Source organism: Felis catus, chromosome B3 (assembly GCF_018350175.1).
Source record: "Felis catus isolate Fca126 chromosome B3, F.catus_Fca126_mat1.0, whole genome shotgun sequence".
NCBI lineage: Eukaryota > Metazoa > Chordata > Mammalia > Carnivora > Felidae > Felis > Felis catus.
Genome location: NC_058373.1, coordinates 70288114 through 70360202, shown reverse-complemented (window position 1 = coordinate 70360202; position 72089 = coordinate 70288114). Strand labels below are relative to the sequence as shown.

Sequence of the window (72089 nt, the reverse complement as noted above, 5' to 3'; positions counted from 1 at the left end):
AAAAAAACTGTAGAGCAGATCAACGAAACCAAGAGTTGGTTTTTTGACAAAATAAACAAATTTGATAAACCTCTAGCCAGGCTTCTCAAAAAGAAAAGGGAGAGGACCCAAACAGATAAAATCATGAATGAAAATGGAATTATTACAACCAATCCCTCAGATTACAAGGAATTATCAGGGAATACTATGAAAAATTAGATGCCAACAAACTGGAACACCAGGAAGAAATGGACAAATTCCTAAACACCCACACATTCCAAAACTAAATCAGGAGGAAATAGAAAGCTTGAACAGACCCATAACCAGAGAAGAAATTGAATCAGTTATCAAAAATCTCCCAACAAATAAGAGTCCAGGACCAGATGGCTTCCCGGGGAGGTTTACCAGACGTTTAAAGCAGAAATAATACCTATCCTTCTTAAGCTATTCCAAAAAACAGAAAGGGAAGGAAAACTTCCAGACTCATTCTATGAAGCCAGTATTACTTTGATTCCTAAACCAGACAAAGACCCAATAAAAAAACAGAATTATAGGCCAATATCCCTGATGAATTTGGACGCAAAAATTCTCAGTAAGATACTAGCGAATCGAATTCAATGGCATATAAAAAGAATTATTCACCATGATCAAGTGGGATTCATTCCTGAGATGCAGGGCTGGTTCAACATTTGCAAATCAATCAACGTGATACATCACATTAATAAAAGAAAAGATAAGAATGATACAATCCTGTCAATTGATGCAGAAAAAGCATTTGACAAAATTCAGCAACTTTTTAATAAAAACCCTCGAGAAAGTCGGGATAGAAGGAACATACTTAAACATCATAAAAGCCATTTATGAAGAGTCCACATCTATCATCATCCTCAATGGGGAAAAACTGAGAGCTTTTTCCCTGAGATCAGGAACACGACAGGGATGTCCACTCTCACTGCTGTTGTTTAACATAGTGTTGGAAGTCCTAGCATCAGCAATCAGACAATGAAAGGAAATCAAAGCCATCAAAGGTGGCAAAGATGGAGTTAAGCTTTCTCTTTTTGCAGATGACATATTATACGTTGAAAATCCGATAGACTCCACCAAAAGTCTGCTAGAACTGTACATGAATTTAGCAAAGTTGCAGGATACAACATCAATACAGAAATCAGTTGCATTCTTATACACTAATAAAGAAGCAACATGGGGCGCCTGGGTGGCGCAGTCGGTTAAGCGTCCGACTTCAGCCAGGTCACGATCTCGCGGTCCGGGAGTTCGAGCCCCGCGTCGGGCTCTGAGCTGATGGCTCAGAGCCTGGAGCCTGTTTCTGATTCTGTGTCTCCCTCTCTCTCTGCCCCTCGCCCGTTCATGCTCTGTCTCTCTCTGTCCCAAAAATAAATAAATGTTGAAAAAAAAAATTTAAAAAAAAAAAAAAAAGAAGCAACAGAAATACAAATAAAGAAACTGATCCCATTCACAATTGCACCAAGAAGCATAAAATACCTAGGAATAAACCTAACCAAAGATGTAAAAGATCTGTATGCTGAAAACTATAGAAAACTTATGAAGGAAATTGAAGAAGATATACAGAAATGGAAAAACATTCAATGCTCATGGGTTGGAACAATAAATATTGTTAAAATGTCTGTACTACCCAAAGCTATCTACACATTCAATGAAATCCCAATCAAAATTGCACCAGCATTCTTCTCGAAGCTAGAACAAGCAATCCTAAAATTCATATGGAACCACTAAAGGCCCCAAATAGCCAAAGTAATTTTGAAGAAGAAGACCAAAGCAGGAGGCATCACAATCCCAGACTTTAGCCTCTACTACAAAGCTGTCATCATCAAGACAGCATGGTACTGGCATAAAAACAGACACATAGACCAATGGAAGAGAATAGAAACCCCAGAACTAGACCCACAAACGTATGGCCAACTCATCTTTGACAAAGCAGGAAAGAATATCCAATGGAAAAAAGACAGACTCTTTAACAAATGGTGCTGGGAGAACTGGGCAGCAACATGCAGAAGGTTGAAACTAGACCACTTTCTTACACCATTCACAAAAATAAACTCAAAATGGATAAAGGACCTGAATGTGAGACAGGAAACCATCAAAACCCTAGAGGAGAAAGCAGGAAAAGACCTCTCTGACCTCAGCCGTAGCAATTTCTTATTCGACACATCACCAAAGGCAAAGGAATTAAAAGCAAAAATGAACTAGTGGGACCTTATGAAGATAAAAAGCTTCTGCACAGCAAAGGAAACAATCAACAAAACTAAAAGGCAACCAACGGAATGGGAAAAGACATTTGCAAATGACATTTCAGACAAAGGGCTCGTATCCAAAATCTATAAAGAGCTCACCAAACTCCACACCCGAAAAACAAATAATCCAGTGAAGAAATGGGCAGAAAACATGAATAGACACTTCTGTAAAGAAGACATCCGGATGGCCAACAGGCACATGAAAAGATGCTCAACGTCGCTCCTCATCAGGGAAATACAAATTCAAACCACACTCAGATATCACCCCATGCCAGTCAGAGTGGCCAAAATGAACAAATCAGGAGACTACAGATGCTGGAGAGGAAGTGGAGAAACGGGAACCCTCTTGCACTGTTGGTGGGAATGCAAATTGGTGCAGCCACTCTGGAAAACAGTGTGGAGGTTCCTCAAAAAGTTAAAAATAGACCTACCCTATGACCCGGCAGTAACACTGCTAAGAATTTACCCAAGGGATACAGGAGTATTGATGCCTTGGGGCACTTGTACCCCGATGTTTATAGCAGCACTCTCAACAATAGCCAAATTATGGAAAGAGCCTAAATGTCCATCAACTGATGAATGGATAAAGAAATTGTGGTTTATAGACACAATGGATTACTACGTGGCAATGAGAAAGAATGAAATATGGCCCTTTGTAGCAACGTGGATGTAAGTGGAGAGTGTGATGCTAAGTGAAATAAGCCATACAGAGAAAGACAGATACCATATGGTTTCACTCTTATGTGGATCCTGAGAAACTTATCAGAAACCCGTTGGGGAGGGGAAGGAAAAAAAAGAGGTTAGAGTGGGAGAGAGCCAAAGCATAAGGGACTCTTAAAAACTGAGAACAAACTGAGGGTTGATGGGGGGTGGGAGGGAGGGGAGGGTGGGTGATGGGTGTTGAGGAGGGCACCTTTTGGGATGAGCACTGGGTGTTGTATGGAAACCAATTTGACAATAAATTTTATATATTGAAAAAAATAAATAAATAAATTCTAAGCAACAGTATAACTGAAGGTTCTCCAAATCTCCCGTAACTAGATGGAGAATCCTCTAGATATTTCAGGAAGTGCTTATGCATACAACATCCTACAAAGTTTTGCATACTTAAGGTTATTTCCTTTAACCCTCATATACTGGGAAGATAGATTGGCTCTAAACTAATTTTTATATCACATTTTATTTCTTTGAATCTTTTGGAAATATAGATCCATTGTTGCCTTTCTTTGCATACTACTATCAAGAAGTCAGATTCCATCCTGACTTTCTTTCCTATCGACCTTGTTCAGTTATTTTGGTAAGAGGCTCAGAAGACACAACATTTTTTTTAAATTTTTTTTTAACGTTTATTTTTTTTTGAGACAGAGAGAGACAGAGGATGAATAGGGGAGGGACAGAGAGAGAGAGAGACACAGAATCGGAAACAGGCTCCAGGCTCTAACCTGTCAGCACAGAGCCCGATGCGGGGCTTGAACTCACGGACCAAGATTATGACCTGAGCCGAAGTCAGACGTCTAACTGACTGAACCACCCAGGCGTTCCGGCACAACATTTTAAATAGGTAATAATTTTACTAGGCTAGGCCTTGGAATTCACCATTTCGTACCAAGTTTTCCAAATTCATTATAAGATATATCATTATGTATATATTCTGGTCTTTTATTTTTGACACATTAATAAAAAAATTTTGATATGTTAATTCTACTCTATTGCATTTTAAATTATACAAATATTGACTACCCCTTGCCCAGTTCTATGAAACATCCTTTTATCCTGTATCTCTCATTGTAATTTTGGCCATTCTGTTCTCCATTGGGTATCTGGTAGTTGATTCCTCATTTTTGTGTTTGTGAGGTTCAGCAAAAAAGTCTTTAGAACAAACTAACAATTTTAACCTGTGTTTCTTTTAACCCATTTCTTGTTAATAAGACAGACTTTACACAAATTCTAATAGCTGCAGTTTGGGTGATTACACAATGTTTTATATTACAACATATAATAATATGAATTCAGAGTTAGACTGTGTGCAGTATTTTATTCCCTGAACAATCAAGGAGCATAAGGGAACATTCATATGATTCCCAAATTTCAAGAAAGTGACAATTTGACCAGCTCTTTTCTGTAAAGGTTTTTTGTTTTTTGATTATTGTTTTTCCTGGTTTTTGGAAAGGAATTTGTAGGGTTTTTTTTATATTTTTTTCATCATGATAAGTGTACTTTTTAATCCCCATCCTCTATTTCACCCATCCCCCACTACCCTTCCCTTGGTAATCACCACTTTGTTCTCTATAGTTATGAGTCTATTACTTTGTCTGACTCTTTTCTTCCCTTTGCCTATTTGTTTTGTTTCTTAAATTCCACATATAAGTGAGATCATATGGTATTTGTCTTTCTCTAACTGACTTATTTCACTTAGCATTATACTCTTGAGATCTGTCCACATTGTAGCAACTAGCAAGATTTCATTTTTTATGTATATGTATATATATATTATATATGTACATATATATTATATATGTACATGTAAATATACATGTATGTATATATGTATATGTACATGTATGTATATATGTACATGTATGTGTACATGTATATATGTGTGTATATATATACACATACACACACAGAAGTGGGTATATGTATCCCACCTCTTCTTTATCTATCTCTCATCTATTAAATGACACTTGGACTGATTCCATAGTTTGGCTACTGTAAATTGTAATTTTGTCTTGTTCAATTTTCTTCTGAGTAGCAGATGACTCTTACTGCTATTTCCAAATTTTCAGTCCTTTGCAGTCAAAGATTTTTAATTTCTGATTCAGATGTTCTTACAGATCTTGTATTACAGATTTAATGACATTTCATTTTATGATGGAATGTTATCATATATTTTTCCCTGCTTCATGGCTGGAATCAATATCAGCTTATACCCAGGTTACAAAAGAAACAGATTTTAACAGAAAATTAAATGGACATTTCAGGTGGCTTCAAAATAAATCTCATGAAATTTCCAAATTGGGAAATTTTGCCTAAAAAGACTTAAGATGTTTACCATCAGAGGCAATATTTATTCTTAAAGTTATAAGATATATCATCATGTGTAAATTTCAAACACAAAAGGAGGAGACATCATGGAAGATATTTCATCCTGCACAATTGTAGATTAAAAACAAGAAATACGAAATACAAAGGGAAGTAAATTCCACTCCACTATAAGAATAAAATTTCAACAAATAAAGTTTTTAAAAAGGCATTGTTTTGCTTCGTGGGGTGGTGAACTGTCAGTCCTGCAAGTCTAAACAGCACAGGCTTAATGCTTGAGCATGGAGTGTTCAGTGCTGCTTTGTATCCACAGCTAAGCAATACTACATAGGAGTTCCTTCTCTTTAACATTTTCTAAACCCCATCCTAGTTCTACTCTCTTTAATGAATGTTATTTCTTAAGTCATATCTTTTTGCTGTCACTTTGTACATTTAAAGGGAATAGTTGAAAGCAAAGTTGAGATGAAAAAGATATAACATTGTCCTCTTAGATGCCAGATCCTAATACGATCTCAAACACTAATAACTGTTTATCTTTGCCCAATGTGTTACTTTCTGCATATATGATTATCAGACAATACTTAATATATGACAAAAATTATACTCATGTAACTGAGTGCATCTATTAACAAAAGTAACAACACACCTGAATCAACTTAAGGACAAGCCTGATTTGCTTGCCAAAAATAACTTAGGAGAACCAATCATCCTTTACGTAAGAATATTTTCAACCCAGTGACAGAGAAAAATATCAGCATACACCGGTACCTCTGCAAATGTGCCTTGAAATTCAAAAAACTTTCCAATATTCTATAGACCAGTCAATATGTAAGTGAAACAAAAAGTGTATTTCAGTAATTTAAAATCTTAAAATATGCAAAATAGCCTTAAATAAATTTATAATAACACTATTGGCCTTTAAGATGAAATAAACTACCCAAGATATTTGTGCTACTGAAATAAAGAAAACAAATGGTCTTAAGATAATATTTAACCCTTCAATACTTGTGCATACAGTATTGCTTGCAGAAGGCATGACTTGTTTTCTCATTTAGAGCTATTTAGAAGATCATCCTCAAACTCCGTCTCCTCATTGCCAACTTCATGTCCTTGTTCCTCAATGTGTAGATAATGGGATTCAGAATGGGTGTGATCATAAAGTCCAACATGGCAAGAAAACTTATCCACTGGCACTGTGGGAAATGGCCACACATAAACAAAGATGCACGGTCCGAAAAACAAAACCACCACAGTCATGTGAGCTGACAGAGTAGAAAAGGCTTTAGACAAACCACATGAGGAACATTTCTATACAGTGACCAGGATGAAGATATAGGAGATAAGCACTAAGAAGAAGGTGCCCATGGAAACGAACCCACTGTTGGCATTAACCATGAATTCCATTCTGTAGGTGTCTGTGCAGGCAAGTTTGATAAGCCAAGGAAGGTCACAGTAAAAGCTATTTATCTCATTAGGACCACAAAGAGGCAAATGGACAACAAAAGCTAACTGGACCACTGCATGAATGAGGCCAATAACCCAAGCACTGGACAGAAGCAAAATGCACATCTGTGGGCTCATGATAGTCAGGTAGTGGAGGGGCTTGCATATGGCCACATATCTGTCCAAGGCCAGAGCAATAAGCAGGACCATCTCAGATCCAGCCAGGACATGAAGGGCAAACATCTGGTGACACACCCCTGAAAGTATGTGGTTTTGTGCCCAGAATACAGGTCACAATCATCTTAGAAACCCTTAAGGTGGAAAGACACAAATCAATAAAGGAGAGTTTAGCTAAAAGGAAGTACATGGGGGGTAATGTAAATGAGGATCAAAGGTCACTGTAAACACAAGGAGGTTTCCCAGGACCATTGTTACAGAAAACCCAGTAGAGAAAGCAAGGAGAAAATGTAGCACTGGTCCATAGGTAGAAAGTCCCAGGAATACAAATTAAGACTTCAGAGTAATTTGCTTCACATATTGGCTATGTCTGGTGATACCTAAAAGACCAAAACCAAAATAATAAAGAATTTATCAAAAATTACTATTTAAAAACACACATTTAAGCTTTTATTAAATCTGATTTAGGAAGAAATCTTCGTTAAAGCTATAAGGTTTTTTTTTTTTTAAATAGTGTGTTAACTTATCCATTTGGCTAAAATATTTAATAACTAAAATTCCTAATAAGGAATTTTGCCTAGTACTATGTACTATGTACTAGTACTATGTAAAGTTTTGCCTAGTACTATGTAAAGTTTTGAAGTAAAACACTGATCCTGACTTCAGGAGATTTACAGGTTAATGTTGGAATTAGACATTATAGCTTTACATAATAGCTATTTACATATTATTTACATAATAGCTTCACAGAATTCTGATAAGTGATTTAAAGGAATGAATTGGGAAGGATATGTTTCTTAAGCAGAATCATAAAACTGCAAGTGACCCTTCCTTCAGCAAGATCCTCAGGGCCCTTCTAATGGAAGAAAGTGGCAATATAAGGAGATCCAACAGCTGGACATACATTTCTTTCTATGAAAGTCTCCCTAACCTTTTCTTCTTCAAACTGCATCTGAGATCAAGGAGGAAAACACAGAAATGAAAAAACTAATTTTCCCATTGTATAGAAATGAAATTTTACTTATTTTTCATTTTATTATTTATTTATTTATTTTTAAATATATTGTCAAATTGGTTTCCAAAAAACACCCAGTTCTCATCCCAACAAGTGCCCTCCTTAATGCCCATCACCCACTTTCCACCTCTCTCCTATCCCCCATCAACCCTCAGTTTGTTCTCTGTATTTAAGAGTCTCTTATGGTTTGCCTCCCTCCTTCTCTGTAGCTACTTTTTCCCCTTCCCATCCCACATAGTCTTCTGTTAAGATAATCAAGATCCACACACGAGTGAAAATATATGGTATTTGTCTTTCTCTGACTGACTTGTTTCACTTAGCATAATACCCTCCAGTTCCATCCATGTTGCTGCAAATGGCCAGATTTCATTCTTTTTCATTGCCAAATAGTATTCCATTGTATATAGAAACCACATCTTCTTTATCCATTCATCAGTTGATGGACATTTAGGCTCTTTCCATAATTTGGCTATTGTTGAAAGTGCTGCTATAAACATTGGGGTACATGTGCCCCTATGCATCAGCACTGCTTTATCTCTTGGGTAAATTCCTAGCAGTGCTATTGCTGGGTCATAAGGTAGTTTTATTTTTAATTTTTTAAGGAACCTCCACACGGTTTTCCAGAGTGGCTGCACCAGTTTGCATTCCCACCAACAGTGCAAAAGTGTTCCTCTTTCTCCACATCCTCGCCAGCATCTATAGTCTCCTGATTTGTTTGTTTTAGCCACTCTGACTGGTGTAAGGTGGTATCTCAGTGTGGCTTTGATTTGTATTTCCCTGATGATGAGTGATGCTGAGCATCATTTCATGTGTCCATTAACCATCTGGATATCTTCTTTGGAGAAGTGTCTATTCATGTCTTCTGTCCATTTCTTCATTGGATTGCTTGTTTTTTGGGTGTGGAATTAGCTGAGTTCTTTACAGATTTTGGATACTAGCCCTTTATCTGACATGTCATTTGCAAATATTTTTCCCCGTTCCATCGGTTGCCTTTAGTTTTATTGATTGTTTTCTTTGCAGTGCAGAAGCTTTTTATCTTAATGAAGTCCCAACAGTTCATTTTTGCTTTTAATTCCCTTGTCTCTGGAGATGTGTCAAGTAAGAAATTGCTGTGGCTGAGGTCAAAGAGGTTGTTTCCTGCTTTCTCCTCTAGGGTTTTTATGGTTTCCTGTCTCACATTCAGGTCTTTCATACATTTTGAATTTATTTTCGTGTAAGGTGTAAAAAAGTGGTCAAGTTTCATTCTTCTGCATGTTGCTGTCCTGTTCTCCCAGCACCGTTTGTTAAGTGACTAACATGACAGGGATGTCCACCCTCACCACTGTTGTTTAACATAGTGTTGGAAGTCCTAGCATCAGGAAGCAGACAACAAAAAGAAATCAAAGGCATCAAAATTGGCAAAGAAGAAGTCAAACTTTCACTTTTTGCAGAAAACATGATACTCTACATGGAAAACCCAACAGACTCCACCAGAAGTCTGCTAGAACTGATACATGAATTCAGCAAAGTCTCAGGGTACAAAATCAACGTACAGAAATTGGTTGCATTTTTATACACCAATAATGAAGCAAGAGAAAGAGAAATAAAGAAACTGATCCCATTTACAATTGCACCAAGAACCATAAAATACCTAGGTATAAACCTAATCAAAGATGTAAAAGATCGGTATGCTGAAAACTATAGAAGGCTTATGAAGGAAATTGAAGAAGACACAAAGAAATGGAAAAACATTCCATGCTCATGGATTGGAAGAATAAATATTGTTAAAATGTCAATACTGCTTAAAGCAATCTACACATTCAATGCAATCTCACAAAATTGCACCAGCATTCTTCTCAAAGCTAGAACAAACAATTCTTAAATTTGTATGGAATCACAAAAGACCCCAAATAGCCAAAGTAATACTGAAGAAGAAAAACAAAGTGGGAGGCATCACAATCCCAGACTTTAGCCTCTACTACAAAGCTATAATCATCAAGACAATATGGTATTGGCACAAAAACAGACACATAGACCAATGGAATAGAATAGAGACTCCAGAACTGGACCCTCAAATGTATGGCCAACTAATCTTTGACAAAGCAGGAGGAGTATCCAATGAAATTTTACTTCAGATGGTAATTCTTAAATTTGGGGGCCCTGCTTTAAGAATTTGGCATTTAAATTACTTACTTGAAGGATTCTTTAGACAAAAAGAGTTTGATTTAGACTATTTAAATATTTATGTTAAAGAAAAACATTTATAAAGCACAGAGAACTAAAAGAGGAAGCAGCTTATCTCTTAGTGACTACAGGTAAATAAATATTTAAGATGCCTTCAACTTCTGGGGGCCTGGGTGGCTCAGTCAGTGGATAATCCCACTCAATTTTAGCTCAGATCATGATAGCAGGGTCATGGGACTTTCTCTCCCTCTTCCCCTCTCTCCCACTCATGCTAATTATTTAAAAATAGAAAAAGATGCCTTGAACTTCACTGAGCAAATTCTCAGTGACCTACTCTTCTGTCCATAAACAACATATTTTATGAGGTCACAGTTTTAGAATTAATATATCCTAGTGATGTATTTCTAAGAATGCATCATGGTGTCCATTAACAGAGACTTCTCACATAAGGAAATTATTCTAACCATCCTTTAATAGCAACTACTCTTATAGATGGATAATGTGACAATTATCCAGGGGTTCTCAGTCATGACTGTGAATTATAATTACCTGAAGTAGTTTATAGTAAAAAGCATATTTCTGGGATTTGTTCCCAGAATTCTAATTAAGGAAAGCAATGATGCATCCAGATTGTTTGCATTTTAAAAGCATCTCAGGTGATTTTAATGTAAGTAGTCTTCAAATTACAGTTTGAAAACACTGTATTCTGTATTTTAATTTATTTCAAAATAGGAAAGTGAGTTTCATAAATCCTTCTTCAAAATTCAAAGAAATTCCTTTGTTTAAAATCTATGGTGGAATTTAAGAAACAAAGGAGAAAAAGAGAGAGAGGAGACAAACCAAGAAACAAACTCTTAACTAGAGAGAACTGTTACCAGAGGGAGGGTGGGTGGGTTGATGGGTAAAATGGGTGATGGGGATTAAGGAGTGCACTTGCAATGAGCACCCAGTGTCGTACGAAAATGTTGAAGCACTATATTGTACACCCGAAAATAACATTACACTGTATGTTAACTGGAATTTAAATAAAAATGTGTAAAAAATAAAATAAATGTATGGGTCTCTGTGCACTGACAATGACAAGTTCCCTGCAAAAGTCCACAGTTTGGGGAAAACTGGTGACTTTACTCACTCAAGTTTCACTAACATGGCAAGCAGCCATCCTTACCCAGTCCAGACACCTCAACTCCAGGGATTTCTGTGCCTAAAGCGAGAGTGCAGGGTCCATATCCATCTTCATGGATCTGACCAAAGCAAGGAGGAGAGCTGAGCAGGGATTGGGGATGAGACAAGAGCCATGGATACCTCTAAAAAGTCATAAACACCTGTGCGATCTAGCATCTATTTCAGCATTTACTCTAGGACTGGTTCTGTGCTAAACATGCTGTGCGTGTGTGTGTATGTGTGCATAGTAACCGGACAAAATACAGGGTCCTCAGGAATCAGAGAAAAATTGAGGTAATCAGGGAAGCCTTTGCTAATCATCAGGACTGGATTAAGTTTCCCTCTCCTATACTCTCAGACACCATGTTTATCTCTATCATAGCTCTCACCTGACAGCATATTTTGTGACTATATACTTGCTTTAATTCCACTAAACTGGGAATGTGTGTTCCTAAATACTCTATATCCAACCCCTAGCTCCATTCATGGAATCTGAAACACAGCAGATGCTTGACAAACATTTAATTGCATAAATAAATATGTGAATAGTATTAAATATACCTTGATGGTAAAAAAAAATGGCTATGTGTAATGTCTACAAAGTCAATAATCAGTATCATACCAATAAAAACCAAGGAAATTAATCCTAAGGCAGATTTCCTCTTAAGTTCTTCCCCCCCGTTACAGGCATTATAGAAGCACTGCAGAAGCTGAAATGTCTGTGATGTGATTCTTGTCCCAAAAGAACACTGTCTCAATTCAAGTGGAAGACAGTCCAAGACTAGTCCCTTCTCTGCGTCTCATTCTCATGAACTCTCTGCAAAGCCCTCATTTTTGGCATTTTAACCAGGACTACGTGTAAAAGAGTACTAATCACCTCCTCACTGGGACAACCACAACAACTTATTTTCCCCTCATTTTTGGGACCAGACTGACCACAGCTGCTGTGTGCCCCACACAACTGAAAAATCACTGCCATGTCCCTGACAGAAAGCTGCCTGAGGTTGGGTCAAAGTTGAGGTGTACAATGTAATAGTTCCATGTGTATATACTGTGAAATCATCATCACAATACAGGCCCCAACTACGTGACCAGGAGGAAGGAGGGCTGTAGCAGAGGCCGACCCAGAGAACAATCCTTACGGGGAGCCGTTATGTGGGACCCATCAAGAACGTGCCCGGCAGGAACATCACACAAAGAGGGGACACTGCATGAGGACAACACGCGGGGCACTCTCTTCCACAGCAAGAACCCGCCCGTGGACGCCACCCGCTTCTTCTCCACGGCCCGGCACCGCCTCTACACCTGCGTGCTGACGGTCCACCTACCTGGCCGAGATCCAGGGTCCCCAAAAAGTGGCTGCTGACATCTAAGGATCCTCAACAGGAAGCAGGCCATGCCTCGGAGGAGTCCCCGCTGGCCAGCGCCCCCACGTTGTCAGGAAGGCCCATCTGCCCTCAAGGCGTCCACGCCCACCTGAGGTCTCACGGAGGCAGCCAGGCTTCCCCCCAGTGTGTGTTCGACCAGCGGCCAATCCTGCCCGGAGACCCCCTGGACATCACCGGCCGCCCAGCCAGGTGGTGCCATAGACGTGCAAGCACAGAGGTCCGAGAGAAGGCAAACCAGGGGACACCACGTCCTGACCGCACTGTCTGCAGCCCTCCTGGCTGCGCCCAGAGCCCTGGCCCACCTCCCCACTGCGCCTGCGCGCCGCCCACCTGAGGCTCCACCAAGGCCTGGAGCCCTCACATTCTCAGCACACCTGGGAATGCCCCGCCTCACAGGTTTCTGGGTCCTACTCCGCGCGGTAGGACCGCGCTTGCTGCTGTTTCTTTTGATTTTAGAGGCAACAGAAATGCCCGAACAGCTGAAACTTATTTGGCCGGAGGGCGGGGAGAGGAGTCAGGGCAACCAACACTTTTTGTCCCATTTCTTCAAAGGGAAACTCAAGTGTCCCTGCAAAATTTTGCAATAAAGCCATTAAGAGGAAAAAATGAAATAGAGTCCCATAGAAATGCTGTTTACTTATAAAAAGATTTAACCTAGAAGACACGACATATTTTTCCTCCTTTTTTATTTCAATGTATTCCAGCAGGTTTATAAATACAACTTTTAGGGGCGCCTGAGTGGCTCAGTCAGTTGAGCGGCCGCCTTCGGCTCAGGTCATAATCTCACAGTTTGTGGGTTGCAGCCCCGCATCGGGCTCTGTGCTGACAGCTTAGAGTCTGGAGCCTGCTTCTGATTCTGTGTCTCCCTCTCTCTCTGCTCCTCCCCCGCTCATGCTCTGTCTCTCTCTCTCTCCTTCAAAAATAAATAAAAACATTAAAAAAAATTTAATAAATACAACTTTTATCCTTCAGATTTTAGGCCTTCTTTTGCTCTCTTCAAAATGAGATTTAACCTGGAAGACACGACATATGTTTCCTCCTTTTTTATTTCAAAGTATTCTAGCAGGTTTATAAATATAACTTTTATCCTTCAGATTTTAGGCATTCTTTTGCTCTCTTCAACAATATAAGAGAGGAATAAGGTGTCATCTTCCTGAAAGCTTTTTATAACCACTCTTTTCTTCGTTTTAAGTATAATTGACATATACAGTCCTATTAGTTTCCAGTGTACATCAGTGATTTGATATTTTGATATATTATGAAAAGGATCTCCACAGGAAGTCTAGTTGCTAGGTGTCCACATACTAAGTTACTATGATATTATTGACTAATTCCCTATGCTGTACTTCATATTCCTGAAATTTATTTTATAATTGAAACTTTGTGTCTATTTCCCTTCATTTATTTTGCCCATCCCTCTCCCTCCTCCCATATGACAACCACCAGTTTGTTCTCTGTATCTATAAGTCTGGGTCTCCATTGTTTGTTTCTTTTATTTTTGAGACTCCACATATAAGTGCAGTCATATGGCATTTGTCTTTCTCTGACTTCACTTACCATAAAACCTTCTAGGTCCATCTATTTTGTTCTAAAGGGTAACATTTCTTCCTTTTTTAATGGTGGAATAATATTCCACCATAAATATATTCAACTACTTCATTCATTCATCTAAACTTGGACACTTAGGTGGCTTCCAAATCTTGGCTATTGTAAATAATACTAAGTGAGCATAGGGGTGTCTATATCTCTTTGGAGTTTTTAAACTCTTTAAATGTTTACATATAAACATAAAAAAAAATTAACTGTCTAAAGTCTATGAAACCAAAACACAGTATTATTGCAGTAGCAAGCAAGGGGAGTGCTGAGAAATTTTTCCTAAGGCAGATGTTTTCAAACTGTGTTCTTTTAGTGTTTATGCAAATGTGTAAGATTACAGTCATTAGAGAAGCCAGAAGTACCCAGGAGCATGTTTCTCCTGATTAAAAACATTGTCTAAAATTACTGGAAGCTTCATCCAATTATTCACATAATTTGAATATTACCCAATTCTCTCCTTTGGTTTGGTGTTCCAGAATCAACATATAAGAAAATTGTTTAAATTCTCTGATCATTTGGTTAATATAAAATTTAACTCTTGCTTATGATTATCTTTTTAGGTTCCAAAGACATTTAAAAGCTCAGCATAAGATCTGAATCTGTCATACTCAAACATACTTCCTAATAGATGACTCCCCAAGGGACAGATCAACTCATTAAGATGCAGTGTAGATCCAGTGTTTAAAAATCTGTGGGTAAAAATGTTTTAATTTCCTGATCCAGTGCATATTAAATAGTAACACAATACCTTAATTTATACCATGAAATATTGAGCCATAAAATACTGATTCTTCCCATGTGAAAATTAACTTCTGTAATTGAATTTCACTGGCATACATTCATATTTTTCAATAAAAACGTTAAGCATAATACACATTCACAGAAAAAGTACACTTTTTAAATCAATAGGATCTTGAAATAGTGTCTTTTTTCCTCCTTGTAGTCTTTGAAAGCCAGGAGAAAGATTCATAGAGCATTTTATTCTTGGGTTAGTTTCCTTGTGCTGAATGTCTCGTGTCTTGAATGCCTATGAACTGACAGCTCTTGCTGTGTTGGACTATGATTAGGAAAATAAGATCCATTTGATATAAATATTTTAGACAAAATAAAATAGTAAGAGAAATCTCATCATAACAGAGTTGAAGAGGGGCACCTGGGTGGCTCAGTTGGTTAAGTGTCCAACTTCAGCTCAGGTCATAATCTCACAGTTTGTTGGTTCAAGCCCCATGTTGGGCTCTGTGCTGACAGCTCAGTGCCTGGAGCCTGCTTCAGATTCTGTGTCTCCCTCTCTCTCTGCCCCTCCCCAACTTGTGCTCTGTCTCTTTCTCAGAAATCAATAAACATGTAAAAAAAGTTCTAAAAAAACAGAGAAAGAAAATCGCCAAGTACAAAGTGAAATCGTTGAGTTAAACGTGTATGTACGTGTATGTGTGTGTATATAGATTTATATTATATAGTTATTATATGATCATACTAATGTCATAGTACAATGGAGTTATAGTTATAAACTATGTTTATAACATAAAATTATATAATATTGTGATATACAAAAACAAATAAGTGATGTTATAGTTATATTATAAAATTATATTAATAATATAAAATTATATTATATAGAATAAAACTATATATATATATATGATTTTTGTTGAAATCAACTATTTCTCTGAAATATAACACAATACAAATTCTATCAATAAACCATCAGATTGAAATATTTGAGCAGAATCATATTAAAGAAATTATATACACTGAATGAGTAAGAACATGTAGCTCTATGCAAAGCTGGAATTCAGTGAGAAGTCACATGTTGGTTACACAGCTTCTTCATAGCTGTTTTCATCTCTTTATTTCTCAATGTGTAGATAAGGGGGTTCAAGAGAGGAGTAAAAATGGTATAAAATACAGATAAGAGCTTGTCCACAGAGAACCGACTGAAAGGCCACACATAAATGAAAATGCAGGGCCCAAAGAAGAGCAGGACTACCATGATATGTGCAGAGCAAGTAGAGAGTGCTTTGGATACCCCACCAGCAGCATGCTGTCGGACAGTGATGAGAATAACAGTGTAGGAGACCAAGAGGAGCACAAAACAGCTCATAGAGAGCAACCCACTGTCTGAGATCATGAGTATACCCAAGACATAGGTGTCCATGCAGGCAAGCTTGATCACAAGAGGAAGGTCACAAAAGAAGCTGTCCACTTCATTGGGGCCACAGTAAGGTAAATTCACAGTAAAGGCTACTTGGCTGATGGAGTGCACAAATCCAATGACCCATGAAACCAACACCAGTCCCATACAGGTTTTCCGACTCATCATGGTCATATAATGCAAAGGTTTGCATATAGCCACATATCTGTCATAGGCCATGGAAACCAGAAGCACCATCTCAGCCCCACCAATAAAGTGCAAGAAGAAGATCTGAGCCATACATCCTCCAAAGGAGATGAGCTTTTGATCACTAAGAAAGTCCCTGATCATCTTGGGGGTGGCAAATGAGGCTAGCCATATGTCCAAGAAGGATAGATTTCCCAGCAGGAAGTACATAGGGGAAGAGTGCAAGTGGGGGTCAGAAATTACAGTGATCACAATAATGAGGTTACCCAGCACAGTGACCACATAGATCCCAGAGAAAAATATAAAGAAAAAATGTTGGAGATGCTGTGAAGTGCAGAGTCCATACAACACAAATTCTGACACCAAGGAATAATTCTGCAGTTCCATTATCTCAAGTTTCAGATTTTGTTCTGAATCTATATAAAGAAAAGAGATGGATATGAAAGGACCTGTCAACTATCAGGCACATGAAAGTGATCAACTAAATTTTATCGGAATATAATTTTAATTTGTAAGACATAACATAAAATAGAATACAGAGAAGATTAAAACGAAATCCAACAGCAGAGTTTGATTTTCTCCCATGTTCAGGCTGCTTGGAATCTTCCTTTTAAAAAAAAAGCCCCACTTTATTAAAATAAAATATACCTACCTGCCAAAATGCACCCATTTTAAGTGTAAAACTCAACGATTTTTAAACAAATTTACAAAGTTATGCAACCATTCCCATAATGCTTGTTTTGAAATCTTAACAATGTAGACCCCTTCCAGATTTCTCCTGGTAGTCATTGGACTATCTTTTTCTACTGTATTTGTTTGCTCATTCACAAGCTCACTCATTCAGACCATATCTATGTAACATTGACAGTTTCTCATTCTCACTTAATTCAGTTGTTAAAGCAATTAGCATAAAGAGAAATAAATCAATTAACCTAGGGTTTATATAGTTCCCTAATCTCTTTTAATCTCTTTTAATCCATTGGGTTGGGATTAAAAAGCCAATGATCCAATTCATTTGTAGATTTATTTTATATAAATTGACTACTTATGATAGGATTTGGGGATGGCTTCAATGCAAAAGATGTTTTCCAAGACCTCTCAATAAGGACCAGAGCATAAAACTTATGCAATAATATCTTGGTGCATAGCTTTTACAATATACATGAGTGGCTGATAAATTCAACATTTGATTAAAAATGTAGTTCTGAGTTTCCATAAGAACTGAGATGGGATGAATAAGTCTAATCCATTTATCATGAGAAATGAACTGGCACCCCAGTCTTCTCACTAGGAGGAAGATATAGTATAAAATGTTTTACAAAGACATTGAACAGAATTCTTCATGGGTAATTTCACAAAAGATGTAGAATTGTCCTCGTTTGAGTTTTTTTTTATGTTGGCCCTTTTTAAAATTGAAGGATATAACATGAAATAATAGTTGGTAATACTTCTACAGGGAACTAAAGTAACATATTCCATATCTGAAATATTCCAATGATGTAAACATGATATAGTGATAGAATTTAAAAATCTAGAGGAATTCATGGTTGTTATATCTCTTTTAGTCTACTCAAATAGCACCCATCTTGCCCAGGCTTTTGTCAGGATAATAGGAATTCAAATTCTTTAGTTCCAACTTGACATTTTCCAAATCAACTATTTTAAAAGATGTAATGGCAAAACTTTCTGTGAATAGGTACTACCCCTCTTTAGAAGGGGATTATAGGGGTACCTGAGTGGCTCAGTCTATTGAGTGTCTGACTCTTGATTTTGGTTGGTGTCATGGTCTCAGGGTCATGGGATCGAGACCTAAGTCAGGCTCCATCCTGACCATGGAGCCTGCTTAAAATTCTCTCTCTCTCTCTCTCTCTCTCTCTCTCTCTCTCTCTCTCTCTCTCTCTCTTTCTCTGCCCTTCTCCCTCACTTGGGCTGTACTCTCCCTCTAAAAAAAAAAAAGAGAGAAGGAGAAGAGGAGGAGGACAAGAAGGAAGAAGGAGAAGTAGAAGAAGAAGAAAAAGAAGAAGAAGAAGAAGCAGGAAGAGGGGGCAGAGGAGGAGGAGGAGGAGGAGGAAATTATAAATCTGAAGTTAAAGACCACTGTGGACACAATGGCTATAATCACAATTCAGGATCTGTTCACAAGTTTAGTTAGATGACCCTGACACTATCCTAACATACATATTACTGGGTTTAATTTAGTGTTTTCTAGAGATTAAGTGAATGGAAAGTTGAAATAATCAAAAGGAAAACTCAGGAAACAAAAAATTTTTTTAAATGTTTAACTTTCTATTGAATTAAAGATGCTCTAAAATTAGATATTGGTGATAATTGCACTCTGTATATATACTAAAAACCATTGACTTGTACACTTAAAATAAGTAAACTTTATGGTATGTAAATTATATACCAATAAAGCTCTTTTAAAAATGTAAGTTAAAAGAAGCAGAATAAATGAACTTAAGTAGGGCTCTGATTTCAGAGAACTCTTTGTGATTTACAACGGCATTTTAAACATTATTCAATGAATGTTAAATTTGTAATCAGAAACAATTACAGTTGATTTTGCATACTTATAAATGCTACTTAAAAAACAAATACAGCACCTGGGTGGCTCAGTCAGTTGAGATTCTGACTCCTGATTTCAGTTCAGGTCATGATCCCAGGATCATAGGATTGAGCCCCATGTTGAACTCTACACTGTGCACGGAGCTTGCTTAAGATTCTCTCTTCCTCTGCCCTTCTCCCCCGACTTGTGCTCGCTTGCTCTGTCTCTCTCTCTCTCTCAAATGAAAAAAAATAAAATAAAACAATAACAAAATTTGATTTTAACTGACAAGTTAATTTATTTCCTCCAATGATTTTTATGTAAAAATACAACACAATAAATTAGTCTCTGGCTAACTTGTATATTCAGACACATATTCACTAAATATCTATCAAAGGCTGTTTACTAACCTGGAGTTAAGATGCTCACTGCTGATGCTGCAGATCCCTCAATCTGTATTTCAAATCTACTATGTTTGAATGGAACTTTTGAAAACATGCGTTTTTTTGTTTGTTTGTTTGTTTTTCTGTAGAGGATTTAATAATCTCTCCTATTCCTGGAAAATAATTCAGGAAAAGCATCACTTTAAGAAGCTAGAGAACTTCATATGTGAATCTTCTTTTAACTTTAGATATAAATATCTATCTCTTCTTTCCCTCAAGCTAAGAATCCCTTAAAGATGGGACATTGATGGCCAATTACCGTAATGGAGCTTGGGGAATAAACTATCTTCAAGTAGAAATTTGTGCTAATAAATCATGTTCATTTCCCCAAGTGACAAAAAAGAAAGATTTTAAAGATGTCAAATTCTATAAACACATTTGCAATTATTTAATGTATACTTATCCAGTTAATAGACTGAAAATGTGCTTTTCCTTTAGATGACAACATTAACAACATATGTTTTATTTTAATTTTTTTTAACATTTTTTCATCTTTTGAGAGACACAGTGCAAGTGGAGTAGGGGCAGAGAGAAAGGGAGACACAGAATCTGAAGCAAGCTGCAGGCTCTAAGCTGTCAACACAGAGCCCAACACGGGCTCGAACTCACAAACTGTGATATCATGACCTGAGCTGAAGCCAGCTGTTTAACCAACTGAGCCACCCAGGTGTCCCAACAGCATACATTTAAAAAAATATATTGAAAATATGCCAACCTTGTACGTTTTTTTTAATGTAACTTTGATCATGCAAAATACTTTGGAGCATCAGATTTGTATGTGCCAAAATATTTCTCCAGATTCGTATGGTCATGTATAATGAAATTTCCTAGTGTCTGGGTTACTTTGTACATTATTTATGATTGTTATCCCACTTACCTCCCTGAATCATTTTGAAGTTAATTCAAAATTCTTTTGCTAATGGCCATACATCAATTGCAAATATCCTAGAACGTTCTGGTGAATGATCATCATGTTTGCAACTATTCACATTACCTTCAATTCCATATTAGGTGTTTGAGCACAACCCAGTTTAGAAGGGATGTCAGTGCGAAATCAGTATCTGGGTATAATAAGATGTTTCATGTTCTAAACTGGCTTTAGATTATTGTGTTTCACTGTAAAGGAATCACAAAACCTTTCTAAGTTTCTCTTTCTCTATTTAAAACACACAATAATTGCTGAAGAAAAATTGTAGGACTAACTTCTATGCATCAATGTCATTTGTTTTTGATATTCAGTCATTATGCAGGTACAAATATGCTATGTAAAGCCAAGAATTATGGAGAAGCTTATGACAAATAACAAGTGAATGTTTGATTTGAAGGTAGAGTAAGATTTCCTAGACATGATGATTAATTTTATGTGTCAATTTGGGGAAGTGTTTTTGGATGAAATTAACATTGAAATTCCTGAACTCTGAGTAAAATAGATTCCCCTTCACAAGGTGGGTGGGACTTATCCGATCATTTGGAGACCTGACTAGAACAAAAAGACTGGCCTTCCCAAGCAAGAAAGAGTTCTCCAGTAGACTGTCTTTGGATTTCATCTGCATCACCAATTCTCCTGGGACTCCAGCCTTCTAGTCTACAGTATAGATTCTGGACTTGCCAGCCTCTGAAAAACACATGAACCATTCCTTGTAATAAATATCTCCCACCCCCATCTCTGTCTCTGTGTGTGTGTGTGTGTGTGTGTGTGTGTGTGTCTCTCTCTCTCTTTCTCTCTTTCTTGAAAACCTTAACTGATATGCTAACTATAAATTCAGTAATAGAAGAATTCAGAAAGCAAAATAACAATATACAAAAATATGTAAAATTAAAAAAAATCCTTTGTATTTGAGGAAGTGTCACTTATATCCAACTACAAACTAGTTAACTCTATATCCAATCTTGTGACCCACAAAGTCACTACATAGTGTTGTGTAGACTTTAACTGCTCAAGATCTACTGGGGGGCCAAGGTCTGTGGGGACTAATATCTAGCCTGTGCCCCACCCATCCAACAAACAATATATCCTGACCAGGCCTTTGGAAGTACTTTGGAAGTACTTTTTTCCTAACCCACACAAAGCTCCAGTGTGGCTACATTAGCCCTGATGACAAAGTCCTAATACCCTTGACACAGAAAAAGTATTTATAAATCAATAAGTGAGGGAAACCTGAAGAGAAAAATGAGGAAAGAATTCAAAAAAATTATTTTTAAAAGGAAGAGAACTAATAGTCCAATAAACATTAAAAAGTTGACATCAATAACCAAAAATAACAAGAGATACTTGTATTCACATATCAATTTGTAATAAATATATCAAACTCATGGTCAGGTCTGATGAAAATGGATAATTTAGTAATAAAAGTAACAATACAAATTTAAATGCCTGACATCTACTGAGGGCTTACTCTATGCCAGCACTATGTTGATTTTTTCAATTAATCTTCACAAAATTCTAATGAGAGAAACACTATCATTCCCAGTTTACAAATGAGGACACTGAAGCCAACATGTTTGGATGCACACACTGTCAGCTGCAGAGTCGTTGCTCTAACCCAGGCACAGAATCCATATTCTTAAACTGTGGAATGCTGCCTCCCCACTCCTAATAAGATTGTATGTCAGTAATGAATATTAACTTATATGTTAGCTAACTAGAATTTAAATAAAAACTTGAAACAAACAAATAAACAAAAAGAATGTCAGTACAACTTTCAGATAGCCACTTTGGAAATATAAATCAAGTTCCTTGAAAAATGCCAATAGACCTTGACCTAGGCATTTCTTTTAAAAATTTTTTTTCAACGTTTATTTATTTTTGGGACAGAGAGAGACAGAGCATGAGCGGGGGAGGGGCAGAGAGAGAGGGAGACACAGAATCGGAAACAGGCTCCAGGCTCTGAGCCATCAGCCCAGAGCCCGACGCGGGGCTCGAACTCCCGGACCGCGAGATCGTGACCTGGCTGAAGTCGGACGCTTAACCGACTGCGCCACCCAGGCGCCCCGACCTAGGCATTTCTATAGTAAAAGATGTGTATTACAGAGTTGTGGATTAATATGTTAAAAATCATAACAATTTAATTTTGCCACAATACTTAATATCAATTAAAGTAGATCAGTGTATAGAAGGTAATGACAAGAAAAATAACATTTTCAATACATATTTCAATATGTTAAGAAACGATGATGGTGTTTTGTTTAAAAAAAAAAGGATGCTACACTACACACGTAGTGTTCATTTGTAGCATGCATTGGTGAATGAAACTGATAAAAATTGCTTCCCTTACGGTACTTACATTCTCACAGAAAACACAGACACATAAACACAAACAAAATAGTAATTTACAATAAATGTAAGGGAAAAAATCAAGCAGGTTAAGAGATAATGGAAATGCCAGAATTTTGGGGCACGTGGGTGGCTTAGTTAAGCGTCCAACTTTGGCTCAGGTCTTGATCTCCTGGTTTGTGAGTTCCAGCCCCACATCAGGCTCTGTGCTGATAGCTTGGAGCCTGGAGCCTACTTCGGATTCTGTGTCTCCCTCTCTTTCTGCCCCTCCCCTGCTCATGCTCTGTCTCTCTCTGTCTCTCAAAAATAAATAAATGTTTTAAAAAAAATTAAAAAAAAAAAGAAATGCCAGAGTTTTAATTTTAAATAGGATGTTGAGACTAGGCTTCATTGCAAACGTGACTTTTGACCAAAGACTTAAAGGAGATGATGGGATCCTCCAGGAGTACATCTAGATGCGGAAAGTGAAACAGAGAAAACAACCAGTGAAGAAGCACTTAGGTGGCTGCCGCCGACAATGTTCAAACAATTCCCGTGACTAAAGTGGAATGAAGTACAGAGTCGTTGGGACGGTAAACAATTGTGGGTGGTGCCCAAACCCTGTAGCTCCCTGTAAGACATATGCTATATATTAATTAATTAATTAAGACATTAGATGGTTCCCATATCCTTTTATAGGTTCTGCTGAGAACAAATGTAACATTTGCATTCATTTGTCACATAATGAGAAATGTTATTAAGGCATTTTTTTTGACAAACATTTAATTCTTACTGTACGACAAATTTTTCTAGGCATTATGATTGAGTGGTGCTTTACTTTTGGGCAATCTCAAACACTTTCAAGATTTTGGGATATTTCTATAGGACATTTTTGCTCTACCACATTGTATATCTGTGCCAAGTTTTCTCTGAAGGCACATATTCAGGAGAGTAAAACAAATTCTTTTTAATAATTAAAATGAACCCCAAAGCACAAGGAAATGACAAATGGTCTGCCTTAGTGGGTGCTGAGACCTCATTTCAGTGGAGAATTGCTATCTCTAGTACCTCAGAGCTAGAATGCACCCCACATGTTGTCTTGACCAACAGCACAGCCTTCCTATCCACCTCCACTTAAAGACACCAAGAACAGGGTTTTGAAACAGCCTTGTGATTAAACATGAGATTTGTAGACTGGCTCTACTCCTGACTTGCTGTGTGATCTTTGGAAATTGCTCAACCTCTCATTGTTTCATTTTCAGTGTGCCAGATGTTAGTCTAGGCACTGGGGACACTAGCAAGTTCCCCACCAAGACTATGATTAGTGTTGTAACTACTTGGGGGACTTTCTGGCAGATTTGAGAGCACAGGGTGGCTGAGAGGATGGCCAGCTTACCTCCAGATTGTTTCAAACCCTCTTTTCCCCAAGTTTTTAAAAACACATTGCTCTCCTCTCATGTATATAAGCCATCCCTAGGCTCAACAGGGCAGGGCAGTTTTGGGAATGATCCCCTGCTTTCTCCTTGTGCTGCCCTTCTGATAATAAAGCTCTCTTTGATCAAAACCAATGTCTCAGACATTGACTAACTATGCATCAGGCACACTGACAAGTTTGAGTTCCTTAAAAAATTTGGTGAGCCAGCCAGGAGCCTTGTGCCCTAAGCAGGCCAGCCCTGGCCAGAGGGGTGACCTCATGGGAATTTCCCACAGCTGCTTGGATTGCCATTGAATCCAAGGAAATTCCCCTGGCTGCCCCAGAGACCTACACTGGCCTCTTCTCAAGGCCAAGCCTCAATTGAAGCAAAGACATATTCCATGGGCTCTGGGAGAGCTTCTGTTGTTGAAGAGTGTGTTTGTGTGTGTGCAATCAGCAACTGCATTTCCTCTCATTTGCTTTCGGTTCTTTTTAGAAATCTTTCCAAAGAAGACCTTTAAAGAGGGACCCTCACATTTTGCAAGATGGAATAGTTGTACAGCCATCCTTAATTGCTTTTGTTGATGGATCATTTGCTTTTGTTTTTCTCCCACAGTGCTAAAATACTGTTAGTCCTTTCTGTCGGCCTTATCTGTATTATGGGGAACACCAGTTCAATCCAGAATGTAGTGATTTGGGTTGCACTATGCAAACTGGACTTCTTTTAGCTATGCTTCTATGAATCAAAAGAAGACAATCATATTATTTTGTAATGTATCTTGGCCACAATACAATTGGAACTGTTCTTTTGCAAAACCAGGAATACTGCCCCTGAAACAATGCAAAGTCCTTTAACCTCTCTGGGAACTACTTATCTAAATCATTTTGCATCCCTGAGACTGAAAGTTAAAAAAGGAAAGAAAAAGGACTTTTAAAAGTACAAATGACTCAAAAAACACCCTTGCTCAAAATCAATCCCACAATTTCCATAAGGTCATTTGCCAAGAAAAAATTACAAATCTTTATTTAAAATTTCTTATTTTTGCCTGTCTTATATGGTGTTGTCTACCTCTGGATGATATTACTAAAATTAATGATAAAAGAGCTCTACTTAGTTAGAAACAAGCACTTTTAAGAATGGGACATCCTTACAAGCAAAGATGGAAACTAATTCAAATTCTTCTCAGGTTCATATGATCTGGCATAACCTCTGATAAATGAAAGCTTGAGTTTGCTGGTTTAATTAAAATAAGCATGTCTTTTGGAGTTACAGTTTTGATTACTCTTATCTGAATGTTTGCTTTTCCAGACTTAAGAAACAATTTTCTCTTGAGAGATCTATGACTTACAGAAACTTGATAAAGTATTCTTTTGTGAACACATTGATCTTTTCTCCCTACCTGAACCCTCCAGAATTCAGAAACTCTCAGTAAGTATTCTTTCTTTCATGGCAATTATAGTTATTTCCATAAGTTCAGTAAGAATCTTTCATGTAACAGAACATCATTGAAAACACTGGTTATTTTACTAAGACTTTGACTGGAATGTCATAGTTGAGAGAGGCACACATAAACTCAGATATGACCAGCTTTAAGAAACTAAGGTTGACTTCAGGTGCCAATGAAGCCCTTGGAAATGTTAGCCTGGTCCCTTGCTTGCAGACTCCTGGGACCCGTACTAGGACAGTAAAGAATGTCACTTGCTGGCAGGTACAGGAACCTCAGGATATTTTAGGGACCTCGAGAAGAAAGGAAACAACCCACATCTACACGTATTGCAGAGAAAAATAATGATAAGTACTTGGCTTGGCTTCTGGCCTCAAAAGACTATTAAAAGTTAATCTGAAATTCCTTATGAAACAATCTAGCGAAGCAGATTTAAAAGAACCTATATAGCCAATCACTATTCTTGCTGTGCTTATGTGAATAATTAGGCCAGGTTTGTTAAAATTGGACTTATTTTGCAGCAAATTAGACTTCATTTGGCTACCTTCAATAAAAAGGAGGGTAAATTTGGAGAGAAAAATTATATTTCAATAACACACCTTTGTGGATGTTAAATTCTAATTCTGATTAATTGTCTGCATGTGTGCAGTTTGCCTATACAGCTGGGCTGGCTCCTATATTCCTCTGCTTTCTTTGAACATCTATGACTCTCCCAACTAAGGTTTCCCATTTTCTCCCATTCTTTTAACTTGAAACAAGCCCATGAGTTTCATCGACCAGATTCAAACAATACTACCAAACAGAGGCATTAGAGGCACCAGAGACACTGCAACCAAATCAATATGTAAACTCAAGAGTACTTCTGAGACTTCAAAATTACCTAGAATGTATCCTGATAGGATTAAAAAACAGAGGTACCTCAACAAAAGAATCTAAGTAAGGTTTGGGTTGCCTAGTGCCTCAGTCAGTTGACCACCCGACTTGATTTTGACTGACGTCATGATCTCAAGGTTCATGGGATCAAGCCTCATGTCAGGCTCTCTGTGCTGAGTGCAGGGAACATGCCTGTGATTCTCTCCCTCTCTCTCTCTCTCTGCTCCTCCCCCACTTGTGTGCTTCCTCTCTCTCTCTCTCTCTCTCTCTCTCTCTCTCTTTTTCTCTCTCTGTCAAAATAAATAAACTTAAAAAAAATTTTAATATGGAAACCAATTTGTCAATAAATTTCATATATAAAAAAATCTAAAAAAAATAAATAAATAAATAAATAAATAAATAAATAAATAAATAAATAAATTTAAGGGATGCTTGGGTTGCTCAGTCAGTTGACCATCTGACTTGACTTTGGCTCAGGTCATGATCTCACCATTCATGAGTTCAAGCCCTGTGTCAGGCTCTGCACTGACAGCACAAGGCATGCTTGGGATTCTCTCTCTCTTCTTCTCTCTCTGCCCCTCCCCCATCTCCCTATCTCAAAATAAATAAATAACCTTTAAAAAAATTTATATAAGGTTCAATAAGTTAATCAGCTGCCTCTAGAAGACGCTTCATCTTTTCCTGAATGAATCCATCAAGCATATTGTCAGTATGCTGACATCTACCCTGAAGCACCTGAAAATTTAAAAGTGATACATATGACTTTTATTAGCCAAAGTGTCCCAGATAGTCAAAGGAAATTACAAAAAAATAGTGGTAGTTTTAGAGAGGGCTATTTGGGCATCGGTAGGGATTGCTTTTAAGGTTTCTAATAACTGGGATCAAGTCCAGAAAACAGAGAAGCAAACAAACTAGAGTAATGAGACAGCATGCTACTTTGCTAGCTGTGGCCACCTGAGGAAAGTCTCCTGAGAAACAGTCACAGTGAAAACCGAAGTCCAAGCCCTGTGCCCAGACACTGGAGAACGTCTTCGAAGGCAGGTTTCCCTTTTCCACTCCCTTGGCTATTGCTCTTTGCCCCTCAGCAGCAGGAAGCAGCCAGAGCGGTCATTGTCCCTATTCTCCAAGATGGAAGAACTATAAAATAAGAGTGGGGATTTGAGGCAGGTGCTTGGTTCCTGGACCTGTTTTGAAGGCCTAAGGGGAACTATAGTTCTATTAGTTGCATTATTAAGTTAGGTCCACATTCTGTTTGCTCTCCACATAACCATCGTTTATGAATCTCTTAACCTCATTCCAATCAATCATTAACTTTGCCTTTGTCTTTTTTACCTTTATTCCCTGTTTATCCACTGATTCTAGAAACCTAATGGGGCTGGAGAGTAGCATTGGTGTTGATGTATCTGATCATACCAGGTCCCAAAAAGCTCCTCACTGACCAGAAGAATGCTTACCCCCAGTTTGTTTCAGGGACCCCCCTCCCAACAAGTTTTTAAGAAACTCATGACCCTCCTCTCATGCATATAAGCTGTCCCTAGGGTCAACAGGTCAAGGCAGCTTTGGGAATAATCCCCTGACTTCTCCTTGGGCTGCCTTCTCCCATCCAAGTGCTAACCAGGCCCGACTCTGCTTAGCTTCCAAGATGGGCTGCCTTCTCATAATAAATGTTTCTTTGTTTCAAAACGAGTGTCTCAGAATTTGGCTTCCTGGACATTGGGTGCATGGACAAGTTTGACTTTCTAAGGACAGAAATGTAAATCATTTCGCTTTTTTCAATCAACACTATTTGTAAATTTTATTCTTTTTATTATATGTAGTCATTTTCAAAACCCAATACCTATGAACAAGTGAGTCTCTCTCTTTTTTTTTTTCACTTAATTATAGTTAATTAACATACAGTGCAATATTGGTCTCAGGAGCAGAATTCAGTCATTCACCACTTACATACAACACCCAGTGCTCATCACAACAAGTGCCCTCCTTAATACCCATCACCCATCTAGCCCATCCCCCACTCACCTTCCTCTGCCAACCCTCAGTTTGTTCTCTATCATTAAGAGTCTCTTACGATTTGTTTCCCTCTCATCTCTCCCCGTCCCTTCCCATGTGTTCATCTGTTTTGCTTCTTAAATTCCATGAGTGAAATAATTAGGTATATTCCTCTGAATGGCTTTTTTTGTTTAGCATAATACATTCTAGCTCTATCTACGAATGCAAACTGGTGCAGTCATTATGGAAAACAGTACGGAGGTTCCTCAAAAAAACTAAAACTACCCTACTATCCAGCAATTGCACTATTAGGTATTTACCGATAGGATACAAAAATACAGCTCTGAAGGGGTACATGCAACCTCAATGTTTATAGCAGCATTATCAACAATAGCCAAACTATGGACAGAGCCCAAATGTCCATCAACTGGTGAATGGTTAAGAAAATATGGTATATATGTGGAAATGGAAAGTTACTCAGCCACCAAAAAGAATGAAATATTGCCATTTGAAAGTAAATCTTACAGTTGAAAGTTTCTATATCACTTTTCTTTGACTTGAGCATATAAGAGCAATAAATTAACCTTTACCTTATTTGTCCATGGAGTCAGCTTCCCAGTCCTCTATTATTTTAAACAATTTCTGAATTGGGGGAAGAGGTAATTTATTAATATATTTCCAGAATTTGGCTAACGCTAGTAGAGGCAACATAGAAAATTATAAAGAGGTGCATGGCTTCTAAAAACTGAGTTGAAATCTGTTCTGTTTTCTTCTAGCTATGGACAGTTAGGTAAGTTATAAAAGTCTTCTGCCTCAGTCCTCTCATACATAAAATGGGAATGAAAACAGCACCTAGCTCATAAGACTGAGATAGTCAAAGACTTCACCAGACAGCCTAATTATTTACTTAATTATTTTTTCAAATACTGTCTTTTAGATACAGACTGAAGAATTGCTTTAGGCCACTCTCTCTTTAGTAGCCTCAAATGAGTCTTACTTTCCTTTAGACACATCAACCTTTCTGACCAATTATGCTCAAAGTAAAATCATATGGCAGAACAACTCTGAGCAAAGTGTTCTAGCCTTGCAGACTAAAATGATGACAAGTAGTATATATTTTTAGCTCCTCTTGCAGTTTGGAAGGATCATCCACACTTTAGGGAGGTTAAAGATTTAGCTTTGTAAATCTATGGTAGGCAATAGATTTAAAAATCATGAACAATGTTTTTGACATATAGATAATTTTTTGGTCCTAGTCTGCCTTACCTTTTTCAGAATATTCTAATTCCTCATGGTGACTTAATATGTTATGATGTCCCCTAGAATTCTGGACTTACCTGACGGGTACTAGCAGACTGAAAACCCTTCAAGTAACATTAAAATCTGTCTGAGAAAATGGCTATTTTGGGTAATGGTGAGATGGTGATCAACTTGACTGCCTCTTTGAAAGGTATAAGCTGCATATAGATTGCCTACTGGAGGATTGGAAAGACTCCAGACCATTCTTATAAATCCTCCCTCCTAATTCTTGGTTTTCGTTAAAGGTAGGAAGAGAAACAGGTGATTTCAGCCACTAGGTGGCAGTGAAGCTTCTTGTAAACTTCTTCCAGTTTTTATTGAGCTGTGCACACCGAAATTTAGATTCATTTCTTCTACAATTAAAAAAGATTTATTTATACCCACTGGAAATGTTGACAATAGCCTGAAATTAGTAAATTTTTCCATGTCAAATAGGCGAAGTGCAAATGTTAGTTTTTATCATCCCAAATATGTTATTTTATAAAAATGTATAACATTTTCATCATATTGTATAAACATATTAAAATCAGTAGTTCTCCATACATATCTCAGAACATTTATGACATATATATATATATATGTATATATATAGTGTTCATTGGAATTCAAGAAAAATTTCAGAAAAAGTATTAAGTCTTAGAATCTCATGAGCTAAAATATGAAATAAGATATTAGAAAATAATAGGAAAACATAAGATTATCATAGTTGAAACATTATATTCTAAGCCCAAGAAAATAGATAAAAATGTCAATTATTTAGTGTTCAGGTAGGTGGCTAATTTCAAGTAAATATATATATAAAACTATATATATATATATATATATATATACACACATAACTATATAAAACTACACATTTTCTTCATTACAGAATTATCAAAAAGTGACAGTTAAAAATGACCTTGGGGCACCTAGGTGGCTCAGTCGGTTGAGCATTTGACTCTTGATTTTGGCTCAGTCCATGATCTCACGGTTGGTGGGATCAAGCCCTACATCCGGCTCTGCACTGACAGCGTGGAGCCTGCTTGGGATTTTCTCTATCCATCTGTCTCTGCCCTTACCCCCTTCTCTCTCTTTCTCTCTTAAAATAAACATTTTTGGTGGGGTGCCTGGGTGGCTCACTCGGTTGAGTGTCTGACTTCAGCTCAGGTCATGATCTCACAGTCCATGAGTTCGAGCCCCACATCGGGCTCTGTGCTGTCAGTTCGAAGCCTGCTTCAGATTCTGTGTCTCCCTCTCTCTCTGCCCCTCCCCCACTCACACTCTGTCTCTATCAAAAAATGAATAAACATTAAAAAAAAATTTAAATTTTTTAAAATACTATTTCAAAGGGAAAGATACATCCCAATGTTTACAGCAGCATTATTTATGATAGCCAAATTATGGAAATAGCCCAAATGTCCATCAACTGGTGAATGGATAAAGAAGAAGTGTTAGATATATACAATGAAATATTATTCAGCCATAAAAAAGAATGGAATCTTGATATTTGCAATGACATGGATAGAGTGAGAGAGTATTTTGCTAAGCAAAATAAATTAGAGAAAGACAAATGCTATATGATTTCACTCATGTGTAAAATTTAGGAACAAAACAAATGAGCAAAGGGAAAAAAAGAGAGAGGCAAACCAAGAAACAGACTCCTATCTATAGAGAATAAACTGATGGTTACCAAGGGAGAGGTGGGGGGATGGATCAAATAGGTGATGGGGATTAAGGAGTGCACTTGTGCTGAACAAGTGTTGTATCAAAATGTTGAATCACTATATTGTACACTTGAATTTAATATTATACTGTATGTTAACTGACTAGAATTTAAATAAAAACTTAGAAACAACAATAAAAAAAGAGTATTTACAGCCACAAATGTCCTCCTTGCCCAGCTCAGTGGATGGCTGCCATGTCTATTCTCACCCCAGCAGAAATCTGGGGTTTTATTCTGTGCAGAAGTCTCTGAGCTGCAGGACACCAGGCACATACCTTAATCCTAAACCTAACCTTAAACTTAACCTTACCCTTAACTTTAAACCTAACGATTACCCAAATGATAACTCCCCCAAGCCCCTAATCCCCAACACTAAACCTAACCCTAACCTAACCCTCTGGAGAAATCTCTGAACTGCAGGATACCAGGAACATACCCTCACCCTGGTCCGAATCCTGACCCTAACTCTAACCACATATCTGGAGGGAAAAAAATGACATGGTGTACACATACAATGGAATATCACTCAGCCATAAAAATAATGAAATTGTGCCATTTGCAAGGATGTGGGTGGAGCTAGAGAGTATTATGCTAAGAGAAATAAATCAGTCAGAGAAAGACAAACACCATCTGATTTCACTCATACGTGAAATTAAAGAAGCGAAACAAACAAGCATGGGGGAAAAAAGAGGCAAACTAAGAAATAGACTCTGAACTATGGAGAACAAACTGATGGTTACCAGAGGGGAGGTAGGTGGGAGGATGGATTAAATAGGTGATGGGGATTAAGGAGGGCACTTGTGATGAGCACAAGGTATTGTGTGGAAGTGTTGGGTCACCATATTGTACACCTGAAACTAATATTATGCTATATGCTAACTAACTGGAAATAAAATAAAAACATTTTAAAAAGGCCATTTACTATATGAGTTCACTTACATGACAGTCTAGAAAAGGGAACCTAGGTACAAAAAAACAGATCCTATTATCAGAGCCAGAAGTTAGGAGGGAGGGATAGACCACAAAGGGGCACAGGGGAATTTGAGGGTTGAGGACATTTTCCTATAACCTCATTGTGATCGTTACAAGGCTATGCATTTGTCAAAACTCACAAAATTGTATACTAAAGACAGTGATTTTTTTTTCTATTTGTAAACCGTATTTAAAAACAAAAAAGCTTGATACTGGTACAAAGAATTGATTATAGACTTTTCAGAGGTATCAATAACCCCTACCCCATGTAGGCCCCATGAATCAATTTATCAGTGGACTCAGAAAAAAAGAAGAGGCAAATATTGGTGTTATTACTGAAAAATTTGTTTTGGACTTACAACCATGTACCATAGTACTGTTCATACCACAGCACAACTGCAAATTTAGTTCACTCTTTCCATCCATGGGCTGTAAACTTTCTGAAACCCTGGATGAGCCTTCTGGCACACTGTGCCAGGCTCACAACATATGTGAAGGATGGTTGGAGGCACTGTGTCTGGGGCAACTCAGTAACAAAGTTAATACACATTAAGTAGGGATTATGTACTAAATGTACTTTTCCAGCACCAAAGAGCAGCTACCCAGGCACTCAGCTAAATAGCAATGTGAGGCATCATCTGTGTGCATTTTCTACATACAGATTCCCAACAAAAACTGCAAGTATAATAGCAACACTAATAATGTATTTTGTAAAGATTAAAAACACGCTGGGGTGCCAGGGTGGCTCAGTCTGTTAAACATCTAACTCCTGATTTCGACCAAGGTCATGATCTCAAAGTTTGTGATTTTGAGTCCGGAGTTAGACTCTGAACTGACATTGTGGAAACTCTTGGGATTCTCTCTCTCCCTCTCTCTGCCTTTTCCCCACTCATTCTCTTTCTCTCTCTCTCTCTGTCTTAAAATACATAAATAAACTTTAAAAACATGCCAAAATTATAAAATAAATGTTTAAAGAAGTTTTTATAGATAGAGAAGCTAAGTAGATAATTTATTCATTTTTTCAAATTTGCATTAGAAACAGTAGTGAAGAGAAGATTTTTTTTAAGTTCATTTATTTATTTTGAGAGAGAGAGAAAGGAGAGAGCATGAGTGGGGGAGGAGCAGAGAGGGAGAAAACGAGACTCCCAAGCAGGCTCTGCACTATCAGCAAAAAGCCTAAAGTAGGGCTCCATCTCACAAAGAGTGAGATCACGACCTGAGCCGAAATCAAGAATCAGACCCTTAACCCACTGAGCAACCCAGGTGCCCCAGTGAACAGAGGATTTAAATGCATGTCTTCCAGAATGGAGATGTCATGCTTTAACCACTGATGATGACAGAAGAGGGGTTTCCTATCTAACAATTACATCTACTGTTTCCTTATACAGAACTTGAAATACATTAAAAGTTTATTCCTTAATAATGCCCAAAACAAAAGATTGCCTCTTTGGAAGCATCATCTACAAAGTGGGTTTTGAATTTATATGTCGAGTTCTATGGTGTAATGGTTAGCACTCTGGACTCTGAATTTATGTGTCGAGTTCTTATCTTCTTAATGGCTGCTTTTACTTCTTGATTCCTTAATGTATAAATAATAGGATTTAAGAGAGGTGTGAAAATTGTATAAAACACAGAAAGAATTTTATCTACAGAGTATCTGCTGAAGGGCCATACATAGATAAAGACACATGGGGCAAAGAAGAGAGTCACAACCGTGATGTGTGCCGAGAGAGTGGAGAAGGCCTTGGCGGAACCACTAGCAGCACGGTGCCTGACTGAGTGTATGATGACCGTGTAGGAGACAAGCAAGAGGAGGAAGCAGACCAGGGACAGGAGGCCACTGTCAGCAATGACCAGCAGTTGTAGCATGTAAGTATCCTTGCAGGCGAGTTTGATCACAAGGGGAAGGTCACAGAAGAAGCTGTCCACCACGTTGGGACCACAGAAGGGCAAATTCAACATGAAAGCCATTTGACTAGATGAGTGCACAAATCCAACTGTGTAGGAGGATAGCAGCAGCCCACCAAGCACTCGGGGGTTCATGATGGACATGTAATGGAGGGGTTTGCATATGGCAACATACCTGTCTATTGCCATGGCTACAAGCAACATCATCTCACTCCCACCTAGGAGGTGCATGAAGAACATCTGAGAATAACATCCCCACCAAGAGATGGTCTTCCGCTTTCGGAGGAAATCCACAATCATCTTAGGGGTAGCAAAAGAAGCCAGGATCATATCAATACAGGAGAGGTTGATAAGCAGAAAATACATTGGTGTGTGAAGGCGTGAGTCAAAGGTCACGGTGAGCAAGATGAGGAGGTTTCCTAACACAATCCCAGCATAGACCACAGAGAATCCTAGAAAGAATAAAATCTGAAGATTCTGAGATTTGGAAAGTCCCAGCAAAATGAACTCAGACACCACTGAATGGTTCACCCTTTCCATGTTATCAACTTTATGTCATCATAATCAAAAGAAGTAAGAACTGTGGGCAGAAAAGTTGTGTTTACACAAAGGATGGTTCATGTTGGTGTCTAATTTTGATACTCAGACAGGTGAACTTAACGCACCTCCCACTTTTGGGAAATTTTATTGGTCAGTGATATTATAAATGGCCCAGAGCAGCATTCCAAACAGTAAGAAGAATTCAGACTATACATTTCTGAGAGACAAAAAAAAAAAAAACAAACAAAAAAAAACCAGCACATGAAATAACAATCATATAGACTGTGAACTTGGATTCCAAAGCCCTCAATACAACACCTAGCTGAGTTACTCATTGGGCAACATATGACGAGTATCTCCTTTTGAGGGTTATGTTTCCTCCTCAGTAAACAAACAAACAAAAAATCAAACTCCATGATATTGAATGTCTCTTTGTGCTATAAAGATCTTCATAAATAAGATAAGGATCATGGTGGGTTCCACATTCACAGAATATTATTGAGTTTCTTAACCTGGAAATGATAAATGTATAAAATATAGCAAGGATTCTAGAGACCCATACTTTGAAAGAGATTCTGGTAAAGAACAATTAATTAATGTCTTAAATTAAGTCTTCCTTATAAGTTTTTAGGTCCTGAGAAAAGCACATCTTCTCTTTCCTGCTCCATTCTTGCATGAATCCCTCATAGCTTATGCTAATACCAGCGATGGTCACTGCACATTAGTAGAGTCAAACCATGAATTTACATATGTATACATAATATATATATGGCATATATAATTCATTCACTCAAAATTTAACATTATTCACCTCAAATGCCTCTTCTGTAATTTTAAGCAGGATATACCAAGGATATAGAAAGTCCCCAGCCAAATGGAACTGAATTTATTTTCTTTTCAGTGTGTATTCATTCATTCATTTGTTTAGTGCTATACAGAGGACCACTGGTTAGCTTGTGCTGTTTATTTATCACAGCTTCAAAACGATAAAATGAGGTAATTGAGGTAACTGACTGATGTGGGTAATAGAAATACCATTCTTTCAACACAGTCATCTAAATTTATACCATAGCTTTCCCATCAGCCCATCCTTATAACAACACTGGTTTTGTTGGCTTTGTTCTTAAAAAAATATTTTCAACCATAATAGTTCCTCGTTATCTAGCTTCTTAAAAAGCTCCTGCAGTAATTAAAGCCTTCCTTTTGTGCCATTGTTTTTTACCAGAGCGGGGAAAATACTTTCATAGGAAAGTGCCTCATGTGAATCCCAGGAATAGCCTTGCATCTCCTTTTCCCATATTGCCATCAATTTCCTGCAATTTATGCTCCCAATCATCAGAAACAGAAGGAAGAAGCATCATAATGCTGTACACTCTGTTTCTCTGAGGCAATCCCATGGGTACATTTATCCAACTGGGGATGTATTTTTCCTACATAGACATATCCTCTGGCCAAGTTCTTACTCTGAGAAACTTGGATTGACACAAATTTGGTACTAAGCCACATTAAGTACATAAAGTTATTTCCATGTTTAGAAAAGTTGTATCTTCTTTCAGTTTTATGGGTAATATTTAAAATATCCACACTACGCTTTTTGAAATCTCATTTTTAAAACTGCATTTGAGGAGAACAGGATAGACTTCAAATATACATGAAATAGTTTATACACATTCTTGCATATTACTAATATTTATTGAAGGAGTGAATGAATGAATAAAATATATATGAATATTCAGGATCTACATTAAAATCAGTGTTAAAGCAAAATCCATGTAAATTAGGAATTTTAAGCATATTTACTTTTAAATGTCAAATTGGATGTTGAAGCATTTTTAAACAGAAATAGAATAACCATTCCAATAAAATTGTTAGAAGTACGTATTTTTCCCTAATTTATTTTTGAAAAGGATCAAAGTAGCTTATGTGAATGGAAAAGAAAACATGGTACACAGAGCAGCAGGATATAACAATCTATTTCCTGGGTAAACAATCTATTTCCTGGATATCCTCTGAGAACAGTAATATACACATTAGTACAGTGTGTGTGTGTGTTCTTTGTGTGTTGTGGGTACTAGTATATGTTTACATTTATATGCTTTTTATTAAAACCATAGTGTTCAATGCTATTTATTGAGAGAATAGTGTTCACATGTATAGTTATTTTCCTTGGGTTTGTCAATACATTAAAAATACATTTCTAAGAGCACATGAAAATCCAAATCATTTTATGGCTATATAGAATTGCATTTTATTGATGATGCATAATGTAATTACCCCAAAAATATAGTTTACTTTTAGGAATTCAACATTACTCATAAGAATTCTGTTTTCATCCTATCAGTGTCTCCTTAAAAAAACAACAATTACCTAACTCCCTTATCAATACCCAAGTTCACCTAGTCCTTCACAATCAGCCTCTCATCTACTCTAAATATCCAGTATTGTTTTCTTATAGTGCCAAAATACAACTTCTGTTTTGGTAAAAAAAACAAATTTGTGGTTTTCTGTATTCCCCGTCCATTTCTTTTTTTCTATCCGTACATGTTTTCTTCTTTTTGGGTAGACAAATCCTGTCCATATAGCCATATCCTTCAGGACACCTTGAGGCCTCTCTTTTATAAAACCCATACCAATTTCCAGTGTATTTACGGTCCATTTCATGTGCTCTACCATTTACTTATTCACTAGGTATACCATGTGCATTAGGTGTAAATATTCTGAAATTGAAGGAACACTAGAATAAGAGCTATGGAAATTTGTTCTAATCCAAGGTCTCTCATTTTTGGTGTTGTGATTCTTCTTTCCCCAGATCACTTTTAAGCTCCTTGAAAATAGATCAATTATTCTTATATTCTCCATAATGTTACAAGGGTTATCAATAGAGATGTTGATGAAGTGAGTGAAAGCTGACAGATATTTAAAGAGAAAAACTTTGGAATAATGCATTAGTGATAACTGTAGAAAAGATAGGTTTATTCAAAGTCAAAGAATTTTTCTACTTTTTATGTTTTTTTCTGCTTTGATAGTGTAACTTGCACCAATCTGTAATATTTGTTTACAGTACATTTTTACATATTAGTTTTTACTCTAAACCATAGACATAGACACACATGCATACACATTCTCCCACACACTCCCTACAAGTGTAGAAGAGGCAAGGGGTGACAGAGTAAAAAGAAAAATTTTATGTTTTCAAGGGAATCATTTTGATTATCTGCCCAGCATCCCCCCTTCCCATAGAAACAAAGTTCTTTAGCTTTCTTTTTACTGTAAACAACTTTCAAACTGTTCTAAAATGGCTGAGGAGAAAGATATATAAACAGCATTTTATAAAAAACAAATGAAATCAACATTTGATTCTTAATTCTAAGACACAGACTCACCATGCAGAAAATATAGTTGAGCTGAGTACTAGAAGTAGAAATTTAATCACAGATCACAGGCATCATATTATGAAGAAAAAGGACAAATTGTGATTGGTCTACAAGTTGCTTGATCTACAGAGCACAATCTGTCAAACTACTTGAGAATATATGAGTAATTTATTCCATTAAAATGAATGTTTAAAAAGTTTTGTAATCTTAACACAGAAGAATATGAAATAAAATCTATTATGGCTTAGTTTTGCCAAAAATCATATTCTTGTCCACATGATACTAGTCATCTGAGCTGATATTTGTTGTTTGTTTGCTTAACAGAACAGGATAAATTGAAGTGTTAGGTCTAGTAGGTTTATAAGCACAGGGAATAACACATTTCTTTGGAAAAAAAGAAAAAAAGCAAAGATTTCATTCAGCTACCTACTTCTTGAGGCATCACCATTTGGCATGGATTGGAAATGTTCTCAAATGTATATTAGTAATGATATGGACATTATGAAGTTTGACATGAAAATTCTTTAATAAATGGAAAATAACATCACTTGAAGTATATCAAAGTGTACTCAATTATTTAATTTGCCCCATACTGTCACACTTATAAGGAAAATATGCTGTATTTGTATGACAACTAGAATGATAATGCCTTCTAGAATTCTCTAATGTTATCATGGTGTTCACCTAAAGAACTTTTCACATTTGACTCTACCTATGAACAACGGGATTGAAACTCAGTATCTAGAAATGGTTCTATATTTTTTAATGTATGTTAAAGCTTCCCCTACAACTTACCAGTTTTACAGTGTTTCAGAGCATTACTTGAGTCAGACACATTGAAACCTGGAGAGGTTCTCTTTCCAAAAATAATAGTATTTCCCTAAAATAATGACAAATGTTAATATTTTCTCTATTTTCTCCATAAAGAGTCATATATATTGAGAGGGTAGTAATATAGATGTGATGTATTTTGAGACCTAACAATACCCAACTGATGATAAATACCAATGGGAATTATTAAAGATGCCATGTTGTTTCCCCTGAATGACAACAGAGAAAACTTTTTATGGCATTGCACACTTATAGAAATTGACATGTTTTACTATCAACAACAGTTAAGCAGAGGACTATAAAACCACTATCAGGTCTGGAATGTTCCAAAATGAAAACTTACTTGAAGAGTATTAAAAAAGGTCAATCACAAACACATAGCTACCTTTTACTGTATATTACACTTATGCCTGGCATTATTATAAGCATAACTGGGTCTATCAAAACAGAAGATACAAAGATATAAAGCTGGGGAACTGCAGTCTCCCCATTTCCTTAGTCCCACCTCTGGTTCTAAGAAATGTTTCCTGTGGAGTATCTCCTTGGCTCTCTTTCATATCCAATTGAAAAATATATCTATCCAATCTATTAGCCATATGTTCATGCCTCTTTCCATGCCTATTTAAAGTAACATTGAATTTCTGTTTCTGTGTTTAATGAGACCACTGTTCCAAATGTGATATGAAATATGATATAGCCAGATAATCCAATGTTCCTTTGGTCCCTTTTGTAGATTAGTAAAAGCAAAGTGCCTTTCTTGATCAGAGGAACTGTTCTACATGAAATACACTGATAGACTCTCCAATATTATAAACCTTTAATTGTATTTTCGCTGGCTGCTTCTGTAAGATTGGTAAGAAACCATGCATCACAGCCATTAACTCAGGAAATCAGTGGGTGAGCCCTAATGAACTGATGGGGCCAACTGCTCTGTCCCAGAGAACCCTGAGGTGGCTGGACAGATTGAAAGAATAGGTCCTGGCTGGGTTTGCAAACATTATTGCTAAACAAACTTGGATAAACTCATTGCAAGAGAAAACAATAACTCAAGAGATAAGGGTTTAGAAAAGAGGGAAAATTTTAGTTCCAGGTGCCTATATCTGTGTGAACTGGTAGGCTCAAGCCTTAACAACTGAGCTCTCTGCTTGCAAGGTGGACACCTAGAATTTTTTAGGACAGGTTTAGGGAGTTACATGCAGGAGAGAAGGCAGGGAGCATGTGATCACAGATGAGGTCAGTATATGTTTAGCCCCTGATCATGAGCAAGGAAGGGGATATGGGGGGATGTCTTCTAGGCATTCCATTGCTATCAGGGCTTTTCTGATAAAGGGACTGGAATGTTTCATTCATTGTCAATGTTCTAATAAAGTGCGATATAACTGTTGGGGTCTATAGTTGAGCAAGAAGTCTCACTAACAAAAGGATAACCAAATCCTAGAGCTGAGTAGGTGTCAGTTCTACTGAATCCCTGTTTTTAGACCACTGGGGCTTCTGGAAGGAGTCCAGTATGATTTATTTGCTGGTTTTGTGCAGACCCTTGACTTCAGAGAAATCTGCCTAAAATCATCAGTAGGTGGTTTCTTCCTATGAATGCTGAGTTAAGCCCACAGTGTTCACACTAATGGCTTCCATGGGTATGAGAGAAGTATGCCCACCTTTTCTCTGTTTGGATATTTCCATGTCATTTTATTTCATTATCCTCAGTAGCTAGTTCAGGAATACCTAAACCATTTGACATAAACCTCAACATTCCAATCTCCTGGCTAGCACCAGGACTTTTTTGGGTGGTTTCTGTATGATTTGTCTTAATCTTCCTCTAAGTTCCCATAAATGTTTACATGACTGAATGCTGGAAGTGAGAGTAGTTTTATTTTCCAATTACCTAGAGCCAGTATACTTGCCCCTATAGCAAGACCCCTGGCTTAAGAGACTATCAACATCTAAAGGTGTCATTGGCCCATGAACCTAATTCCTCCTGCAATGCTAAGTAAGGGTACTTGACAGCATCCACCATACAGATTTCCTCTTCCTCAGTTTTACTGTCTTCAGGACTTAAAGTGGTTGATTTACAAACAATAACATGGCCTTCATTTTGCAAACTACATCAATAAGCAAGGAGCATGTTTTAATTTGACCAAGAGGGAATAAAATGGTTTAAACCTGGGCCGTCCAAGTTATTAGCCACTACACATACATGGTTATTTTAGCTAACTACTTTGTTTTTCTTTCCTTCCTTCCTTCCTTCCTTCCTTCCTTCCTTCCTTCCTTCCTTCCTTCCTTCCTTCTTCTTTCTTTCATTCGGTTGTTCTGTCTTTCCAGCCCCATTTTCTCTCTTTCATGGTTCTAGAGTTTATATTATACAACTTTAAATTATCACATTCTAGTATCTTCAAATAATATTATTCCATTTCACATATAACATACTGAACTTCTCTACTGCTTCTCCCCTTTGTACTATATTATCATGTCATCATTTTATTTGTACATATTATAAATGCAATAAATTGTCATTACAGCTTTATTTATTATTTCTGATGGCCATGAAATATGTAATCGTTATTTGCTTGAAAATGTCTTTATTTCACCCTTAATTTTGGTATAGAATTCTAGTTTGAGAGGGTTTTTTCTTTTTATATTTTAAAGATACTTTGCATAGTTTCTGAAAAGAGTCTAGAGTTATCAATTTTTTGTTCTTTTGTATAAAATGTATCTTTTTTCTCTGACAGATTTTAATATTTTATAAATTGCTCATTTTCAGCAATTATTGTATGTCTTGAAGTGATTTTCTTTTTTGTTTTTCCTGAGGCATTCAAACCTAATTTTGTTCTGTGAATTTATACTTTTTATTCGAGTTCTTTAAACATTATTTCTTCAAATTTTTTTCCTGTCATCCCTAAATCCAATACCACATGTGTTAAATCATTTGACATTTTCCATAGGTCATTGAGGCTCTGTTAATTTTTTCCACAAATGTTTTAGCTTCTGCTTTAGCTTAAATTGTTTCTATTTTATTTTGTTTTTAACTTAAAAAATTTTTTTTCTTTAATGTTTACTTATTTTTGAGAGAGAGAGAGACAGTGAGAGAGACAGAATGTGAGCAGGGGAGGGGCAGAGAGAGAGGGTGACACAGAATCCAAAGCAAGCTCCAGACTCTGAGCTGAGCTCCAGGCTCCAGCACAGAGCTCATCATGGAACTCGAATTCAGAAATGGCGAGATCATGACCCAGGCTGAAGTCAGACACTTAACCGACTAAACCACCCAGGTGCCCCTTTTCTTTTTAACTTTTAAAAAACTATTTATTTATTTATCTTGAAAGTGGGGGGAGGGACAGAATGAGAGGGAGACGAGAGAATCCCAAGCAATCTCAATGCTATCAGCTCAGAACTCCACATAGGGCTCAGTCTCAGGAACAGCAAATTCATGACCTGAGCCGATATCAAGAGTTGGACGTTTAACTGACTGAGCCACCCAGGTGCTCCAAACTGTATCTATTTTCTATCCAGGGATTTTTGTTGTTGATGTTCCTTTGTCCTTCGAATGGATTTTTTTGGTTTCTATATTGTATTTTGTAGCCCTAAAACTTCCATTTGATTTTTTTTAATATTTCTATTTTTTTTCTCATGTTTATGTCATCCTGTAAATTCCCTGATTATTTAAAAAATGCCTATTTTAGGGTTATATATAGGGACGGAGATCCAACATGCAAAGTAGAGGAACCTGAAGTTCTCTCGTCCCTTAAACACAGCAGAGTTGAGGCCAAAGGACTTTGAATTCCAAGAATCCAGGCTATGACGTGACAGAGACATCTTCAGGGGCCCACAGGGACAAACTGGCAGGCCATAGGTGTGTGAATGCAAACTGGGAGAGATAAAACGGGCAGTGTAGACACGGATAGGAAGGATCCCCTTGTGCAGAGAGCCAAAGGGAAGAGAAAGAGAGATTGTGGAAGTATTTATATGGACAAGAGAAAAACCACAGACGGAGAGGGAGAAAGATCCAATCTCTAACTGCAGGGCTTTCTCTGGAGTGGGGCCGGCTGCCCTATTTGCGCACCTGGGGAGGAGGGGAGCCAGCCCAGGGCTCAGTAACTAGTCCAGAGACACAGTCTGCAGAGGGAGAAAGCAATCCTCTGCCTGGAGTGCTGTGGGAAGAAGTTATATAACCGGCCAAAGGAGTGGCACTTCCCCGAAACCAGGCGAAGGGAGTAGGAACCTTAAAGACATCAGGGTTTAAGTCCCAACTGAGTCCCATGGAGGCGCAGGAGTCAGCGGAGAGGGACAAACTGCCTCGTTCAGGCCCACTGCACTGTGAGGACAGCCTGAACAGAATGGTTTGGGATAGCCGGTCCTTGGAGGAGAGACTGGGGTGTCACTTTTCTCCCTATCACCAACAAGGTATGGATGGCTTCAGGGAATGAACAGCGGGCCCACAGTGGAGGCGGGACCAGCCTACACTAAACACACCCCTCCTTGCCTGGTAACTGTGTATCTACTGGAGTAGGATTGATGCCAATGAAACAGTCCCTCCTCGAGAACAGTGCTGCCATTGGTTCCAGGGTGCCCAGCGGTTTTGGATTTTCTGATTTATTCTTGGACAATTCTTATTATATATATGTATATATATTACATGTATTATATATATATACATATATTTATAAATATATACATATATTTATATGTATATATATACATATATGTGTGTGTATATATATCTATATATATAATTTTTTTTCCTTTCCTCCTTATTTCTTCACTCCTCTGGTCTGGTTATTCTGGTTGTTGGTTTGTTCAACCAGACATATTTAATCTATTCTCTTTATACCTGTTCTGTATCTCCTTCTGAATTTTCCTCTCTCTCTCTCTCTCTCTCTCTCTCTCTCTCTCTCTCTGGATTAAGCTATATAGTTTCTCTTCCTGGTCAATTTTCTTTTCTTTTTCCTCACCCGGGTCACTTCTCTCTTTGTATGGGATAAGGGCTCTTCCATCAACACCACCCCCACCCTGTTGTTTGGTTGTTGCTGGTGTTTTGGGTTTTTGTTTTGTTTTTATTTTGTTTTTGTTTTTTCTTTGTTTTTTTGTTTTCTTTTCCAGGGTTACTTCAACAAACAAATCAAGGCACACCTGGTGTAGGGCCTGAAACATCATTACAAGTAGGAAGATAAAGCAACCAGACTCACAACAACAGACAGCTAGTAACACACTCTAACAAACACCTGCTGAAAGGCCAGGCCCTAGACAATGTATGACCCCTCTTTAATACAGTAGTGCTCACAGGTGCAGGACACATAACAAGTTTTTAAAACACATAAGGGACAGAAAACTAGCCAAAATGATGAAATGGAAGAACTCTTCTCAAAAGAAATTCCAGGAAGAAATGACAGCTAAAGAATTGGTCAAAACAGATATAAACAATATAACTGAACAAAAATTTAGAATAATAGTCATAAGATTAATAGCTGGGCTTGAAAAAAGCATAGAAGACAACAGAGTATATTGCTGCAGAGATCAAGGAACTAAAAAATAGTCATGATGAATTTAAAAATGCTGTAAATGAGGTGCAAAATAAACTAGAGGCAGTGACAGCAATGATTGAAGAGGCAGAGGGGAGAATAAGTGAAATATAAGATAAAATTAGGGGAAAAAAGGAAGCTGAGAGGGATAAAAAAATTCTAGAACACGAGGGGAGAATTAGAGAACTAAGTGATTCAATGAAATGTAATAATACCCATATCATAGGAGTTCCAGAAGAAGAGAGAGAGAAAGGGGCAGAAGGCGTGCTTGAACAAATCATACCTGAGAACTTCCCCAATTTGGGGAAGGAAATAGATTTTGAAATCCAGGAGGCACAGAGAACTCCCTTCAGATTTAATAGGAATCGATCTTCTGCAGGATATATAATAGTGAAACTTGAAAAATACGAAGATAAAGAGAGAATTCTGAAAGCCGCTAGGGACAAACAGTTCTTAACCTACAAGGGTAGACACATAAGGGTAGTAGCAGACCTATCTACTGAAACTTGGCAGGCCAGAAGGAAGTGGCAGGAAATATTCAATGTGGTGATTAGGAAAAATATGCAGCCAAGAATCCTTTATCCAGCAAGGCTGTCATTTATAATAGGAGAGAGGAAAGTTTTCCCAGACAAAAACTGTAGCAGTTCATCACCACAAAACCAGCCTTACAAGAGATCCTAATGGGGAATTCTGTGAGTGGAATGTTATATGGCAGAGAACAAAAAGAACCAGAGACATCACTACAAGCATGAAACCTGCACATAACACAATAACTCTAAATCTATATCCTTATATTTGCATTTATTATTGATCCAATGGGATATATCAGTGGTTCACAACCAAGGGACATTTGGTAACATCGGGGGACCTTTTTGGGTGTCAGGGCTACTACTGGATGTAATGGATAGAGGCTATGAATGCAGCTACATATCATACAATGCTCAAGGCAATCTCCCACAAAAGAGAGTTATCAAGCCTAAAATGTCAATTGTGCCAAAACAATACCATACATTGTGAATATTACATTATTGTGTTTTTCATATATTTTGAAAATAAGAGAATTGTTAGAAATACATATTTGAAATGTCTTCTCTAGTATATGCACCTTTTAATTTTCTTTCTTTTTTTTTAGTTTTTCTTTAAATTCCAGTTAGGTAATAACAGTGTAATATTAGTTTCAGGTGTAAAGTGATTCAACACTTCCATATATAACACTTGGTGTCCATCACAACAAATGTGCTCCTTAATCCCTATTGCCTATTTCACCCATCCCCCCCATCCACCTCCACTCTGGTAACCACCAGTTTGTTCCCTGTAGTTAAAAGGTTTTCTTGGTGGGGCACCTGGGTGGCTCAATCAGTTAAGCATCCGACTTCAGCTTAGGTCATGATCTCATGGTTTGTGAGTTTGAGCCCTGCATTGAGCTCTGTGCTGACACCTCAGAGCTTGGAGCCTGCTTCAGATTCTGTGTCTCCCTCTCTCTCTCCCCTCCCCTGCTCATGCTCTGTCTCTCTCTGTCTCAAAAATAAATAAAACATTAAAAGGTTTTCTTGGTTTTCCTCTCTCTCCTGGCAAGTACTCATAAGCATTGGACACTAGGAGGTAAACTGATACTTCACAACAGGAAATATTCAAAAAATTAATAACCATATGAAAAAATGTTCTACATTATGAACAATCAGGGAAATATAAGTTAAGCCACAGTGAGGATTATAATTTACCTAACAAAAATGCTAAAATTAAAAAGTCTTGACAATACCATAGTCTGGTAAGGATGTAGAACAACTAGACCTCTTCACATTGCCTGTGGAAGTGTAAATAGGTACAACCACATTGGAGTCCTCTGGTAATTTCTAAAAGACATGCCTACCCTATTACCCAGTAATTTCACTCCAAGGTATGTATCCAAGAGAAATGAGTGGTTATGTCCATAAGAAATATACAAGAATGACTATAGCAGCGTTGGAAATAATACATAAGCCCCATTAATAAGTGTTATTTTCCTAAGTGTCTAAGCTACAAATGTATGAAGTAATCAATGAATGAAGTAATCAATTCAGAGATGACAACAATAAAGTATTTTGGGACACTATTGACCAACCTGTTTACTGAAATATTAGCATGATTAGGCAAAATAGGTGGTTGTACAGGCCATTAGTTGACTTCATAAACACAGGCAGTCCAATGTGAGAAAGAAGAAATTAGTCAGCTGTTGTTTAACAAGGAAGAGATCAAGTAAACGATAGCAAATTGCTTTCATTTTAACCAGGAAGTATCTGGCACAATGCAGTAACAATAGAGCTCACAAATCCAAGAGGAACTAATTATAGAGAAAAATTAAAAAGGTATCAGAGAGATGTGACTCTGAGGAATCAGTTATTTCTAATTAAATTGGTACTCTTCACCTTTATTCAGATGATAGGATTAAAGAAAGCTTTATGTGGCCATCAAAGTTTTATGAAGAGTTTTATGTAATAAAGTGAAATATAATACAATGAATTTTATCTCTTATGTTTCTAAATTCTTCTTACTTTGGACTTTCAAAAAATCAAACTTATTACATTTTAAAGAGACACAGTTTGTATATGTGTGTCTATTCGTGGGAACATGGTTATATCGCTCAGTTAGTAATGGTTCTTTCTGTCTCTTTTTTATGGGGAAAATCTACACACTAAAGAGAGATACTGAATAATCTAGCTTGCCAAATGATGGCATTTAGTTCCCGAGGGAATTCATTTATAAGATGCAAGGTTTTCCCAAGGTCATTAATTGACATATTCCTCATTTGGTCTTCTGCAGTTTCAAAATAAAAGGGAGTTCTCCTTCATTAAAACGGGGACATAAAAAAAGAACATGGAAGGAAGTGGGGGCAAGTGAAAAACTCCAGAGCCTCAGTGACTTTCAGTCACAACTCCCAAAGCAATAAAAAGGTATGCATAAGAAACGTTAAAGATATCTCTACGTATGCATTTTATTAAATAAAGTTATGTATTTAAAAAATTTTGCAATTTCAAATGGAGAACATGTTTAATAAGAATATTTGTGATCAATCAAGAAATATAGAAAAATATAATCAGGTATATAATTATAGCACCCAATGCAAAGCCCTGAAACACTTTGATGCGTTATGACCTCAAGCTATATTTTACTGAAATTACACTCCCTTTTTCACATATTCAACCATTATATATATATTTTTTCTTAAACATTTTGTATTTGACCTTGGCTTATTTTTATATAGGGTTCTTGAAATTTTCTGTATTGACTTACAAGAATTTGATATTAATGAAATAGAAACATTTGCCTATTTTTCTCCAGTTCAGCTTTTGCGTCTTAGAATTTTGCTTATGTTTTTTAAGTATGAGAGAGCTTATTCATTTCACTTAACTAACTTCTGTGGTTTCTATTGTTCATGATCCCAAGCCAATATTATAAAATACAACAAAGCATATAATTCACTTCTACATTGCTCTATATCCTTTATTGCTTGAACTATTATTTAAGTATTTAAAATATTTGGATTCATTTTTATTTAAGACATTTTATTGAATTCATTTTTATGTAGCTCACCAGCCTATTTATTCCCAAGTTATTCCACCTTTATCCTAAACAGCATATTTTTAATATATGATTCTTTTACTAAAGTCTCAGGTTTTTCACATCCTTTTATTTATTCTATCTATTCTTAAGAAGGTAAAGTATCATTCCATTACTTTAGCTTTATAACGTATTTAAATGTCAATAGATGTGTCTCCCTTATTGTTCTCCTTTTCAAGAATTTTCCTAGGAATTCTTAGAGGACATATTAGAAAGGCTGAAGGGAAAAGACTGCAGAAGACATCTTCCCATCTTTCTTGGTAAAGTTGCTTTGTCAAAGGCAGATATGTGATTTAGAACGTGTTTGCAACCATGGCTGTCTGTAATAGATTGCCGAATCCATAAAATCAACCTTAGTGCTGCTGCACCTCTGAATGTTTTAGGTATTAGATGATAAACCAGCATAGCCTATCACCATCACAAGCAGCAAGTTATTTACACATTTTTTAAGTTCCTTTAGAGCTATATTAAGATAAATGATTTTCTGATTTGAAGTCCTTAGCTAAATACCAACTACATTTTAGTGAGCATTTATCCAGGGCTATAATCTAATTCAACTTTATTTTATTTTATAGAACTTGCCTTATAAAAATTAGAATCTGCATTAAGTCTATAAGCTAATATACCGGAAGTAAGCAAGCACTCCTGATACTTTAATGCATCCATGTTTCTCTGAGATTTGTATGAAATTTGTATATAGGTGCATAATGTTCCACAACGTGCTACAATAATCTATTCAAAATATAATGGCATTTTTAAATTTAATAATATATCTAATACATTTTTCTATAAGACCACATTTAGATTTCCATTTTTTTAAGTTTATTATTTATTTTTGAGAGAGAGAGCATGCAAGCAGGGGAAGTGGCAGAGACAGAAGGAGACAGAGAATCTCAAGCAGACTCCACACCTGCAGTGAGGAGCCTGATGTAGGGCTCCAACTCACAAACCGTGTGATTGTGACCTGAGTCTAAACCAAGAGTCGGACACTTAACTGACTGAAGAACCTAGATTTCTATTTGAAGTCATGCCATTAATGATGGGTATTGGAGGAGCTGTCCAATTTTAGGTTATTAAAGACAATAGGATAATGAACACTCATCCATTTTTCTTTGGAAACTTAACACTAAAAATCACAGAACTGAAGGTTCTTTTAAAAAGGGTGGCAAAACTTGGGGCACCTGGGTGGCTCAGTTGGTTGGGCGTCCAACTTCGGCTCAGATCATGATCTCATAGTCCGTGAGTTTGAGCCCCACATTGGGCTCTGGGCTGACATGACAGCTCAGAGCCTGGATCTCTTCAGATTCTGCGTCTCCTTCTGTCTGCCCCTCCCCTGCTTGTACTCTGTGTCTCGCATTGTTTCAAAAATAAATAAACTTTTAAAAAAAAATTTAAAGAATAATAATGTGACAAAACTCAAATAAAAAATTTAGTACCAAATTTCTCCAAAAGAATATCATGCCAAAATACAAAAAGTGGTATAAAGGAATTCTTAAACTCCCATTCTTTTGTTACTTTTACTTGCATTTCTTTAATTATCAATAAGGTTGAACACTTTTGTGTTTAAAGATATTTATAGTTCTACTTCTATGAATTGCCAATCCAGATGATTTCTCCACTTTTCCACTCTTTCTTAACCTTTCCTTTTGAATCAGAACTAACAGCTCTTTGCCACATTTGTAGAAAATATATTCTCATCTCTTATTGTATGTTCACTTTTTTTATTTTCACTCTCGGAAAGTCAGCTCTGATTCTAGTTTTTGCATCCTATCTAAACTTCATTGATTCTAGTTTTTGTATCCTATCTAAAATATTTTATCAGCTCCATGATGTTAAAATATTTACCTGTGTTTGCTTTTCATTTCATAGAAGTTATATTTTTAGGGAAATAAATCTTTAACATCTCTGAAATTTATTTTCACATGGAAAATCAGTCTGGGAATCTGATCTCCAATCCCAGATTGCAAATTCGTTGCCTCATCAGCATTTGCTGAATATTTTCCTTACTTATCCCAAAATCTATTTCTGTTATATATTACAGTTACATATGAGTTTATATGTGGGTCTGAACAAGCCTTTCTGTTGTATTTTGCTTTTTCTTCCTGTGTTGGGTCCTCATTCTTTGAAATGCTGTAACTCTATAATTTGCACAGTAAGTAGTGCATGAAGGCAAACACCACAATCTCACATGGCAGAGTCACATGTCAAAAATGCAAGATTTCATAGGAAAACTTAATAAGTAAAAATCTGGCAAAGTTTCTCCTTCTTTCATTTCATGGAGAAGTGGACAGAGGCTGGGTCACTGTTGCATACAGCCTTGTAATGGGGCCTAGGAAGGTGATCTCACCTGCTCCCTACTCTGTGTTTTAATCAGGCAAACCTGAGAACAAACTCAGGAGAAAAGATTAAAATGTCAAACCTCAGAAGGTAAGCAATACGAATTTTGAAGTTAGCTTTTCAGGAGAATATTATAAAGCCAACTGCTGGCATTTATTGATAGTGTGGAATTCTGACATCAGGAAGAGCTTCTTTTTCTAAAGAAGGGCCATCAGCACCAGTTAACTTCTTACAGTACAACCCTCCTGGCTTACCATTGAATAATTCTGTTTGCCTCTCCAGAAATGTCTTTTACTATATTGTTTGTTGCTGTCATCATCAAGTAGAGCTTTTCTACTATTTTCAGTTTCATTGGCTTAATGTTAGGTTTTTGAGCCAACATCAAACTCTATTATATAGCTCAAAGTAGTCCCTGACATATGATAGTATAAATCCTCTAGCTGTGTTCTTCAAAATTGCCTTGGCTTGGGGTGCCTGGGTGGCTCCGTCAGTTAAGTGTCTGACTTCAGCTCAGATCATGATCTCACCATCCGTGAGTTCGAGCCCTGCATCGGGCTCTGTGCTGACAGCTCAGAGCCTGGAGTCTGGTTCGGATTCTGTGTCTCCCTCTCTCTCTTACCCTCCCCCATTCATACTCTGTCTCTCTCTGTCTCAAAAGTAAATAAACATTAAATTTTTTTTTTTTAAATTGCCTTGGCTCATCTTGGACTTTTGCATTTCAATATACATTTCAGAATAAACTTGTGGATTTCCAAAACTCACCTTGGATTGACATAGGGACTATGTTGAATATACACATGAATTTAAAGATAATTGGCATAGGGGTACGTGGGTGGCTCAGTTGGTTAAGCATCTCTGATTTCTGCTCAGGTCATGATCTCATGGTTTGTGAATTCGAGCCCCACGTCTGCTCTGTGCTGGCAGTGTGGAACCTGCTTGGGATTCTTTCTGCCTCTCTCTCTGCCCCTCCCTTGCTTGCAGTCTCTCTCTCTCGCTCTCAAAATAAATAAATATTAAATTTTTTTAAAATTAAGAATCGGCAAATTTACAATTCATGAACCTAATATATCTTTTTATTAATGGGTATTTTGTTGTCAACTAAAATGATGTTGTCTACCTATCTCTTCAATATTGTTAATTAGAGTTTTCTAATACTGAACCATTTTTTAATTCCGACAAAAAATAGTAGTTGGAATGAGAGTTAACAAAATACCAAGATTTGTAGGGAAGTGTCTGTGTAAATTTGTACAACCATCTGTTGAGAATTTGACATTATTAGATTAATTGAAAATGACCTAGTAATTCTACTTCTAGTTATTTAATCTTGAAAAAGTCTTTCACATGTAAATAAACATATAGATATACATTAATTGCACCATTTTTAAAAACTTAAGTATGGTTGACACACAATATTACATTAGTTTCAGGTGTGCAACATAGTGATTCCACAAATCTATACGTTATGCTAAGCTCACCTCAAGTGTAGCTACCATCTGTCACCATACAACCTTATTACAATCCCATTGACTATATTCCCTGTGCTGACCTTTTATTACCCTTGACTTATTCACTACATGACTGGGATCCTGTGCCTCCCACTCCCTTTCACCCATTTTGCTCATCCTCCCACTCCCTTCCCTCTGGCAAACATCAGCATGTTCTTTTATATGTGGAATCTAAAAACAAAACAAATGAAGAAACAAAAAGTAGAATCAGACCTATAAATACAAACTGAGAACAAACTGATGGTTGTACCATTTAATAATAGTAATTCCTCAGTAAAAATAAAATTTTTATTCACAAAATGTTGTTATGATAGGATATCATTTTTTCATTTTTAATAAGCCACACACAAAACAGTAAGATGATAAGTGAACTTTACCTATGCCAGTAGTTTTTATTTTATTTAAAAATTGTGAAGCAAAATTATAAAATACAAATATTTGTCAATTCTGAAAAATAGTATGAATATATTAATTATGTTTTTCTTATACTATCCAAATTCTTAAAATATTTCAAAATATTTAAAATATCAAAATATTTAAAACTAATTGTGTCTTTTTCTATGAATGAGGTCTCAGTCAGATATAAACTCTTTTGTGGGTTTTTTTCCCCACTTTTTTTCGTTTTTTTCAGATGTCACATTTTTCTCAAGCCTCAAAAAAATTGTTCTGTTATTACTATCTTTTTGTAGATACCTATCATATATCTGCCTCGATACCTTGCTTCAAAAATTATGGCTGCCATTATTCATGTTTACATGGATGTCATCTAGAACCACATAGATGTATTCCCTACAGATCCCCTTTTGCTTATCAGAGCTCTACAATTATACCATCCATATATAAATGATATGGGTGTTATACTAAATCTGTTAGGACATTTAGCCACTTGACAGAGAAAATAAATTAAGTGAGGCAGTGCGAAGCCAGCAGCAAGCATCCATGTGTGCCATATCTGAGCACTGTACCTTCCAATCTACTCAATTCATAGGCCCAGAGGTAAAGTCAGAGTGCTTTGGAGAAGACCCACATATCTAAGCCTTTCTTCCACCTTACAGAAAAAAGAAGGTGAGAAGCCATCTCTATGTGGCCAACCATAGACTCAAATGTCTAAACCTCCTAGGGTTTATACTGCTGCTGCTCATCTGACTTTCAGCAACAGCTTGCGAACTGACCCTTAGATTCTCAATGTTCTATATTCCATCTACTTAATTTCATTGTTTTTAGTCCTGCCTCTCAGTTAGAAAACAGCTGGACTCTCCTTCACTGATATGCCCCTTACTATTATGCATTGTGGAAATAGATTTTGAGATGGAAGCATCTTCTTCTTTTCCTATGGAGACCAACAAATCTATACCAAATATTCTAAAAAGGAGGCAAAGAATCTCTAAATTCTCTCACCAACTCAGATACTCACTTTTCTTAAGATCAGTGCAGATATGAGTTATGTATTGCTGGCTTCAATTTTCTTCAAACATCTTGGTTTATGGCAGAAACTCCTCATAACCATTGCTAAGAAATTATATTTATTCTTTTTAAAAAATTTGGATTCAGTGTTGTTCAACACTTGATTTTTTTTGCACATTTCAGTAGATGATGGGAAGCAAAGTTAAGCGAATATGTATTACATCTCTCAATTTTAACTCATAGACTTTAATTCACTTTGTTTTTGCTTTTAGGTACCATATGCCAACAACCAAACAAATGGAGAAACAAAATCATTCCATGGTGTCTGAGTTTATTTTGCTGGGCCTCACAGAGTTTCGTGAGTTACAGCTTTGCTTGTTTTTGTTTTTTTCCATTATCTATGTAGTCACTGTGTTAGGTAACCTCATGATTATCTTTGTAGTAAAACTGGACCCTCAATTACACTCTCCAATGTACTTCCTGCTGGCCAACCTCTCCTTTATTGATATGTCCCTGGCCTCCTTTGCTACTCCTAAAATGATCTGTAACCTAATTAGTGAATATAAGGCTATCTCCTATAAAGGCTGCATGGCCCAGATGTTCTTCCTTCACCTTTTAGGTGGAAGTGAGATGATGTTGCTTGTAGCCATGGCAATTGATAGATTCATTGCTATTTGCAAACCTCTCCATTACAAAAATATCATGAACCATCATGTTTGCATTGGACTTGCACTTTTTTCCTGGACCACTGGTTTTGTACACACTATGAGCCAAATGGTGTTCACAGTAACTTTACCATTCTGTGGTCCCAATGTTGTGGATAGTTTTTTTTGTGATCTGCCTCGGGTCATCAGACTTGCCTGCACTGACACTTACATCCTGGAGCTATTGGTCATTGCATTCAGTGGACTACTTGCTTTGTTCTGTTTCACCTTTCTGTTCATCTCCTATAGCATCATTCTAATTACTGTCCAGCGTCACTCCTCCACCAGGTCTTCCAAGGCTTTGTCCACTCTCTCAACCCACATTACAGTGGTGGTGCTGTTCTTTGGACCTTGCATCTTTATCTACATATGGCCATTCAGCAAGATCTCCATAGATAAGATCCTTTCTGTGTTTTACACCATTTTTACTCCCCTTTTAAATCCAATCATCTACACATTCAGGAATAAAGACATGAGAAAAGCAATAAGAAAAATAAAGAAGAAGCATGTGAGTCCCAGATCGACCTTTTAACTGAAACATTACAATCATGAAAGACATCATGGTCATTGTTGCCACCACCATCATCCGAAGACACTGAGGTATACGATTTTGTATGAAATATAAGCCACATCTTGAGAACTGGCAATCCTTCCCTACACAACATATATATGCAATAAAACATCCTGAATTATGTATCCAAACACAAACCTTTCCAATATAATTCCATTCATGTATGTTGTAATTTTCAGGTTTTTGAAAACTAAATGAGATTCGAAATAACTATTTATTGAGTTTTAACCACAGATGAGGCACTTAGCATGTATTTTCTCTTCACTTCACAATGATGAAAATAGGGCATATTATTATTCTCAATGGAAAACTCAGCATTATAAAATTTAATGATTGCCACAGAAATTCCAAGTACTAGACCAAAAATCAGATCCAAACTCTAACTTCAAAATCTATGCTTTTATAATAGATTTTTATCTAAATTTTAATAACTTTCATAAATGTATTTCTTGTCCCCTCCTTCACATGTTCTCAATAAATAACTCCAACAAGGGCAACAAAAAAAATTCCCATTGATCTGAAAATAAAAAGTCACCAGCCATTTCAGTGCCTCATACCTCTGATTTAATAGAAAAGCATATTAAGTTATCTGAAAACAGTGATCCCAATAATCAAGGTGTTAATCAACACTAAGATTAATATTCCTCAAAAGGGTAGGGAAGATAATGTATGAGACTCAAGTGATTCTCTGTGGTGTCTCATAATATTTTCATTTCAAGTAATAAAAGTAAATGAAAATGTTTTCCACATTGACTGCATCAATTTACATTCCCATCAACAGTGCACAAAGATAACATTCTACGGTGACAGTGACTATACTTATCCTGATGAACATTGAGTACTGCATAAAACTGCTGAATCAATTTATTGTACACATGAAACTAATATAATATTGCACATTTATTATATTTAAAGTAAATGAGTATATTTTAAGTAAAATAAATGAGAATGACATAACCCAATAAAATTTTAAATTTGATACACTCCACCAAGTTAAGTATCATCATCATCAGACTTATTAGATGAAGAGAAAAGAAGAAAGCAATTGGCAGTAAAAGAAGACAGCCGTGGATGACTGAGTCTCATGACCCATTAGTAATAAAATGATGATTGTGGAAATTAAGAATATTTTCCTCGGGGCGCCTGGGTGGCTCAGTCGGTTGAGCGGCCGACTTCGGCTCAGGTCATGATCTTGCAGTCCGTGAGTTCGAGCCCCGCGTCGGGCGCTGTGCTGACAGCTCGGAGCCTGGAGCCTGTTTCAGATTCTGTGTCTCCCTCTCTCTGACCCTCCCCCGTTCATGCTCTGTCTCTCTCTGTCTCAAAAATAAATAAACGTTAAAAAAAAAATTAAAAAAAAAACTTGTTTGTTTAAAAAAAAAAAAGAATATTTTCCTCTTGAATTATGTATTAGGGTAATTGTGTGTTTATAAAGAAATTTCAAATTCCTTTTTTTCCTTTATTTTTCCTCACCAAGAAGATGCTGGTGATTAACTTTATCATTTAGTCTCTAGGCTATGGAATATTCCTATGGGATTATGACTAAACTAGGGGAAATCCCAAACAACACTGAGATGGATATAGGAAGCTATGATAACTTCTAGCTTGCCATTTGGAGTAAAAGGGGAGAATGTCTTAATTTGTATGCAGGACAAATGAATCTTTCAGCTGAAGCAATTATTTTCTATTGGAAATTTAAATACAGGTGGAGTGGTGTGCATGGAGTCTAAGCAACAAAATGGGAAGATGATTCAGAATATTTCTCTGGTGACTCTCTGCCCCATATTAGCTTTTCTATAGTCCTCTCTCTTTAGTACATAGCCACAAGCCTGAAAATTACTTTTCCTGAACTCCCTTGCAAACTTATTTCTATCAGGTTCTATCAGTGGAAGACACTAACATGATGTTGGAAGGCAAGAAAAAGGCAGAAGCTTTACATTCTTCTGCTTTGGGCTCTGGCAGCAGCAATATCAGGCAACCATGGACTCCAGGAATACTTTGTGGGGCTTAGCAGCATCAGTAAGGTTGAAGGGTCCAAGACCCCTAAAGCTTCACCAAGTGCAAGTGCATATTCTTACTCAGTAATGGGATAGAGGTTCCAACATCAGTAATGGCAGCACCCTCCCAGCAGCGTTTAGGGATTCTGGGTAATGTCTCTTCCTCTTTTGCTCATCCAGCTTTCAAGGTGGTAGTTGTTGTTTACACTTACCCACAGTAATATCATTTTCTCCTTTCTGCTCATTTCTGAGCTGTGAAATTTTCATTTTCAACTTTCTACTGAGCTGTTCCCTGGGTATCTCAAAGACATCTCAAGCCTAAAATGTAAACACCAAATTAATTACCTACCTTCCCAAAGCTGCTATTTTTCCTGCACTCCCTATGTGAAGTAATAAGATCACATTCAGCTTAATGATTCAATCTAGAAGCAAATATTTACATCCTATTACATATAATTTGGTGCACTTAATGGTGTCACACATTCTTCTGAGGTTCTGTTGACTTTTCCACATTTTCTTTTTTACTATCTGTTCTTGAGATTGCATAATTGCTATAGATATATCTTCAACTTCACTGCTTCTTTCTTTGACTGCTCCTATCTATGGGTCATCTCTCTAGTGATTTCTGCATTTGAGTTATCGTACTCTGCAACTCCAGAATCTCCATTAAAAAAAATTTCTATATCTTTTTGATACCCTCTACTTGATGAGATATTGTCATACCTTCCGCTACTTCTTTAGACATGCTTTCCTTTAGTTCTCAGGATGTATTTATAATAGCTAATTTAAAGGTTGTTTTTCTGAGAGGTGCAACATCTGGGTCCCTGCAAAAGCATTTTTCTATTGATCTTTTATTTCATATATGGGGCATAATTGTGTTTTTCTTCACATGTCTCATCAGTTTTGCTTAAAATTGGACATTTTTTTATAATGTATCTTAGCAACTCTGGTTGCTGATCCCTCTCGTCTCCAATGTTGATGTTCTTGAAATTGTCTGATTGGTTGGGTGTCTAGTTCCTTGGCTGAAGGAACCCTGAAGTTTATTGCCCCTGCAGTGTGTTGCCTCTGATGATCCTGCTCAGGTTTTGTCCTTGTTTTTAACCTTGCAGCTTGGTTACCTTTGGGACATCATAAGCTACTTATTGGTCTGGTTTTGCTTAAGTCTCCTAGGCCAGGTAGAATGTTATCCTTTGCTAGTAGTCATGAGTGTGGCTTAGAGGCTGCTCTCACAGTTCAAAGAGATTATATTTTGCCCCACATTTAGTCAGGGACTAATAGCTGAATGCTCCCTCTCCAGTGTTTCCTGAGAGGTGCACAGACTTGGGCACTCACACCGTCTTCCAGATTAACAGGAATTTGTGTGACTTTTTTAAAAGCTTGGCTTCCTAGGAGTTGCCCTTGGTATGGTGTTGCTTATTTTTCAGACAATATTGGGTTAGAGGTTGTGCTCAACCTTCTTGTTTCACTGAAGCTTCCATCCTTTGTTAATAGATCTGTGTGTGGCTTACAGAATGTTTTCATTTCTGCTCCATACCTTTGTCTGAGTTCTCCTAAGTGGATGCAGCCATTGCATGTACACAGCCTCCTTTATCCCCACGGGTTGATTGTGATCCCAGTAGACTTTCTCTTGTGTCTCTCACTTTGCTTCTATCCTTTAAACTTCTGTGTGCCATTCAATGTGATTTGTTGATATCTGTATAGTGATGCTATGAGGGCCTTCTTAATTGCTCTTCACCAAGAGCTCCATTGTTTCTGACATTGAATTTTAAATGTAACTCTCCAAGTTCCATTCCACATAAAGCCATGCCTCCTCAGGTAGAGTTATGGAGCTCTTCATATTTATAGTATGCCTGTCCTTCTGTGCAGAACCTGAGTACCACTGCATAGGAGTTGAGGTCAGAGGCGGCAGCCTATTTCTCCCAGTGACAACCCTGCTGTATGAGTGGGCACTAGGGGAGCAAAGGTCCTGTTCATCTCAACTTGCCCCTTCTGCCATGAACTTCCACTCTAACTAAGTTAGAGGATAGGGATGCTGAGGGGGATCCCTAGTGTTCTTAGCCTGCCCTGTCTGGAGTAGAGTTGTGGTTGTTGTTGGTTATTATTATTATTATTATTAGTAGTAGTAGTAGTAATTACTATGATAAGAACACTTGACATGAGAAGCACCCTCGTGACACATTTTTAAGTGCATGATATAGTATTGTTACCCAGAGGTATACTGTTACACAGAAGATCTCCTGAAATAATTAATCTTACACAACTGAAACTAAATACCCATTGAACAGCAACTCCCCATTTACTTCCTGTCCAAACTCTAGCAACCACCATTCTCTGTTTCATTGAGTTTGACTGCTTTGAATACCTTATGTAAGTGGAACCTCTGCCCTGTAAGGAGGTGTGGAACGGGGAAAGATAGCCTTTTCATTTCCTTGGTGCTCATCTAGAATAGAATTTCTTCAACACTTAAGTCCATACCCTTCCAAGGTAAAACCTGAGACCACAACCCTAGACTGGAAGCTGTGCAAAAAGGAAGAATTCCTATCTTCCTGACCATACGTTCCTAGAGCAGAGTATCCACAGTAGAGTGGAAAAGGGTTTCTAGAATATGGAGCTGGGGGTGGGGGGCGCAGGGAAAGGAGACATGGGATACGGTGTGGCTTAAATGCTAGACTCACTGTTCTTAAAATTTAGTAGATTGTCTTAAATGATCATTTCTCTATTTTCTTTATGCCCTAGGACAATTTATGGAGACTCCACATTATTTATTGTTCTCTGTAAGTTTCACTAGCAAAGTGTTTGTTTTCTTGCAGAGAGAGTCTACCAGCTTCTCTCCTTTTGTTAGAGAGAGAGTCCAACATTTTGCCAGTCCAAATGTCCCTACCTCATTTGATTCTTATGTAGAAAATCTACAGACAATGTTATGGAACACACTACTTACCCTGTTCAATCTGTCATCAATCATGTACACTCTGTTACCAAAGTTTCATAATTCTACCTGACAACTTAATACTTCTCCATCACCCTCCAAGGCCTTAGGTCAAACTTTCATCATTTTATACCTATAGTATTAAAATAACACATTAATGGCCTCACAGTGCTACTATCATCACTCTGTGAAAACTCACTTCTCTTCAGTCTCTATTTTACCATTTCAGTAGATCCTCGTGAATTACAGAATATATTCAAAACCACTTTGATTGATTTTTAAAAGTTCTTATGCTAACCCAACTTTCTGTCCTCATCAAAAATTCCCCCCTCTTCATGACCCAAGCTATCATATACTTCAAACATACTTGCTATTTTCTGTTCACGTAATATGTCAGAATAGACTATGCTTCCATATCTCCCTACATATGATTATCTCTGCTAGACTGTTCTTCTTGCTTCTTTGTGCAGCCAGTCAATACCTATCATTAAAGGCATAGTTGCCTCTTTGGGGATAGGTACTTCTTTTAGGAGAAATTTGCAAATTCCATAAAACAACGTGTGATTTATTGCATGCATATCATCACGCTTAGCAATGGATTATCTGGGATCAGTATTGAATAATAAGATTCTGCGATCCTTGAGGACAGACAGGTTTCTGACATACAGTATGGACCCAGGAAAGTTGGAGACTTGCTGAATTCAATATCTATTTCAAGGCCTCATTTTAGTCACTTGAGAACTAGTTGCATATACAGAGTTTCCTTTTTTCTTAGAGCAATAATCTATACTATATATATTTATGCTTCTAAATAACAAATTTGAAGTTAGAATACCTATATTTTGTCCTCAGAATTTTCTTTAGAAGGAATCAAATGACACTATATTCAACACTAGAGAGTTGAAGGATATAAGAGAACAAAAAGCAAATTCACTCAATAAATCAACCAAAAGTAAGAAATTAAATTAAGGGTAGAAGTGAATGCTAAATACAAACTCTGCCAACAAGGAATATACAGTAAAGTAATAGAAATGAGAATATTAAACATTTGAGGATAGGGAAAGAATATGTCAAAAATCATAGAATTTTACCCTGGCCAATAACGTTGGGTGAGTATTTAATCAAGGAGTAAAGAATTATTAGTGTAGAAAATACAGAACCTAGAGAAGTATTAATTGGGTCAGAATACATTGTTGAACCAAAAGAGAAGAGTTAATTAAGCAGTCATTAAAAGTTGTTTAAACCCATTGTCCCAAAGGAGAGTGAATATATTTTAAGCTGGCTGTAACCAATTGATCAAGTATAGGGCAAAAAATGTGAACATCTACTTCTGTTTCTTTTAATTGGAAAAGATAACTAAGCTTTACCAGTATTTAATATTAAGATTTTTTTGGTAATCTAAATTAATCTGTATAATACCTGGTTACATTACATATAATATTTAAAGTTATCTGAAAACATGTGAGTTAACCAAAAGACAGAGATTTAGAGCAGTTATTTCTTTGAACACTTTGCTATGTATTATAGCTTAGGTGTGCCAAAATAGAAGAAGGGGACACTTAAAGTTTGTTATTTTATATTAATTTGTTCTCCAAAACTTTATAAGGAGCTTAAATGGATTTATGCTAATTAGCCTTGCATTGAAGATAATTCTAATTTTAAAATTTACATAAATGGTGATACAATAATAGAGTTGACAATTTTACCCATAATATAAACTTTTGCCAACTAAATCACAAAGTACGAGAACAACAAGCTATCAGAACTGATAATAAACTGGATAGAAACATATTAAATTATTAAGAAACATTATTTTATAATACAGATTTACTTCCATTATAATAAATAATGAACTTGACAATGTATACTGTACCTTGATACATTAGCTAGTGATCACAATTAGCAAAAGACATATATAGATATATAAATCAATACATAACACAAAATAAAACTCTATAATTTTTGCAGTATTGTTACTTGCAGGATAATAAATAATTATTTTAAATTTCTCATTAAAGGCAATAAAAAGTGTTGTGGATGTGTCTCACTAATAGCAAAAGAACCAAAAACTCATTTCTGCCAGTATGAGCAGTATGACAATAAATAAAATGCATTCTTTATCAGTAAACAGTATCAAAAAGTGCATAGAAACTACTTTTAATGATTTGGAAATCTAATGATCTGTAATAGAATCAGTTATGTCCTACAGAAAGGAGTTTTGCTTTAACAAAAGTATCAGTGATTTTAAAAATTGTATATAAAAAACTCTCATGACTTTTAGTATGAATCCCATACTAAAAGCAATGTCTATGACAGAAATCTACATTAAGCCATGGGTTAAGTGATGAATTTGACTGTAATTAAATGGAGTATGACATAAGTGACACGGATATCAGTCAGTTTGAAAGTTATTAATGACATCTTTTTTGGCAAGCAATTGAAACAATCTTTGAAGACTGCGTTGCAAAGTACACCAAGATCATCTATTATTATTAATTTTGTAAAAGAAACACCTTGTATAACAAGAATTTACTACAATATTTTATAGTAAAGGGACAATGTTATGAAACTATTTTGTGCCGTATAGTTTTTGAAAATCTCATAGCAAATTACCTAAATATAAAAAGTAATTGAAATTTTAGTGAGCATAAAAAAAGTTATACTATCAATGTATAATGCCAATCGTTTTTTAATTTAAATTCAAGTTAGTTAACATACAGTGTAGTCTTGGCTTCAGGAATAGAACCCAGTGATTCATCTCTCACATATAAACCACCCTCCTTAATGCCCATCACCACTTTAGCATAACTATTTTAAAATTTCTACTTTCTGAATATATTAATATTGTACATATTATATGTTGTCAATAGTAAATTATAACATACAGAAATCTATTTTCATGTTGGGGATGTTATGCTCAGAAAAGTCTAGAGATTATTCATCTGAAAAATTACCCAAAATGTTAGGAGGGTAGGAGGATAGACTAGAGTAGTATGAGGGAAAGCAAGAGTCCACTAATTCAAAGATGTCTACAATTCTTATAGCACAGCTAATCAACCAATACTCTCATGTCCATTGTAATCAAGCCAAAGCTCAGAGAGAACGACAGCATGTGGCAGGGCTGGAAATTAAGTGTAAATATCTCTCCTGGTCATGCTAGGGCAGCAGCCTCAGTGTCCTATCAATTCCCACTTGAAATTTGGATTCCCAGAGCTCCAACAAATCTGCCTCCAAGGTGATTCACATTTTTATAAAACAACTAGAAGATAGTATATACATTCATAATATGGAGCATCACAGAGCGTGAAAAGCAGATATTTAATTTTGAATAACCCCTTGAACACATCTTTCTTCATATTGTGCCTTTAGAGCAGGTAAGTGGAAATGTCATAGAGAGCTAATTCAATAGAGGGTTAATATACTGAAGATGGTATTTTAATTTTGTGTTGGCTGGAAGGAAAAGGCTGTGGCTTTTGAGACATCAAATGCTCTCTCACTGAGAGATTGTATTACTACTTCACAACAACCTATGACCAAGAGTTTCCATACAAATGTATAAAATATATGCTCTCAAAATGATACTAAAGGGTAAAACCTGGCAGTAGGTGTTCAGTGATTACCAATTTTGAGTGAAATTAAGAAAAGTAAATTGTGAGCACCCAGATAACTCATACTATCTTTGAAAACAAGGCAATTGCCGGAAACTCAATTTTTTCATAGAAAAGGGGATATTTTTATTTTCATCATTTTAGGTACTGACAGACACGTAATAAGCACATTCTACTGAGAGCTGGAGAAGGAGCTGGCAAAGGAGAATTAATGACCAGAACTAACAGGTAGAAAATTTCTGAATAAAAATGACCATCAGTTTTATCTCATACAAATGAGATCTTAGGAAAAAGAAGTCCTTCTAAGATGTTCATACGCAAGCAAATGAAGGAAAATGTAAATAATTTAGGAAACTCATAGGAGTATTCTAAATAGTAGGAAAATATCAAGAAAAACACTTAACAAAAAGAGAATAGTGACTTTCCAAATATATAAGGCAGTCAAAAATATAAATTCAAAAAGGGGACATTAAGAAATTTAAAAATTAAGGCATATCAGATCTGCAGTTATGTCATCGACAGCTCCATAGTGAACTATATTTGAATACAAGCAGCTGGATAGAACCAGAAAACTATTGAGAATTACTAATCTAATATAGTAAAGATACTTTTACTTAAGAATAAAAGCAAAAAATGTATAATAGTTTGAGTTTTATTGACCATAACTCATATAATATATTTACTTGTTTTAAATACACATTTCAACAATTATTGTTGTTTTCACATAGCTATGCAACCATCACCACAATCTTATTTTAGATCATTTCATCACCACAGAAAGAAAATTCATACCTGCTTACATGCATTCTCAGCTCAAGGTGACCACTTTGTAGTAATGTACTTTCTGTCTCTATAGATTTATGTTTACCAAACATTTCATATAATAAAATCATACGTGTGGCCTTTTGTGTCTTGCTTCTTTTACTTAGCATGTTTTTGAGGTCCTTCAGTACTTTAGCATAAGTATACATAATTTTTGAAAACATACAATTAGTCAAGATTGAAAATTTTATTTTTCTTAAAGTGCCCATAATGAAAGGAGAAGGAAATATTTACATAAATCAATTATTTTTATATTAAGTAATATGTATTGTATACACATGAGCAAGAGCAGAAATGCTCATATCCAAATACCTAATAAAACAAGTCTTGGGTTGCTTCTTTCCTTTTGTTTATATTTGTTTATTTATTTTGAGAGAGAGTGAGTGGGGGAGGGACAGAGAAAGAGAGAGAATCCCAAGCAGACCCTGCACTATCAGCACAGAGCCCAAACATGGGGCTCAAACCCACAAACCCTGAGATCATGACCTGAGCCTAAACTAAGAGTTGGATGCTTAACCAACTGAGCCACCCAGGGGCCTCTTGACTTGTTCCTTTCTTAATGGGTTTTTATATGGAAAATTCTCAGGATTGCAATCTTGGATTTACATGACTGATTCAGATTTAGCACACGCCATCTCTGTGCTCATGCTGTGCCTGGCCAGGAGCTTACACATACACCATGTCACCCATTCCACACCGCTTTAGGGTGGTCCTGAATCAAACACTTGAGAAATTTACTTAATTATGTGGATCTAGATTTTTATTTACTAAATAAGGTGTAGGGAATAAGTGATTACAAAGTTCCCTCCCAGCTCTGATATATAATTATTCTACCATCAATTTCCTCAAAAGCACCTCATAAATTGAGGAAAAGTTAACTATAATAAAATGTACAATTGCTTATTGAAGAAGAAGAAAATTTTCTTCACTAATAGAATCTCTGTCTAAACTACATAATTTATTTCTTTTCATTTATGTTGCCTTTATACACTTTTTTTTTCTTTTTCTAGTCTTCAATTCTTAACTTTATTTAAGTAACTTTGCTTTTCAAGAAATTCTAAAATAAATTCTCTTGTAAAAATGGGATCACTGATTCAAGATACCTCTATCCTTTTCCCTTCAGTGGTTAAACCTACACAAAGCTATGAAACTGATGCCACAATTAAGAAGAAGAATTTCTGTTGGAAGATTGTAATTTCCCCTGGAGAGTCTCATTGGCTAGAAGTCTATACAAGTATCTGCAACAAAGTGCAAAGTTCTGAACATAAATGAAATGGGACTTGGCTCCTTATTTGACTTAAAAGGTAACTAGGCAAATAATACAGGGATACACAGGAAGACTATACTATAAATTGAAGAGAGATAGATGACAGAATATAATGGCCTCCTAGCAGCAGTCTGGGGTGATAACTGAAGAATGGTCAAGGAAAGGAATTCCAAGTTAAGTTCAGGAACTGGCTGAATGGAATCAGGGGAAGTGGACTATGTCAGATCTAAAGGCATAGGTTATGGAATCTTGCATTGGGCTCAGATTCTCTCCAGATAAGCTTTCTCTGAGATATAGAATATCAAACTTCAGTGAGACAGTATTTACTAAGGTTTAGTGTAGGATGAAAAAGAAAGAGAAGAAAAACTACAAAATATAGGGAAGAGTAGTAATCTCAATATCTGATTTAAGAAAGAACTCTTGTTCTCTCTTGAAGACAGACAGTCACACTGAGTCTAACAGTAAGATCATCTGCACAGTAAGAGTGCTGAATGGACAAGCTACCTGAAGAACTGAAAGATATTAGGTGCTAAGGTATGAGGCGTAGGGGGGTTTCCCCAGAGTGGTGGGGCTAGGATGAGAAAGACAGTCTCCTGAAGAACATAGAGAATAAGAATCAATGGACAAAAGGGGAGTAAACTCATGAAAAACATTTTTAAATGATCCTTAGGCAACATTCAGCTTTTCAGTTATAGAGAAAACCCACATTTTGAGGCTGCAATTACTTTTCTTGTCTTAGAACTTACATACTTCTTTATGTTAATAATTCATATTTTATTATTATTATTATTATTATTATTATTATTACTGAGAATGAGATTAAGTAGCCAATAAACACCATAACAAGTCAAGAGAGAAGTTGTGGAAGGAAGAAAAGGCCTTATAGTTTCACAACCTTAATGGCACTTCTTTCCTGCTTTTTGTTTTTTGTGGGTTTCTTGTTGTTGTTCTTTCAAGTTTTTATTTAAATTATAATTAGTTAACTTTTAGTGTAATATTGATTTCAGTAGTAGAATTTAGTGATCACTTACATAAACACCCAGTGCTCATCACAAGTACCCTCTTTAATGCTCATCACCCATTTAGACCATCTCCACCCACCTCCCTCCATCAACCTTCAGTTTCTTCTCTATTGTTAAGAGCCTCTTATAGTTTGCCTCCTCTCTCTTTCTCCTTTTTCCTCTTTTCCATATGTTCATCTATTTTGTGTCTTAAATTCAACATAGGAGTGAAATCATATGGTATTTGTCATTCTCTGACTTACTTTGCTTAGCATAATACACTCTAGCTCCATAAGAAGAGGTATATTTATGTTAAGTACAGAACTAAAGAAATAGTTTTTAAAACTTTCTCGGGAAAGGAAGAAGATGAATAAGAGAAACAAATGCTGGGAAAGCTAACAACATAAATGAATGCCAGCTTACCCTCTCAAATAAAATAAAAGGCAAAATAAAGCTGTAATTTAGGATTTATTTGTATTAATTGCATTACACTTAAGAGTATTAATTTCATATCCAAGTTTTTCTGTTGTCAGTGTATCATGGGGCATGAAATTCCATGTAGCAAAGGTATTCTTCCCCAATTGTAACTGGCATATTCATTTCATCTGATAATCATCAAAGCCAGTCATTTCTCCAAAGTGCATATAACTATTAAAATTACTGTCATAAAGGTCTCCAAAGTAAAATTCCTGCTCACTCACCTGATAATCATGTAACACAACCCTTCAAAGAGAGCATGGTGCATGGCTGTCCTCTGGGTGCTCGTCCAGACCCAATGTCATCGTTCAGCATCCACTCTGTCTCCTGGAGGTTGACCAACAAGAACATCATTTTCATCTTTATTTTCCCTAATTGTATTCATTGTCCAGTTCTTAAAAATATATAAGGTAGGAAATAAATTGAGGGAACTAGGTTGGATAATGGTGATAGGATATTTTGACAAGGGTCTGAGTAGAAAAGAAAACAAGGAGGACATTATAGGTCATTGGAGAAAAGAGAACAGACACTTCCTAAGCATCTTCATATCTGAATTCAGTCCCTTTTCTAAATGTACCACTCCTCCTACTCACTGTTCTTTATTCTCTTCTTCCTATAAATCCTCACATATTCTCTGAGCCTTGTTCTTCCCATGGGGATTATTTTTAATTTTTAAATGTTTTGAAGATAACAGCAACCAAACTTAAAGCTGTATCTAAAAGTGTCCTTGGGAATTGGCCTCCATTCATTTTTTAAGTTTATTTATTTATTTTGAGAGAGAGAAGGAGAGAGAACATGTGGGGGAGGGGCAGAGAGAGAATGGGAATCCAAAGCAAGCTCCACACTGTCAGCATGCAGCCCCATGTGGGGCTCGAACTCAGAAACCCTGAGATCATGACCTGAGTCGAAATCAAGAGTAGGATGCTTAATTGACTGAGCCACCCAGATGCCCCTGGTCTCCATTCTTTTAAAATTCTTACAATATGTTACATCACCATGTACTCAATTAAGTGTTTTTTTTATTTGGTTTACTGCTATTTTTAGCTTCATTATTATGTATCTTTAGATTGTCTCTAGACATAGGGCATTCATTCATTCTATAAGAAAACACAGTGTAATTAGCTGTAACACAGAAGGATTCCAACATACCTGCCGAATCATACCTCCTAAGGAAACCACATGGAACATATGAATTCAATCAATACTTGACTAGACCATAAAAAATACATTCCTTTAACTTTGTAGGCAATATGTATATTGGTATGAGGTCAAATTCAGGCATCAGACTGACTGGGCTTGAATATCAGCTTTGACTTTGTTAGCTGAGTACCTATAAGTCGTTAAATATTTCTATGCCATAGTTTTCATATATGCAAAATAAGAATAATCATAATATTCACCTCATGAGATTCTTTGAGCATTAAATGTGTTAATATATGTGAAACACTTAGAACACAGTAATATTTAGCACATACTAATAGCTTAATAGTTATTATTTTTGATCACTCTAGATCCTATGAACAATGTCTAAAAGCTAAGTAAAGACAATTTAGTATGGCATGGCACAACCAAAAACAAATCTGTATGTTAGAGTTGAATCATTTGACTAATTACCTCTTAACTACCACTTACAGACATTTACGCAGAATATGTACACTTCTCACTATGAACAACAGTAATATGAGGGTTAGGAAAAGAAGTTCATAAAGATTTTCTTTCATGTATAAATTAGCCTCTAAGAGTGTGTGTGTGTGTGTGTGTGTGTGTGTGTCTACACTTTCTTCACTTATTTCAGAAATAAAGAATAACCTTAAAAAATGACTTCAGTGATAAAGGACAACACAATTTCCTCATCTTCTGAATTCTATATTCCTTATATATTGTTTTAACATAATCTCAAGAGGTGACAGAAAATTGTGATAATAAAAGGAAAAATAAATACTAATGTAACTACTTATCCAATTTTTGCAAGTGAGCAAATTAGTGAGTCAAGATCAACTGATAAGAGTATCATGTGATCAAATAAAACAATAGAAAATAAAACTTCCATTCTTACAAATTCTTTTTAATTGCATAACTATGAGAATATTATTTCAGAATGATATAACCCATAAAATAATTCCAAATTATAGATACTGATGCCGATATATTTAAGATTCTGTGTTCTCATAATATCAATTATTATCATCAATTAGAAATAGGAAAACATCAGTGCTAATGTGGCTTTATTTTTTTTTTATTCTCTTTGTATAAAAGAACTTCTGGAGTCTTTCTGAATCAAGTAAATGGATCTTAAAAATGGATCTGTAGTGACTGAGTTTATTTTACTAGGATTTTCTGGACAATGGGAACTTCGGATTTTCTTCTTTGTAACATTCTCCTTAATCTACAGTGCTACTGTGTTGGGGAATGTTCTCATTATGGTCACAGTGACATTTAGTTCCACCCTTCATTCTCCCATGTACTTCCTCCTTGGAAACCTCTCTTTTTTGGACATGTGTCTCTCCACAGTCACCACACCCAAGATGATCACAGACTTACTCAGTGAACACAAGATCATCTCCTTATGGGGCTGCATGACTCAGATGTTCTTTATGCACTTCTTTGGGGGTGCTGAGATGACTCTTTTGATAGCTATGGCCTTTGACAGATATGTAGCCATATGTAAACCCCTGCACTACAGGACAATCATGAGCCACAGGCTGTTGAGTGGGTTTATGATACTTTCATGGATAATTGGTTTTATACACACCATGAGCCAGATGGTATTAACAGTAAACTTGCCTTTCTGTGGCCCCAATGTCATAGACAATATATTTTGTGACCTTCCCCTTGTGATTAAGCTTGCTTGTATGGAAACATATACCCTGGAATTATTTGTCATTGCTGATAGTGGGCTGCTCTCATTCATCTGTTTCATCCTCCTTCTTGTCTCCTACATTGTCATCCTCATCACCGTACAACAAAAATCATCGGGAGGTCTCTCCAAGGCACTGTCCACACTGTCTGCACACATGATTGTGGTCACTCTGTTCTTTGGACCTTGTATTTTTATCTATGCCTGGCCATTCAATAGCTTCTCAGGAAATAAAGTCCTTGCTGTATTTTACACTGTTTTCACACCCTTACTAAATCCTATTATTTATACCCTGAGAAATCAGAAAATGAAAGAGGCCATGAGAAAATTACAGTTCCAAAATGTTATCTCCACATAGAACTCTTATAGAACTCTTAGACTTGAACACTATATATATATATATATATATATATATATATATATATATGATTTTTTAATGTTTATTTCTGACACAGAGAGAGAGACAGAGCATGAGTGGGAGAAGGGCAGAGAGAGAGGGATACATAAAATCTGAAGCAGGCTCTAAGCTCTGAGCTGTCAGGACAGAGCCTGATGTGGGGCTCAAAACCACGAACTGTGAAATCATGACTTGGGCTGAAGTCAGACACTCAACCAACTGAGCCACCCAGGCACCGCAGTTGAACACTATATAATTAACACAACTTCCAAATATTATGCTAACATAATTTTCATAGATTCTGTATAATACATGAAGTTCACTCTTATGTTAGACCAGTGCAGAACCATAATCAGTGCAGAAAATAATAAAATATTTTAATACACATTTACTGCTGTTAAAACACATAATGATAATGAATGTCCTACGGCAAAATAAACATTTGAAATCATCAAGCACTTTTCCATAGATATTCAACATCTATTTATTAGTGAAGATATAAATATGAAAATATATATATGGTGAATACTAATAGAGATGATTTTAATAGATATGGATTGTTAATGACATTCATAAAGTTATACTACCTTTAAATGATGGAGCAGTACAAATCATGATTGAGATAATGTGAACAACAATGAGAAAAAATATGAATCTAATATCTTGATGCAATGAGACAAAAAAAAAAGAATAAGTAATTAAATCTGACAGCATAATGAATATAAAATGCAAGAGAGAATGTGAGATACCAGAGGGAAGAAACCAATGTAAGGACAATTTCAGTAGAACGACATAAAGCATCCTTGAAACCAAATGCTCCAAGAAATATCGTAAATATGTATGCACAGTTGACTTTCAAACCTCAATAAATAAAAATAGGAGCATATTTCTTGATTTTATGCAATATATCAATGTAACTTTTTCTTTCCAAGTGCTTTACATAAAACTTCAGTTAAATTTGCCTCTGATAAGCTTATAATCCTTGTTGCAATTATCAGCTAAATCTGATTTGGTTGTGAGTGTTGAGGAGGGGGCAGTGCATGCTAAATTGAAAATATCATATTCATTGATAGTAATCTTAAGTATTCTCTCCCAATTCAAGACACCAACGTTTCTTGCTTCCTCTATGCAACAGCTTTCTATTGATCCTAAACTACTGCATAAGTTCTTTCCTCTATTGAATGTACTCTCTACAACTATCCAGAGTGATGTGATTAAAATGCAGGTCCCAATGTTTCCTCCCTGGCTAAAATTATTTTGTGGCATTAAGACATAGGTTCACATCCTTAATTGACCTTTAAAACCCAGCCTGTCTCTGGAAATTTGCTCTAATCTACCTCTTTTCATAATGTTATATTAACACTGACTTTCTTTCAAACTTTCCAAGTTATCAGGCATCTTAATTTAGGACTATTTCCAGGCTGTTTCCTTCATCTACAATGACCTTCCATCACTTCTATACCCAGCTAACTTCTTCCTAGAGTACAGAACCTGGACACAATATTACATTTTAGAATACTTCTCCTATATGTCCTTGGCCAGTTTATATTTCTTTATTTCACTCATTTATAGCATGCTGCGATTTCCATCCTTTGCACAAGTTATAGCAATAATGAATTGTATACTTATAGGTTAATGTTAGTTCTATCTTAAGGCACTAGACTCTACATATCTCCAGTATCTAGTATGTATATTGGCTCATGGAAGTTCATATGTACCTACTGAATGAATAAAAAAATGATGAAATAACTATATTCTAGCAGTTATTTGACTTACACTTAAGGAATAAATGCACTTCAGGGCACTTGGGTGGCTAGGTCGGTTGAGCATCCAACTTCGGCTCAGGTCATGATCTCACAGTTCATGAGTTCAAGCCCTGTGTTGTGCTCTGTGCTGACAGCTCGGGGCCTGGAGCCTGCTTCCGATTCTGTGTCTCCCTCTCTGTC

The 72089-nt window shown here is 36.5% G+C and overlaps 4 protein-coding genes and 1 pseudogene across 5 annotated transcripts; 2 read left to right on the top strand and 3 right to left on the bottom strand.

The window, feature by feature from the left end:
- Positions 1–6352: 6352 nt before the first annotated feature.
- Positions 6353–7163, bottom strand: LOC111560947 (annotated as a pseudogene).
- An 8866-nt stretch (positions 7164–16029) lies between these two features.
- Positions 16030–16989, bottom strand: LOC101100969 (olfactory receptor 4K14). The gene has a single exon (XM_003987318.5). It carries the CDS (start codon positions 16960–16962, stop codon positions 16030–16032), a length of 933 nt encoding a protein of 310 aa, XP_003987367.3. The 5' UTR covers positions 16963–16989.
- Positions 16990–31544: 14555 nt separating this feature from the next.
- LOC101095421 (olfactory receptor 4K13) lies at positions 31545–34961 on the bottom strand. 2 transcript variants are annotated; one of them, XM_045060731.1, is made up of 2 exons: positions 34062–34961; positions 31545–31682 (listed from the first exon to the last, which is right to left on the bottom strand). In XM_045060731.1, the coding sequence occupies exons 1-2, from the start codon at positions 34959–34961 to the stop codon at positions 31584–31586; spliced, it is 999 nt and encodes a 332-aa protein (XP_044916666.1). In that variant the 3' UTR covers positions 31545–31583. The 2 variants fall into 2 exon arrangements, with proteins under 2 accessions (XP_044916666.1, XP_003987411.2); XM_003987362.4 differs by lacking the exon at positions 31545–31682 and having other exon boundaries at positions 33991–34961.
- Positions 34962–42840: 7879 nt separating this feature from the next.
- LOC101095178 (olfactory receptor 4K13-like) lies at positions 42841–55982 on the top strand. Its single transcript, XM_023256231.2, has 3 exons — positions 42841–43561; positions 47476–47606; positions 53792–55982. Exon 3 carries the CDS (start codon positions 53799–53801, stop codon positions 54753–54755), a length of 957 nt encoding a protein of 318 aa, XP_023111999.1. The 5' UTR covers positions 42841–43561; positions 47476–47606; positions 53792–53798; the 3' UTR covers positions 54756–55982.
- A 13189-nt stretch (positions 55983–69171) lies between these two features.
- LOC101094933 (olfactory receptor 4L1-like) lies at positions 69172–70104 on the top strand. Its single transcript, XM_003987361.3, has one exon. It carries the CDS (start codon positions 69175–69177, stop codon positions 70102–70104), a length of 930 nt encoding a protein of 309 aa, XP_003987410.1. The 5' UTR covers positions 69172–69174.
- Positions 70105–72089: the final 1985 nt, after the last annotated feature.

Excerpts from the sequence above, each read along its gene's own strand:
- LOC101094933 (XM_003987361.3), top strand. The coding sequence starts at position 69,175 with ATGGATCTTAAAAATGGATCTGTAGTGACTGAGTTTATTTTACTAGGA.
- LOC101095178 (XM_023256231.2), top strand. The coding sequence starts at position 53,799 with ATGCCAACAACCAAACAAATGGAGAAACAAAATCATTCCATGGTGTCT.
- LOC101095421 (XM_045060731.1), bottom strand. The coding sequence starts at position 34,961 with ATGGAAAGGGTGAACCATTCAGTGGTGTCTGAGTTCATTTTGCTGGGA. Across the intron at positions 31,683-34,061 it reads TAAAAGCAGCCATTAAGAAG|TTTTTATTGTTGTTTCTAAG; the intron begins ATAAGAACTCGA and ends GTAAATACTCTT.
- LOC101100969 (XM_003987318.5), bottom strand. The coding sequence starts at position 16,962 with ATGGAACTGCAGAATTATTCCTTGGTGTCAGAATTTGTGTTGTATGGA.